We start from the raw sequence: 72,089 nt of genomic DNA on the forward strand, positions 1-72,089 counted from the left end.
TTTTACATCACAATGGCTTATTACAACAAAATACGCTGAACGGAATGGAATGTTTTGTTTAATTTAATCATTACTATAAGGATAGTCTTCGAATTATTATTTATACATGTTGACGTATATAATTAGGTCAAGGGTCACGAAATGTGATTAATTTAACTGACACTCGACGGTCTTAATACAAAAACGACAAATTTATTAATCCTAAAGTCACGGTGTCTAGTCTACAATGAAAACCTCTCACTCACCAACTTGAATCACCCCCCCCCCCCACACGAATTGTTGGTCAATACAGCAAGAGTTGGGGCCATGTGTATTTTATTACATTATTAAGTTGTGAAATAAATGACTCATACCCCACAGAATAAATATGAAAACTCGTACGTGACAGACAAATACCTATTTGCATGCTTAGTGTTTTTAGTGGTTATGGTTACTGGTTAAAAGGTGGCGTGAGTTGCGCCCTCCACGGTGCTCCAAACCCAATACTAGTGGGGTCGATGCTGTTCAGGAACAATGTAACACTTGTAAAAAGCCAATCAACTTTATGTTTTGCGTAGGATATCTATCTATATATACGTGCCATATTTAAATAAATCGGTCAAACAAGGTGTTAATTTAGGTATAAATAGTGGCGAGCCACGTGACTTTGTATTTGTCGACTTTAATATTTACGGTATTGTTTTTGTTTAGTCGTTCAAACTATATATTAGAACCCTTCTTAAACTACGTTACAATTGTTTATGTACTTCATATACTTATGTTCATACTGTTGTCATACACCGTTGTCCACCATTGCCTCTTCCAAGCAAAGCAACGGGATTCAGGTCTGTAAACTCATGGATGTACTAAGAAAGGATGAACCATGGAGCTAAAAAAAGAAGGAGATCGAACTGCCTTTGAAGCTATTGTTTAAATGACCGTTGCCGCTGTTTACTCAGCAAACACGGCGTTCCGATAATTTTAAGCCAATAAACAACCATGAATATTTAATGAGGGGCGTTCGGGTTCCATTCGGACAGTTTCGGCAATTTCCGAGCATGCAACAAATAAACACAATTTCAAAATGGCGGCGATGTCAACACGTTATACCGAGTGCGGCGAAACTTTTCTTTCGCATACAGTTAGTAATAATTTTAAAAGTGTTGAGGATGAAATTTTAGAAGACGACGAATACTGTTATTGCTGTGGTACTGAAACTATGGAGATGATCGCGTGCGATGGGAAGGATTGTCCAGTTGTTTGGTTTCATTATACTTGCGTTGGGTTGTCTGCCGACACTGTACCTGAAGGGGACTGGACGTGCAGAATTTGTTCAGGTAAATGGGAAACCGATCCCCAATCTTCAACACTTTAATCGATCCTGTTATTGTGGGTAGTGTTGTTTTAGCATTTACTGTGATTCTGATTTAAAACTGTTTCACTCGTTTGTTTTCGTTTGTGAACAGGAAATGGAAGTTATGGTGTTAACCACGGAGACAAACGGCAGGTTGTTGTTGCTGAGATGGATGGATGAACCACTTAGTTAAGAGGATTAAAAAGGCACTCGAGAAAGTTTACTTTTGGTGTTATAATGCGTTAAAATCCTCTTCAAACCTTTGTCTTACCAATAAGCATTCAGATAAAACATGATAAAACCAGATCAAAGTAATTAGATGAGTCTTGCCGTCATTAAAAGGGGTGTGTACATCGCGTGAAAAATGTAATATTTCATACCGTTTACAATTTAGTACATCCATGGTAAACTCAACATGTTTCTGGTCAACATACAGCGCCCTCTGTTGATTTATTGATTAAATCTGCAAAATGTGTGCTCAGTCATATCATGAGTATTGTAGGGAAAGGTAGGGAAGGGAGAGGACGAGTTTTAATCCAGATTCATTTATTTTGTTTCTTTTGTTTAAAGTGTTATCGTCGTTGTCTATTTTTCCTTTCAATCCGTCTTCGCTTACGCTTATTTACTCGAAAAAAACAAGTTTGATTCCTGTTTTTAGAGCTACAAAAACCGCGACTGCAACTTACTATGTGCGCGAGAAAAGAGGCAGCAGCATACATGTGCAGCAAGGTTCACATGACGTCATGCGTCATTAGCAAATCCTGGCAATGGAAACAAAGTACTTTTTTAATTGTTTTCCTGTGCCAGTAGACTGCTCCGTCCCTGTAGTAAAATTGTTTCAGCTTGAAAACGAAAAAAAACACGGCCTGTTGACCCCTGAAATATTTGAAGGGTCTAATTGGGGCTTTGTTCCATACACTTTCATATGATAAGCTCCGTCGATACATGTGCACTGATGTGCGAAAAAACGTGATTTTTACGCAAAAGTTTAGCCATTTGTTTCCAGTCTATTCGTGACAAACTGACTTTTAAATACGTAGTGTTTTTGAAATATGGTGCTAGGACCCAGATCTTGGAAACTTGTTATTGGAAGAGAAAATCTTTATTTTACAGGGTTCTGTGATTTGGTCATAATAATAAAAATAATAATAATTCGCATTTGAAACGGAAAATGCTTACAAGTCATTTACAAGAAAAATCACAGCACCAACATAACAATAACAAACAGAAAAAAATATTTATACTTTAACCAAACTATTAGACTATGCTCTCCTTGAGTCCCCTTCTAGAGGCCCAAATTGTTTTGATGAATTTTCCGATTAACATGGTTATTTCTCTCCGAAGAATATTGCCTAATGACCATGACGTAACACTAAAAGAAAGGAGACTAAAGCTTAGACTGCTTGAGAGAAATGCGCTCATCCATCAGTCATCTTAAATTTAGTGAAACTTTTTTGTAAATCTTCTGATTCTAGAAACTTCACAATTGCAAACAAAAAAATAATAAATCTTTAGTTGCTTCTAACAACTGATACACTCATTCCCAGTGTTAACCCATTTTAATTTCCTAGCTAAATCCAAAGAATTTGACTTTACCTTAAAAAGGAGAGAGGTGCCAGAATGATGGGGGTCATTAACATCAATTTATCTCCGTAAAACTGCTTCCGAGCTGGCCTGAATGCTAATTATTCACGTACTCGCGTTATGGGAATGTTTACCAAGTAAATAAATAAAGCGATCATGTAACAGTGGAAAACAATAACGTTGTTTCTCCACCCCACCCCCTACTACCTTTCATGGTAATGCCGCCTTCCAGATTTAAAAACAAAAACAATGTTTTTTTTTTGTTTTTTTTGCGAGGCCTAATGTGCACCTGCCATGGTCTGCGACTGCATCACACGTGGATATACCGCGTGCTACGAAGGAGTGCTACACACGAGGGCAACACGTGATGGCACATTACCTGGTGTGACTGAGTTGGTAAATTTTGTTATCTTCTATCATAAAATATACATGGTATTAAAAAAATTAATAAGTAAGTTTTGCTTGTCATTTCAATGGCGATAGGCAAGTGTTACAGTGGGAATTTTATTGAATATAATAACTATATATGAAAAATGTGCCTTTTATTCAGTCCATAGTTAAAACACGCCAGGCTCTACTTGTGACAAGATATTAGAAGACGTCATAAGGTTGGAATCAGTAGTGCCCACAGCGCGCCCTGCGCTGGCGTTCTTGTAAGCGCGCAAAGGCCTATGGAAAATAGCTGTTTCTTTTCAATATACTAGTATTATAGTTTCGCCAAGGGCGGTAGGCAATACAATACTAGGGTTAATACAATACTAGTACATGAATATTTTCATTCTTGGACAAAATAAGTTATTAGTAACATTCTACAAATGGAAAAAAAAACAGTACTACGAGCTTTTCCGTGGTGACATCGAACTCGTACATGTAGTGGTTTTGCGTCTTGCTCAGAGTTTTAGAAAATGTACGTATCCTCGGGGGCGGACATCCGGGCATTTTCACCGCTTGGCAACGGTGAAAACAAAGGCCAAAAACTCGCAGAAAACGGTACTTTGCGATGGTGGTTGAGACTCCCCTGAACAGTGTAACAAGATTAGCCCTACGTGTGTAACATATATAAATTTGATTGTTCAGGATTACTTCAAAGTTGAGTTTGTGTTGTTTTCTCGAATTTTCACCGGCTCGACCGGCGTTCCACAGCAGCGCGAAAAGAGCCCATAGAAATGCATGTACAGTGGTGCGCGTCATAGCAACGTGGAACGTCTTGTGACGTAGCTCTGCCTCCGAGGATAGCACGTACAAGACCACAGGGAGTTGGACAAACTTATGTATTTTAATAAATTATTAAATAATAAATTGTTATATAACTTTTCTTTTACCCTCCCCCCTTCCTGGTATCGATTTCAAGTAATCACTGATCCGTATTTATACCACTCTTTCCTTTATTACAACTTTGTTACGCGCTAATGTTATATGCAAATTTTAACGCGCGGTGTAGACACACCCTATTATAGTAAAATTTGCATTAAATCAAACCATCATAAATTGTGTATATCACATTATATCACACTTTTGTAACATATGTGTTGATAAACATTAGTTTTCCCACAGTTATTACCTGGGCGCGACGTGCACTAATTTCCGCCGGTGACACCTTCGATACCTTCCAATCACCCAAAAAAAATACCTAGTTAAAGCTTGGTAACGCCTTAGTTTGTTCTCGTTAGTCCGCGCAACAGGCAAAGCTGCCATATTGGTTCATATGAGTCCCATATCTCGCGATTGACGACAATGTAGTCAGGGCGACGTGGATAGAATTTGTGAATATAAGTCATTTAGTAATGATTATAGTGCCGCTATATCACAATGTCCCTTCAATTTAGTTTGGCATGTTGCAGTCCAATGCATGACCTGACGTGATTACAAACGTTACTTATGCCAGGCTCTATATACTCACGTGACCCTTGACCCTGGTTTAATGCAGGGTCCGTTGGATACCTAACATAATCACGTGACAATTGGTTTTGTTTTCTGCCGCTATATCACAATGTCCCTTCAATTTATTTTGGCATGTTGCAGTCCATTGCATGACCTGACGTGATTACAAACGTAACTTATGCCAGGTTATATACACTCCGTTGGATACCTAACATAATCACGTGACAATTGGTTTTGTTTTCTTGTCATCAGCTGGTTTTAATACACATACTAGTACACATTAAATTAAATTTACACAAGTAGAAACAATTATCAAACTAAAAAGATTTCATGATTTGGTAATTCGGTCACTTTAAAAGAATAATTTTCTGGTTAGAAGTATACAATGAAAACCCTCCTCTGAGACGTTGATGTCACTAGTTGTCAACTCTCTAATGAATCTACAGGGAAAGATGCACTATCACGACAAGTAGTGCACATTTATCTCGTGATTCAAAAGTTGTGAAACATTTCTGACCGTTGGAGAATTTCTTCGAGTTGACAGTTAAACGACAAGGAAATTCTGCTAGTTGACCAAGATTGCGCATGCAAAGACTGTTTTTACTTTTATCCCAAATAGCTATATATGGTAACAATGCAAAAAAAAACTAATTAATAATTTTTGTGAACCCTGAAATAATTTTTAAAAATTATATCATTTAATTACACACAGAAAACACGTCTACCGAATTGCATTAACTGCAATGAAGGGTCGTCACCTGCGCACGATAACAACACACGCTAAAAACGCAAACGATGATGGGTGGACGCTTGTTTATGGGCTCATACCACTAATTGAATTTCCATAGACGACAATGTTAACATATGACGAGATTGCTATATGAAAATGACGAAGAAAGTTGAAAATATGGCTCAAAAATGGGAAATCAACATGCCAGTAATCAACCATATGAAAAACACTAACATGTTGGCCAGCTCAAACTCTTGCAAATCTCAGGTAAACAAGACACACCTACTGTATTTGGATTGCACCAAGAGAAATCACTGGAAAAACACCAAGATTAGAACATCCATTAACACACAGAATAAACCCACAGGTACACAGCCGCTAAGTAGTAAACAAAAGACCACATGTTGGTCTCACCTCTGACCCAGGTGATTACGCCCTCAAACAGGGAGCACCTGAGAAAAATAATATTTAAAAAATGTCATTGGTTCTTGCTGGGCATTTAAATTTAAATTGGCTACGAGCAGCCATTGGTTAATTAGTGGCATGAGACCTTAAGAGAAATAAGAAGGTTTAATAAAGTTCTTGTTGATCTTATATATGATGGAATATCATTAGACGAGTAATTTCCCGTGCAAAAAAAATCCCCAAAATTTAAACCCTGGGAGTTATTTATCAAAATCTACCACTTGGTGGCGCCCTATACCCAGACAATTAGTTGTAGAAAGTGGCAACATACACACTCAGCATAACACCAAAATAGATGGTAGGCAATGAATATAAGCCTGATTATTAGATGCAGTACTGTAAAATATAATGTTCTCATTCACCACAAACAAATACAGACCAACGTTTGGCATGATTAGTAATTTTAATTAATTTCTAGAAATAATACATAGAATAATGACAATTAAAAGTAGTTTATTACTATAATTTAAAAAAAAAAAAATTCTACTGAATCAAAAGTCTCAATTCATCAGCTCATTATTTCTCCAATTAATTAAAAACAAAAAAACAATTCCACGGTATCTGCATTTAGGCCGGAGACCTGTGACGGGCAACCTTGGATATACCAAAACACAACAGTGGTTTGATTTACCATGGCCACACATAGAATTTGCTCAACATAAAAAGCTTAATCAAATCTTATGAGAAAAAAAGTAGTTCAAAAAAACAATTTTATGATTTAAAAAGAAATAAAAATAAAAATATACAAACAAGAAAAGGATCTAAATATAAAATAGTCGTATTACACATCCCTGATCAAATTACATTCAAATCAACAGGATTTCTGATTAATTGGGGGGGGGGGTTACATGCACTGTTTAATAATAAACTCAAGATGGGATTAATTAGCTAACTATTCACAAAAATTCTGAGAAAAGAGCAATAATTGTGAAATTGAAAGAGTTGTAATACTTGGCTAATATACTGACAGTATGCAAATCTCTTGTCAGTGACAAGATACACAACACAATTTTGAGAATTTATTTAAATATTTGGGATTTTGACCTCATTAAACTTTGAATAGGGTACATTAGAAATGACCGCACTACAAATTGTTAAGTTTGTCTGCCATAATGTGAAAATAAGACAAAAAACCACATCAGCACATCTGTTGATCACACTGAATTGATCACACTGAATTGGAAATGACATTTTCTAACAAAATGGCTACGAGCAGCCATTGGTTAATTAGTGGCATGAGACCTTATAAACAATGACACGCTATGCCATCTGTCGCATGCGCAGGTGATGACCCCTATCTATAAATCATGTAACAAAAGTAATCACTGAAGCATTGATGGGAACGTGAGACTTTACATACAAGACGGACTTATGACTGAGAGTCAAAAGGTGAATTCAGACAACAAAAGATCGACGTCTCATTGCGGTTCGTCTATTCAAAATAAGGTTTTAGTGGAATCGGACCATTTGAGAAATTTATCCGCAAATCGGGGTAGCGATAACAGTTGCAGCAGACCAACAGAATCTCCTTCGGCATCATGTGACGTCTCTTGTCCGAGAAATTGAGAGCAGAGCAGCGCGAAGGCGTGCTTCCTTTGAGTGAGATGAGTCTGGAAAAACATCAGACTGTCCACTTTGTAGACATTTGTCAGCAGTCGCTTTTTTTCCACCTTAGTCAGCTCCGATTTCAGAACGGGAAAGTCAAGCCTGTTACCGTTATGTGAAACGAGGCAAACTGGCTGGGCTTGTCTGGCTAGGAAACAGCGCACTGTCATTTCTACAGTCTGGTCCATCTGTTTTCTGCCGTGCTTCTCTAAAAACGACTTGCTTAGCCCTGTCATCTTCTGAGCTCCTGGATTAACCTCTCTGCTCGGCTGCACACACATCACCAGTTTGTCGAGAGCTCGTGGTGGGGCACGCGAAGTAGAGCCTTCTTCAAAGACTTTCCTTGAAACGGCGACCATCGCGATTTCGGTAATGTCGGGGAGAATATCTAAGACAGGTAACCCAGTAGCTTCGAGATCGATAAAAACGTACGTCTCAGTCGGGGTGAAGCGAGAACCCGTGGGTTTGATATCCGATGTCTCCGCTGCCAGAACGTCGTGGTCAAGATCGTTTTTCGTGGATGCTCCGTCTTCTTCACTGCCACTATCAGTGTCAAGCACCTTCGCTTTCTTATACCACGAATTTTCTGCTACATTCGTCGTCATGTTTCACCACCGAAATAACAAACGTTAACACTGCCTTAGTGCGCTCTGGAATGATACATCTGAACACTTTAAATAGGTATTTAAACTGAATGATGTGTTACGCACAAATACCTGTACACGTGAGACGTATGAAATAACCATGACACGTGTACATTTACGCACTGCGTCAGTATTCTCATCAAACACGAATCGTGGTAATATGAAAACCGATGATTATCGAAATGTAAACATACAGCCTCAATGATCATACACACCCCGGCCCTTCCTAAAATTCTAAAAACATACTTAAATTAAATCTTCACCCCCTTCCTCGAGGCAATAGAATCTACCAGGTCAATATTACACTGACGCTAGATTTCCAAGAAAACGTAATAAACAAATCTACACATGCGCAAATGCATGTAGCTTTACCGTACACGCGGAGTGTTTTCGAAAAACAATACGTCAATATTTCACAGTAAAATATGCGTTACCCTAAGAACTAACGTATTGTTTATAACACACCGTGACAGTAATTGGGTCAACATCGCGACAGTGACTCAGTACAATTCACGGGTCAGTCAATTTAAACATGACTAGACTGCGTTACCTGCAGTGTATAGAAACACTGAGATAAAATACGTCACGGCTTTACGAGGTAACATTGGAAACTATGGCGATACTCGTCAATTCGTAGAATTAAATTAATAAAACTGAGTACATTTTCACGGAAAATTATACAAATAAACTGCCTGATGGCCGGTTACTTTGTTGCTTATGTTTATAGTAACCATAGTAACCGATACATTGTTGGATGTTTTGTTTGATGCGTTCCATTGAGTAAAAACAATGTTCAGTGTTCAGATAGCACACGAGTCACGTGATAGGGATCAATATCAACTTGTCACGACTTGCTGACAGTCACTTGAAGGGTTGAAAATCATATCAAATCGTTATTTTATTTTTTCGATTTATCATTGCTGCTCGGCTCAATAAAACGGGTTTTGAAAAACAGCTGCCGTAAAACATATGCATCCACCATTTCAACGACCAGTTCTTAAGGATGTATGCTACAAAATAAAAAACCCATGGAAAATCGTTTAAAATACTACAGGTGTACAGGACATGTTACTCTAAACTCATAGAAAAGAAAAAAACATGGGGTTAATGTACTAATTTTTAAGATACACAATTCACAATTATGCTGAGTCAGCATTTTTAAGTAGCTTTAATAAATAACTTAAGTTGTCATTTATACTCAGTCTTAATCCACATTTTTACTGGAATTGGTTTTATCCTATCAGCACATAATATGAGTTCATATTTAAATTCAATTCTAATGAATTTAAGAAATTACCTATTTAAAGAAAACAATAGTTTCCTTCATTTGGTTTTGTATTTTAGATAAAAAAATTCATAGAAACTGTCCTACAAAAAATTTCATCCATGGAAATCTCTTGAAATTGTGTATATGTCGAGTGCTTATTATTCCATATTATACATTGAAAATGGTATGCTAATGCACTACTTTTTGAGAAAAAATTAGTTTAATTGTCAGTTTCAATAATCTTGGTGGCCATGTTGGATCATGTGCGTGACCTTTGACCTTTGCCAGTGCCCTTGTCAATATACATACCGGGGTACATCAAATATGGTCATGTACATCCAACATCAGTAGATTATATTGTTTTATATATGAAGTACAGTTTATATATATTGGCTGGGTGCTTGGGAGAATATTCTTACCTTTCATTGGAAATATAGAAATTCAAAGTCAAGCCACTATTTAATGCACTGAAGTATTATTTTCTTCTGAGGGATACTGATGAAAGCATTGTATTCTCAGTTAGGGCACAGGTGTGTATGGTGGTGGGGAGGGGTGTGGTGTGCTGTAACATACATACAAACCAGAGTATGACTAGTGTTACCATACATGAAGTGACAAAAAGATCAGTATTGTTTAGTTGTAAGTAATATTTATTTTGTGTTCTGTTTTTTTAACTATTCATATATCGATAAATAAATAAAAGTGGTCCATAAATACTAATATAATTAAATATTTCACATATTTTAAAATCATATAACACTTGCTTTATCATTTTATTAATATACAATTGTATGTATTTAATTTTTTTTAAATCTGGATATAAATACATATATTTAGATACAATAACCTTCAATGGACAAAAAAAGTGTTTTCTTTTCTGAAAATATGCCAACATTGCATGAATAATCCCATTTTCACCCTATGAGACATTTACATACAAAATATCAGTCTAGTGTTCTCAAAGAAGTCATGTAATGAATGGATGGATTAGTGAACTAAAAAAATATCACAAGAGTCATTAATCATTGTTTTAAATATAGTTACTTCTTTTCAAAAAACTGCGATAGTGACAAGAATGTTTTTTTATGTTTGGTTAATCTTCACTAAGCAACTTCACCAATCCATCTATCCCTCCTCTGCTATAAGCCAAGTTCAAGTGACAAAAAGCCAGACCAGAAGCAGCTATTTTCTCAGCCATACACGTTGTAATTACCTTCTTACTTATTAGTTGACTAAGAGAAGACAGATTTTTCTTTTTACACAATAGAAATTCAAGAGCTTCTATAATAAAATCAACAGAGAAGCTATGTTTACTAATATGGCTGATGTCAACATTACATTTACCAATCAATTGTTGAAGCATATGTACATCATGTTTTGCATTGTGAGCACTGTATTCAGTGTGTAAATAATCATTAACCAGGTTTTCTTCAGAGTAAGATGATCGAGGTGGTAAAATTTCACGAAATACAGAGAGCGTATCAGAAAAGCAGCAATGTTTATGCTTCAGTTTGTCTAAAAGACCATATCTTTGCACAGAACTAACCAGAATCCTAGCATCAAAATTCTTACAGTTATGTGCAACTAACACAGAATTTAATGGAATCCATTCTATAAAACTCTCAAGAGCATCTTTCTGTGATAATGTTGGTACTAAATTAAAGTTATGAAACAGTTTACCACATGTATATGTCAACCCAGTTACATTGGATGCTGCTGGATGTATTGGCTGACAGGGGTCAACATACTCATCAAATATTTTACCATCATAAGATGCAGCAATCTGACAAATTGAGGAATCAATACCAAATGATGCTGTTTCAAGATCAAATACAACAACAGGAGAATCTTGAAGTATTTTTACTGGAAAACTTACAGGAGCATTAACTGGTTCAGGAATACATGTAATATCAATGTCATTTCTAATTGCAATGTTTGTGTTGTATGTGTCACCTTCTCTTAACTCAGTAGCATTTTGTTTCGCTCCTCTTTTAATTGTATACGTCTAAGTTTGTATTTTTTGTTTTCTCTCTGCATCTTTCTTTTTCTTGCTTTATTGTCTAGTTTTATTCCCCTCACCTGTGAAACAATTCCAGGAGATAGTCCATTTTCTTTGTTAACACTACAAACATATGTGTATCCACTATTTTTCTGTGAAACTGCTGCTGCAATGCGGATATTTAAACTTTCTGATTTACTGTAATGTCTGTTTTTTGGTGCTTTAGAAGCAACAGTGTTATGAAAGCTTTCATTGGCTTGTGTTGAACTCATAAGAGAAAGTTTATTTGCACATGCAGCATAAATTTCAAAAATAGATTTTAAATCTTTACGCAATTCTACCCCAGAAAGATCTTTACCATATGGAAGACGTTTGTGGCAGTAAGTATCTGGCTGACGTTGGTAACCACACCATTTACGATCACATGATTCATGAGATCCAAAATGCATGGGGAACAATGGCAAGCAAGTTTTTATTGATTAAAGCTGGCCTACCTTTGTTCTGAGTAACAGCATAGGAAAAACATGTTTGAAAATACTTGATAACACGAGGTGTTAATATTTTGTGAGTTTTTGAAAGTTCGTATAGTTTATTTCCTAGACCTTTTTTAGTGTGGTTCATATCTGGTCTCTTTTCAATATCTTGGTTAATTTCTGTTCTTAGTTTATGAATGGTTGTTGTATCATCATCCATAGTTAAAGATACTGTTTTAGCACTAGTTTTGTTAATAGTTTTTACCACTTCAACAGCAATATCTCCTTCCATAGCTTTGGAACTCCCTGTCCAGTTTTTACGACAGTCATGTTTTCTTGTGTTCATATCCCCATTTTCACAAATTTTGCATCCCTTTGAACGCACAGCATATCCCATAATTTTACCAGTTGCTTCCCCTATAGCAGCACCATGACCTGACAGACTGTTATATTCTTTGCCAGAGCCACGGCGCTGCCATGCACCATCAAAGAAAAGTTTTTGTTCTTCAGTAAGAGCTTTAACACACAGTCGTTTTGCAACATTCTCAATACCAACACCTGCTTCTCTTTCTCTTTTCTTTAATGTCTTGTGGTGTATACCCGGTATATTCAGTGAGGCAAGGAAGTTATTCACATGAGTCTCTCCCATTCCACTGTGTACCATTCCTATGTTATGAAATAAGAAACAACTTAGATTAACATTTTATAAGATTAGTTTTTGCTGCCCTACATTACTAAAAGTATGATCACCAATATATGACCATAAGAGGTTAATAATTGAGATGAATCCTTAGTTTGCCTGTAAATCTTACCGGTGGCTAATTTGGTATTTACATCAAATATAGGTAATCCTTGGTTTGATTTGGCATTCCTATGTGTCGAACCTGTATACACATGGTTTACAGCACCACATCTCTGGCAAGGTATATACAGTACACTACCAAGACCATATCGTCTCTCCTGGCAATCCACCAGAACAAGGTGTTCACAACACACAGCACAGGCTTTTAATCCCTCAGCTAGAACAGACAGCTGTACTGTTCTGCGTCCAACATTCCAATTTATAGCACTTTCTGAAGTAACTTCTGTAAAGATAAATCAGATTATCATTACAGTCATCATGTAAATAAATTTCATGCAATTTGCACTACTATACTGGCTAACAGATATTGACAACAGTAAGATGTTAACATACTATCTGTGCTATTCGTAAGAAATGTATGAATATTTACAGAAATAAAAAGAAACCATTATTCCAAAATCATCATTTCCAAAGGAGCCATAGGCAAAACAGAAACTCTCTCACATTCAGATAATGTGAAAAATAACAATAATTTTTAGGTCATGGCTTATTTTCAGAAAAAAACATTTATTGGGAGAAAATGTCCAAAAATATATATTACAATGTATTTAGAACAAAAATATTTGACACAATAACAAATAGAAAAAATAAAATTCAAGTATCTACTATAATATGCAAGTATTTTAATTTTAATTTCCTTAACACAGCCGCAAGTTCATCATGTTACATGTTAATGTTTTTTCTGAAGAGTAAACAGATGAAATTTCAATGCTCTAAATTTATAACACTAGGAAAATAAATGGATTTCAAAACAGCAAAATATAGAAAATATTTGAACATGCTGTTTATTCATAGTTAAAATTGTATCCCCTTGGTTATATGGAAGTGTGAGGACAATCATGCCTTCAAATTGGGGGTTTTGTGCGTATAGTTAAAATTACCAGTTCGCGTTGAAGGCACCTCGTCATAATTAATGAAAGCTGCAGACGACGCGACAGACAAACTTCGTTGTCAAATATTTTTTTTTATCACAATTTCTGTATTTAGTGAAACAGGAATTAGGAAAAAATAAACACTGTTTCCCCCAAAATAAGCATAATCCGATGTTCATAAAAACAAATAAAATGTGAAAATATATTGATTCGAGTTGTGGATAACAGTTGCAGACGACTCAACCAAAGTTTACGTAGTATACTGACACCGTACGTACGTACCTGAATTTGATTCTAAAACTACTTCAGCAACTTTCTTATGTTGCCGGTTCGCCTGGATAACTGCCAATCTTCTTCTCTTCTCTTTCTCGGTCAAAAATCCTTTAAATTTGCGTGCATTCGGCGATCGCGAAGCGTACTTGTTTGTTGTGGCAGCCATCTTGAAAGTCTGCTTCAAATGCGCAGAACGTATGCGCAGTGCATTTCCGCGCATACAACCTTCACAACTGTAGTAATACAGATTCCTATGGCGCTTGGTGTTACATTAATAAGGACTTTTACCAGTTTCTCACTTCATTTCATTCAAAACCCGAATGTTTTCGGCGGCTTCACAACAACAATGGCTTAAAACTTACAAAATAAGGGGGTCCTTGTACGAGTATCTACATGGGGTAATACGGAAAATACGATCTCGCATTTTCTACACATTTATTTGATTTATAACAAAATAATTACCCCCAAATCAAGCTGAAACCCTTTGTGTGAATCTGGTATCTCTACAGTTTAAGCGTCATCGGTATTGTGATTATAGCAAATTCTTTATATAAAACATACATATATGTTTCTTTTTATTTGACAATACTTAAATCACTTTGAAGGTGGGGCGCTACCCAATATCAAAATAATGTCATTTCACATATTTGTGCATATATGAATTTTTGTGAACAAAAACAAATAAACATATAGAGTCACCCTACTCAGTAATTTTGTGTATATTATTGGAAAGTTTTTCCGTCTCAAAAATAGACTGACAGTAAACAAAAGCAATCCATACACTGTTGATTAATACCGTTTTTTATTTACAGATTTTGATACAACTTGTCTCTGCTACATGTTTATTAAAAAAAATGGAGAATTGTGGAAAGCATATTCAATGCATTCTCAATTTTATTTACATGAAATGTTTATCTACACACGATGGCATTATTACAAACACAGTGCCACACTGCAGTGTGATCTGTACACTCGCACTGACCTTTGTGCCATAGTCTCGGTATTCATGGATACATAACATTCGTTGCAATACGTCAATTGTTTTGTTTTTGTCAACTTGATAACGGCTTAAATCAAATATCATTTATACTACTGGATGAATATCCATCAAATTAAAATGACGTTCTCTTATGTCAAGTTAAAGTGGGGGAGTCGTCACCTGCGCATGCGTCAGTTGGCCATAGCGTGTCATTGTTTACAAACAAGCGTCTACCCATAAGCCTTTGCGTTTTAGCGTGTGTTGTTATCGTCGCTTGGGACTCAAATCCTGCGCATGCGCAGGTGACGACCTTCCCGATTTAAAGCACTAATTAGGCCGGGCGGGTAGCTGATGTTATTGTCTGACACATCGATGTCACCCTATCGTCTACTCTATATTATGACTGCGTGTTACGGGATAACACATTGTTACAACAGTATTTTGTTTTGAAAGAACGAACATTATTTTGAGTAGTGAAAACATTTTTTTTGGAAGATAGTTCACAGGAAATTCTAGATGAAGCTTGGTATTATTACGTTGACGCCAATTATGGATATATCTATATCCATATGAAAAAATATGAAATATTTAGAAATTAAAATACTTTGTATATAGTATGCAAACAGAAATAAACAAAACACACGTCGCATTGAAGTATGCTTACTCAAAATAAGGTTTTGGAAGGATCGGACCATTTGAGAAATTTATCAGCAAACCGGGGTAGTGATAACAGTTGCAGCAGACCAACACAATCTCCTTCGGCGTTATTGGAGGTTTCTTGTCCGAGAAATTGAGAGCAGAGTAGCCGGAACGCGAGCTTCCTTTGAGTGAGATGACGCTGGAAAAACATCAGACTGTCTACCTTGTAGACATTTGTCAGTAATCCTTTAGTCTCCACCTTAGTCAGTTCCGATTTCAGAACGGGAAAGTCAAGTCTGTTACCGTTATGTGAAACGAGGCAAACTGGCTGGGCTTGTCTGGCTAGGAAGCAGCGCACTGTCATTTCTACAGTCTGGTCCATCTGTTTTCTGCCGTGATTCTCTAAAATCATCTTGCTTAGTCCTGTCATCTTCTGGGCTTCCTGGTTAACTTCTCTCCTTGGCTGCACACACATCACCAGTTTGTCGAGAACTCGTGGTGGACCACGCGAAGTAGAGCCTTCTTCAAAAACTCTCCTTGAAACGGCAACCATCGCGATTTCGGTAATGTCGGGTAGAATATCTAAGACAGGTAACCCAGTAGCTTCGAGATCGATAAACACGTACGTCTTAGTCGGGGTGAAGCGAGAACCCGTGAGTTGGATATTCGAGGTCTCCGCTGCCAGAACGTCGAGGTCAAGATCATTCGTCGTCGATACGCCGCCCTCTTTCTCATTGCCAGTGTCAAGTATTTTCTCTTTCTCGGCTATATTCTCCGCCATGCTTCACCTCCCCAATAACAAGTGTTTCCCGTGGTAATAAGATGGCGCAAAACAGCAAACGATTTTCGACTGCAGACTGTGCTGAGAAGACTTTAAACTCGGTATTTATATAAAAACTAAACAAGTCTACACATGCGCAAACGCATGTAGCTTTACCGTGCACGCGGAGTGTTTTCGAAAAACAATACGTCAATATTTCACAGTAAAGTATGCGTCACCCTAAGAGCTAACGTACTGTTTATAACACACCATTATAACTTAGTATTCCATCGCGACAGTGACTCAGTACAATTTACGGGTCAGTCAGTTTAAACATGACTAGGCTGTGTTTCCTGTAGTATATAGAAACACTGACTTTACGAGGTAACATTGGAAACTATGACGATACGCGTTAATTCGTAGAATTAAATGAATAAAACTGAGTACATTTTCACGGAAAATTATACAAATAAACTGCATGATGGTCGGTTATTTTGTTGCTTATGTTTATAGTAACCATAGTAACCGATACATTGTTAGATGTTTTGTTTGATGCGTTCCATTGAGTAAAGACAATGTTCAGTGTTCAGATAGCACACGAGTCACGTGATCCCTATCACAAACAAATACTACATGTAAACAAGTAACCTGTAGAATACTGTGTGGGTAATATTTTTTATATTGATTTTTGTTGCATTTGCAGCAAATAGTTACCAAACAATGAGAAATCTATAGGATTGAATATACCCCACAGCTGGCTTCACATGCATTGTTCATAGTTCATATGGTGCTTACACCAGGATTTAATTACAGCACCTAGGCGGTATGTGGTTACAGCTTAATGTTCGAGTAATCGCAAGAAATTGACATGACAATAGAAATTCATTAAAGACTGCCACTCCCATGCAATTAACAGCGAGTGAAATTCCTGGGATTGAAACATATATTTTGAAGTCACTGATGTAGGCAACGAATAACTGCAAGTTGACATAAAGACGAGGTGGTTTATTTAATCAGTGGTCAACTCGAGGCTGAAATTATAATTAATTTGTTTATTTCAATTTCTCCTGACGTCAAATAGAATACACTGGTGAAACACGGTAGTAACTGTGAGTGAAAGGGTGTTTTGGGGTGTAGTTTACATTGTATATGGAGTGGTAGGGTCGGGTGTAATGTGTTCATTTCCAACTATTATGAAGTCACGTAGAATTTCACTTAATTTATTTTTTCTGACATGTTTTCAAGCATTACATGTGAATCCAATTTTCACTGCGCTGTGTCTCAATAGAGTATGAGGGAAATGGCATATTCACTGGAATTTATTTCAGGGGAAAAATGTTTTCAGTGATAATGAAGTATTATGTAGTATGGAAGTTATTTTCACGAGTGATGCGGTGTATCCTGCTGCCGTACTTTTACGAGCGAAGCCACGGGGAGGGTGTGGGGTTCTGTTATTATACACATGTCCCATATTTGATTATTTCATATTAAAAAAAGAACGTGCAACAAACCGGGATAGAAATTTAGATCGGGGAACCCAATTGCCCATTAATATGCTGTCGCCCTTTAGTTGGGACCACGACAGAACCAGAACTTAAACTGGGCGACTACGATACACGGTTGATGTTGAAGTTAAAAGTTCCTCCACAGATCTGTGCATTGGCAAACATGCCGTGCAACTGCGGTACTCCACTGACGGAATGACTTTCGTTGAAATCGGTCGTCGCTGACTCGTGAGCTGCACACTACAACCTCATTTGTGATGTTGCTTGCTTGTCGTGGATAGACTGAGTCTTGGTTACCGGTTAAATTTTGCTAATTTGGCGTTGGTAATCTTTATTTGGAACTGAGTAACGCCGCAACGTCGCCAGCAGAAACCTCATGGTATATCGATGTTGATGGTTGCGGCTCCATATTAATCGGAGATTTTACTGCGGGTCCAGGCAGCGGGTGGATCTTCCTAGAGCCCTTCAATATTTATAAAACTCAGATTCCAGGTGGTCAACAAACATTAAGTTCTCCCAATCCTAGTATTCTATGTGATGTACATCTAACATGCCAAAAATGCTGGTGAACGATTTGAACCTGACAAAAATACTTGAAATAGATACCAGGAAGGGGAGGGGGGGTAAAAGAAAAGTTATATAACATTTTATTATTCAATAATTTATTAAAATACACAAGTTTGTCCAACTCCCTGTGATACAACACCTCAGACATAGCTCATTGTACTCGGCTTGAGTGTGGGCAAAAAGTTACTATTTGAATTTTTGATATCTTTTTGCATTAATGAGAAAGTTGACCCCGAAGTTAGAGTAACTGTTCAGCAGGAATGGCTTTTTAACTCTTCTGTGATTTTTTTTGGCTTGGCTGATTTTGTCTCGGTTCATACTTGACAGGCAGGTCGTACCATTACTAATTGGAAAAACAATCCTGACCCACCGCTACCATGGCAACAGCCAAAGTCTTGTAATAGCAGTGCCCAAATGATCATGCCTTTTATTTTGGCTACGTTGCGCACTGGTAAGAGATCACCGGCGCCGACATTGTTACCACTGTCAACGGAATCCCAACGCAGCTTTGAACTTTGAATAAAATGTAAATGCTGCCTCCAATCTAGAAAATACTATCGCAAAACGGTTGGAAATAATACATTTAACGGCTGAATACGTCCTAACAATAAAATAAAGTGACTTCTAATGACTGCCATGTTATTTTGCGAACCTCGTATAAGGTGCCCGGTTTTAGTTATAAACAGACGTTACCTTCACGTTCATGTCCCTTCCATGATAACAGCCGAAAACATATTGCTTGTTTTTTACCGGTTTTCATTGGCAACCGAAGTATTTTTATTTTGTAAACAAATTTTCGTCTGCTATTTTTATTCAGTTCAAATCGTTCAGCAAAATTTTTGGCATATTAGGTGTACATCACATGGAATACTACGATTGAGAGAACTTGATGTATGTTGACTGATTTTTATCATAGTACTAAGCACAAGGAAGTTACTCAGTTCCAAATAAAGATTACAAACGTCAAATGAGCAACATTTGACTGGTAATCAAGATTCATGTAATCCATGGCTAACAAGCAACATCACAAGCGAAGTTGTAGCATGCAGTACTAGTAAGTCATCCCGTCAGTGGAGTACCGCAGTAACACGGCATGTTTGCCATCAGCATTGTATTCAAACGAATCACGTGGTGTGCCGTTCTCGTTCAAACCCGGGATTCGATCAATAGGGGAGTCCCATTAAAAAAACACATTGCAAATCATGCAAGTTCAACATTTTCAAACCAATATACTAAACAAGTAACCTGTAGAATGCTGTGTGGGTCATATTTTTATATTGATTTTTGTTGCATTTGCAGCAAATAGTTACCAAACAATGAGAAATCTATAGGATTGGATATACCTCTCGGCTGGCGTCACATGCATAGTTCAAGACTGCAAAACCGGTGCTAATACAAGGATTTAATTACAGCACCTAGACGGTTTGTGGTTACAGCTTCATGTTCAGAGTAGTCGCAAAACAGATATTACAATAGAAAATCATGAAAGACTGGCAGTCCCATGCAATTAATAGCAAGTGAAATTCCTGGGATTGAAACATGTATTTTGAAGACACTGATGTAGGCAATGAATGATAACTTCCAGTTGGCATGAAGACGAGGTAGTTAGACGAGGTAGTGCTGAAATAGAGGCTGAAATTATAATTGAGTGCGTTGTCATATAATTTGTTCATTTCAATTCCTTCTGAAGTCAAATAGAATGCACTGGTGAAACCGTGAGTGAAAGGATGTTTTGGGGCTATAGTTTACATTGTATATGGAGTAGTAGGGTCGGGTGTCACATAATTTGTTCATTTTCAACTCTTATGAAGTTTATTTTCGCTGAAACGTTTTCAAGCATTACATGTGAATCCGATTTTCCCTGTGCTGTGTCTCAATGGAGTATGAGGTAAATGGCATTTTCACTGGAATTTATTTCAGGGGAAAACGTTTTCAGTAAAAATGAAGTATACCACATTATTACATATGTACTGCAGCTTATTTTGATTCGTCTATGAAATCGGTATTTCCACACCCCATATGCAAACAAAGTAGTTCTTTCTAGAGCAGCGTTTTCGAAACATAGCAGAAATAAACAATATTTAGAAGTGCGATATTTTACCCTTGGGGTACATGAATATAACAACAGTAATGGTACTTCTAGGCAGTCACTTATTTTGACTAAAACTAATTTGCATGATATCACCCATCATGATGCAACAATGTTTTCGGTATTTTCACGGTCAATCTGCTAATGAACATGGCATTGGCGATCCGCTCCACTAGGATTGCCCCTCAAATCATTTGTGTGTGTGATTTCCAGTGTTTTCACGCATTAGCTCTGTGTTTTTTTTGGCTTGGCCGATTTCGCTCAAACATGGCAGGTAGGTCACACCTTCACCCTAGTTATTAGGAAAAATCTGCAAAAAAATGTTGGTCCATCGTTGCCATCGCAACAGTAAAAAAAATGATTTTTGGATAGCTTCAAGCTAAATGTATCTTCTACAAATTTAGGATAAAACACCTCAGACATAGCTCATTGTACTCGGCGTGAGTGTGGGTACAATGATACTATTTGAATTTTTGATATCTTTTTTCATCATTGAGAAAGTTGACCCCAAATTTAGAGTAACTGTTCACGAGGTATGGCTTTTTAACTCTTCTGTGATTTTTTTTTGGCTTGGCTGATTTTGTTCGTACTTGACAGGTAGGTCGTACCATCACTAATTGGAAAAACAATCCTGACCCACCACTACCATGGCAACAGCCAAAATCTGTTTTTTGAATACTTTCGTCCCAAATTTATTACCTTCTACCAGTCTAAATAGCAGTGTTCAAATGATCATGCTTTTTATTTTGGCTACGTTGCACACTGGTAAGATATCACCGGCGCCGACATTGTTACACTGTATCAATAGGGATTTCAAGGGGAAATTATACATATATCATAGGGTAGTTTCGTGGTGGCATTGGACAGATCTGTACTAGAGCAATACAATGACTTTATTTGATGAAAATCAGGGTAACCATTCTCGAGATAAGGTACTTTGTAGCTTCAATTAGCATCTCTTAATATTGGACAAAGGATGACACAACAAAGCACTACTGAATATTAAAGACAACGGCACCATTTTGGATGAATAAGCACTATTTATTTAATAGGAGCCGAACTTAAACTGCCATATCTTTCCCCTTTTTTATTGAATTTTCACCAAATTTTCACCAAATTTAACTTTATATCAATAGTTATCTAATGTCATTAGAGGGCAACATAGAGACCATCTGTTACCATGGAAACAGGCCATATTCAAATTTCATTTTAAATCATCTGTCAGTGTCAATACAAATAAACAAGTTTTACTTTCGTTTGTGTTGCTTTCGTTTTTATTCCTATACAAATGCATTGAAAACGACCGGCTATGCGTTCTACCAAGCTTTGCTTTTTTTACGCTATAATAATACTTATGAAACAAAAAGCATTGACACGAATAAACAAATCTAAGATATAACATTATAGCATAATATACAGCTTATTTTTTGACAACTTAGAAAAGAAGTATGCATGGAAAACATAACTGGGAGCTGCCCGGAAAATTTGACATCTCTGTGCCTGATCGATCCATTTTTATGCCAAAATAACCAATGAATCATCTCAATTCTACAGCTGTGAATGCTCTAACATGTACAATTCATTTTACTTTGCATTTACGCTGCATTTTCGACATGTTAAAAACAAAATAAACGTATTTTGCCGTATACAAAAGTGAAGGAGTGAAACATTCTCTTCGTACATGAAAATGGAGTCCATGTAAACAAAGTACCGGGTTGGAGGTACCACTTTTAAAATGGGCTTGTCGCACTCTTTAAATTGATGTCACACTCACAAAACCTAGATTTTTGTCTATTAAAATATATATTTTTTCATATTATGAGCAATAGATATGCCAGAAAGTTGTAAGTCGATACGAAAATTGCCGTTAAACTTCTGTTTTTATTGCCGTTTCGCCAATTTTTGGCCGATTCTCACCTATCACCTCCGTACGGTCCATTTCAACGCGAGGAAAACGCAGCAAACTTCTCTGGATTTAGAGCACGGGTTAAATTTGGAGCTCACGCTCGCGTTCACGGCGCTTGCCAGGATTTTCAAATGTTTCAATTTTTATTCTCCCGTGTTGTCAAAACGGCTACTCGCAATGGTTTGCATTTTTCAGAAAATGACCATAAGGCCACACCGACTTAATTTTATGGATGACATCCGCGCGCGCATTAGTTTTCGCCTGTTCTCAAAAAAAAAAAAAAAAAAATCTCCGACGACGAGTCTCCACAGATCGGTTTTCTGTCCGGAACTTGCCGACTCATATTGTCGCAAAACGCCGACTTGTCGTAAAACTCGTTTTGAACTACCTCAAAACCAAACTCTGCACAGTTAGATGCGCATTACGTAAAGCGCAAAGACCCGTGGAAAGCAGCTTGCCTCAAAACATGCAAATTTTGTCATAAATTATCCAACATGACGACCACACCACCAAAATACGTGAGCATAAAAGTTCAGAGGTAAAACGGAGGGATTGTTGTAGACTGGTACGCAATTGACGTTGGCCAGGGAGACGTTTACACAGCTATACGAGAGGTCGGTAGCGGCAAGCGAGTTTCGCCCAGACAACTTTAAGAACACATTGTCCAGAGTGGCTGTCCCGCGTTTCTTCTGCAACGATGAGAGAAATGGGAGATGAGTGGAGGTGTATGGTGGCCTAAAAGTCGGTCAGGTGACAAATCAGTTATTATTATTTATCATTTTGATCAAGATATATGTACATAATTTTCTGCATCCAAATTTTTGTTGACTCTGTTGGTGTGTTTTTTTCAATATCGAGCCTCTTATAATTTGTTACAGAGTTGAAGTAGTTCTGGAGCATTTGTGTCTACACTTAGTCTATCTGAAGTGTCACTTTAAAAGCTGTAGTTTGAATGTCAAAGAAGTTAATTTCCAGGTTGCTGTTGACAAACGTATTGTTCATTTTTTTTAATTATTTGTTTTTCAATAAAACACAGTAAGTTTTTCTTTATTATTGAGTTGAAAGATGTGTATGCCTTTGGCAAAGCTAACATCTGCCTTATCCTCTTGCCTTTTCAAAATCAAAGGTGATGATACCTGTGACAGTAATACAGTACAAAATGTCTACTTCAACATGTGCCTCCCACCAATAAAGACTTGTTGTTTTTTTGATACACTGTGGTTAAATTCGTAATAACAGCTCCGTAGTCCTGTGGTTTTAGCAGCATTTTTTTTTGGCAGGATTTTTTTTTCGCCCTCTCGCATTAGTTTTGGGGTCTTCAGAGGATGTCATCCATAAAATTAAATCAGTGTGGCCTAAGATATAGAGCTAGAATTCATGGTATTTTTAATTTTTTTTTGCTTTTAGTTTTGCTCACGTATTTTGTAGTTTTTGAAAGGGTAGCTGCCCACACCCACTTCTTCCGATGTCATTAACCAAGTGACTGAAATCCCTAATATTAGCTGTACACCACGTGGAATAACGTAGTACGATTGGGAGAACTTGATGTATGTTGAATGAACTTTATCATAGACCATCAACATCAACGTACCAGGAGGTTTTTGCTGACGACGTTGCGGCGTTACCCAGTTCCAAATAAAGATTACCAACGCCAAATGAGTGACATTTTTACCAGAAATCAAGATTCATTCAATCCACGGCTAACAAGCAACATCACAAGTGAAGTTGTAGCGTGCAGCTCATCAACGACCGCTGTCGACGAAAGTTATTCCGTCAGTGGAGTACCGCAGTTGTGACGGCATGTTTGCCAATGCACAATTCTGTGGAGGAACTTTTAACTTAATTTAAACTACGTATGACTGATTCGAAACATTCCATCGAGATAGGACGGTGCCCTATCGTGCCAATCCTTCACCATTGTATTCAAACGATCCACGTAGTGTGCTGTTACATTCTCCTTCAAACCCGGGATTCAACCATTAGGGGCGTTTTAATAAAAAAAAACATCGCAAATCAAGCAAATTTAGCATTTTTAAACAAGTATACTAAAAAAGAAATACTCAGCGATGCAAAAGAAGGATAGATATTACTTTTCAGTATACACATCTCTGTTTATACAATCCTTCACATACTCTACTCCCAATTATTCCTGCGTAAAATGGAACAGCCTCTTTCCATGTTGACATTCAGAGTAAAATCACGTGATAGGCTGTTACAACTGGCTGTTACATACTCTTTCGCCGGTCTGGAAAATGTGTTTAATTAGCTCTTATTTAAGCGACAATGCATATTTCCCAGTGGGAGTGAACCTAGTTCGAATCTGCCATTAAAAAATAGGGGTCTTTTCAGCAAAAAACGAATAACCCTTGAGTGCACACAATACACTGAATTTTAGAACAAATCTTGCATTAGTTACAACAGCAGAATACCACAGAAATATCAGACGAAACATGAAAACACTATATATTGTATTTTGGCCTGAACCCTCTCTATTGCAACTCAGGAATTACCCCCATATGTGCAACCATTTTCCACCTTGGTATCACCCAACCCTGAAAACAAATTCTTAATACCACGCTGAAGCGTTTGGTAAACAGAAATGCTCAGAGATGCAAATGAAGGATAGATATTACTTTTCACTATACACATCTCTGTTGATACTATCCCTCACATATTCTACTCCCAATTACTCCTGTTTAAAATGGACTAGCCTCTTTTCATGTTGACATTCAGACTAAAATCACGTGACAGGCTGTTAAAATTGGCTGTTGCATACTCTTTCGCCGGTCTGGAAAATGTGTTTAATTAACTCACATTCAAGCAACAATGCAGATTTCCCAGTGGGAGTGAGACTATTCGACTCTGCCACTAAAAAATAGGGGTGTTTTCAGCAAAAAACGAATAACCCTGGAATACACACAATATACTGAATTTCGGAACAAATCGTGCATTACTTACAGCAGCAGAATACCACAGAAATATCAGACGAAACATGAAAACGCTATATATTGTATTTCAGCCTGAACCCTCTATATTGCAATTCAAGGAATTAACCCCATATGTGCATCCATTTCCCACCTTGGTATCACCCACCCCTGAAAACAAACTGAAGCGTTTGGTAAAAATATAAGTACACATGACGAAACCGACATTACATCTATGATACATGACATAAAAATCCTTGACGATGGCATCACAGATCAACACAGACAAAGACGGGTAACCCCAACCTTTGACCCTATGACTCAGTCTGTTGGCATTGAGCGTGTGATTGACCTACATAAGTACAGTGATATCAACAAACTTCTGAGAGTGACATCATATGTGATACGGTTTGGTACTAAAGTGAAAAACAGAACAATGAAACTTTCTGATCCAATTTCAGCCAATGAAATGGACAACGCGGAACTGATGTGAATAAAATTGGTTCAACATAAAGCTTACCCTGAACTATATACGTCTCTTGTAAACAACAACAAATGTTATCAGCCACTGGTACGTCAACTTGATTTGTTTATTGACAAACAAGGTCTGATACGTTGTGGTGGCAGAATACATAATGCGGACATTTATTATACTACTAAATTCCCGATATTGCTACCAACTTAACATTACTACACTGCCATGGTAATACGGAATGAACATTCGCGCACTTTACTTGGCGGCACTCAAGCGACTGTAACATCCTTGCGACAGCGATACTGGATTCCACATATTCGTCGTGCAGTCAACCAGATTGTAAATAAATGTGTCATTTGCCGGCGAGTTGTTGGGAAATCCTACGCCAGACCAATTTCTGCAACAATACAAGAAATTTGTGTGAAAATGAATCCTCCCTTCAGTGTGACAGAAGTACAATGAATATTTTATCTTGTGTCTGAGAATTACAACTCTTGACCTAAACTATAGCTTGTATATATGTTTGAGAACATTGGATTGATGAGAACTATTTGTCATTTGTTGGATACTATTTTTATGGTTCAATTTATTCGATATGTTGCATTTGGGCGGCGGAGAATGTCGTGTTAAGCATTTATTGAAAACACTGATTATTGTATTATCGAAGTTTCTTAAATACTGTACTTTATAAATTTGATTACATGTACCATTTTTGCTTTAAACCACGTCTATAAATAGACATGTTGGTGACACGAGTGCGAACGTTATAGAAAACACCACTTTATTACGCATTTCTATAATGTTAACTTTCGACCAATGAGGGACATTCCCGCCTAGTGTTCAGAATCCCACCGAGCCTATAAATAGGACGCGCAAGTGTTTTAGCGCCAGTCTTTACCGCGTTGTTGTGTTCAACATTTGTTTACATATTTCTTTATGGTAAATTCTCCGGTATATCAGTGGATATACTGTATTGACGTAATAAACTACTTTTACGCGTTTATTACTTACGTATTCGTTTCCTGTGATTGATTTGTTTGCATAGCCTGGCATTCCTTACTTATTTTGGATATAACCCAGTCACGAATCATAACCCCACAAAAATAGTAGCCATAGCTGGAATGAGTTTACACTTTGTGATATCTACGTGTGGTATTATGTGGAAATCAACATTTCAATAGACTTTAGTGCATATAATTTTCTATCCACTGCGAGATCTCGCGTAATGTGTAAAGTAAAAGACGTGGATCGAACGTCTACCGCAAAAGTCGAATGATTTAATTTGAAATACTCTTTACAGTTCAATATCAAAATGCCAACCATCAGAAAAGAAGGTGGTATTGAGATAATCCTACTTCATCAAAATCAAACCATCATAAATTGTGTATATCACATTATATCACACTTTTGTAACATATGTGTTGATAAACATTAGTTTTCCCACAGTTATGACCTGGGCGCGACGTGCACTAATTTCCGCCGGTAACACCTTCGATACCTTCCAATCACCAAAAAAATTACCTAGTTAAAGCTTGGTAACGCCTTAGTTTGTTCTCGTTAGTCCGCGCAACAGGCAAAGCTGCCATATTGATTCATATGAGTCCCATATCTCGCGATTGACGACAATGTAGTCAGGGCGACGTGGATAGAATTTGTGAATATAAGTCATTTAGTAATGATTATAGTGCCGCTATATCACAATGTCCCTTCAATTTAGTTTGGCATGTTGCAGTCCAATGCATGACCTGACGTGATTACAAACGTTACTTATGCCAGGCTATATATACTCACGTGACCCTTGACCCTGGTTTAATGCAGGGTCCGTTGGATACCTAACATAATCACGTGACAATTGGTTTTGTTTTCTGCCGCTATATCACAATGTCCCTTCAATTTATTTTGGCATGTTGCAGTCCATTGCATGACCTGACGTAATTACAAACGTAACTTATGCCAGGTTATATACACTCCGTTGGATACCTAACATAATCACGTGACAATTGGTTTTGTTTTCTTGTCATCAGCTGGTTTTAATACACATACTAGTACACATTAAATTAAATTTACACAAGTAGAAACAATTATCAAACTAAAAAGATTTCATGATTTGGTAATTCGGTCACTTTAAAAGAATCATTTTCTGGTTAGAAGTATACAATGAAAACCCTCCTCTGAGACGCTGATGTCACTAGTTGTCAACTCTCTAATGAATCTACAGGGAAAGATGCACTATCACGACAAGTAGTGCACATTTATCTCGTGATTCAAAAGTTGTGAAACATTTCTGACCGTTGGAGAATTTCTTCGAGTTGACAGTTAAACGACAAGGAAATTCTGCTAGTTGACCAAGATCGCGCATGCGTAGACTGTTTTTACTTTTATCCCAAATAGCTATATATGGTAACCAATGCAAAAAAAACTAATTAATAATTTGTGTGAACCCTGAAATAATTTTTATAAATTATATCATTCAATTACACACAGAAAACACGTCTACCAAATTACATTAACTGCAATGAAGGGTCGTCACCTGCGCACGATAACAACACACGCTAAAAACGCAAGCGATGATGGGTGGACGCTTGTTTATAAACAATGACACGCTATGTCATCTGACGCATGCGCAGGTGATGACCCCTATCTATAAATCATGTAACAAAAGTAATCACTGAAGCATTGATGGGAACGTGAGACTTTACATACAAGACGGACTTATGACTGAGAGTCAAAAGGTGAATTCAGACAACAAAACATCGTCGTCTCATTGCGGTTCGTCTATTCAAAATAAGGTTTTAGTGGAATCGGACCATTTGAGAAATTTATCAGCAAACCGGGGTAGTGATAACAGTTGCAGTAGACCAACACAATCTCCTTCGGCGTTATTGGAGGTTTCTTGTCCGAGAAATTGAGAGCAGAGTAGCCGGAACGCGAGCTTCCTTTGGGTGAGATGACGCTGGAAAAACATCAGACTGTCTACCTTGTAGACATTTGTCAGTAATCCTTTAGTCTCCACCTTAGTCAGTTCCGATTTCAGAACGGGAAAGTCAAGTCTGTTACCGTTATGTGAAACGAGGCAAACTGGCTGGGCTTGTCTGGCTAGGAAACAGCGCACTGTCATTTCTACAGTCTGGTTCATCTGTTTTCTGCCGTGATTCTCTAAAATCATCTTGCTTAGTCCTGTCATCTTCTGGGCTTCCTGGTTAACTTCTCTCCTTGGCTGCACACACATCACAAGTTTGTCGAGAACTCGTGGTGGGGCACGCGAAGTAGAGCCTTCTTCAAAAACTCTCCTTGAAACGGCAACCATCGCGATTTCGGTAATGTCGGGTAGAATATCTAAGACAGGTAACCCAGTAGCTTCGAGATCGATAAACACGTACGTCTCAGTCGGGGTGAAGCGAGAACCCGTGAGTTGGATATTCGAGGTCTCCGCTGCCAGAACGTCGAGGTCAAGATCGTTCTTCGTGGATGCTCCGTCGTCTTCTTCACTGCCACTATCAGTGTCAAGCACCTTCGCTTCCTTATACCACGAATTTTTTGCTACATTCGCCGTCATGTTTCACCACCGAAATAACAAACGTTAACACTGCCTTAGTGCGCTCTGGAATGATACATCTGAACACTTTAAATACTAGTAGGTATTTAAACTGAATGATGTGTTACGCACAAATTCCTGTCAACGTGAGACGTATGAAATAACATGGTTAAAACCATGACACGTGTACATTTACGCACTGCGTCAGTATTCTCGCCAAACACGAATCGTGGTAATATGAAAACCGATGAATATCGAAATGTAAACATACAGCCTCAATGATCATACACACCCCGGCCCTTCCTAAAATTCTAAAAACATACTTAAATTAAATCTTCACCCCCTTCCTCGAGGCAATAGAATCTACCAGGTCAATATTACACTGACGCTAGATTTCCAAGAAAACGTAATAAACAAATCTACACATGCGCAAATGCATGTAGCTTTACCGTACACGCGGAGTGTTTTCGAAAAACACGACAATATTTCACAGTAAAATATGCGTCACCCTAAGAACTAACGTATTGTTTATAACACACCGTGACAGTAATTGGGTCAACTTAGTATTCCATCGCGACAGTGACTCAGTACAATTCACGGGTCAGTCAATTTAAACATGACTAGACTGTGTTACCTGCAGTGTATAGAAACACTGAGATAAAATACGTCACGGCTTTACGAGGTAACATTGGAAACTATGGCGATACTCGTCAATTCGTAGAATTAAATTAATAAAACTGAGTACATTTTCACGGAAAATTATACAAATAAACTGCATGATGGCCGGTTACTTTGTTGCTCATGTTTATAGTAACCATAGTAACCGATACATTGTTGGATGTTTTGTTTGATGCGTTCCATTGAGTAAAGACAATGTTCAGTGTTCAGATAGCACACGAGTCACGTGATAGGGATCAATATCAACTTGTCACGACTTCAAAGTTGCCTACAGTCACTTGAAGGGTTGAAAATCATATCAAATCGTTATTTTATTTTTTCGATTTATCATTGCTGCTCGGCTCAATAAAACGGGTTATGAAAAACAGTTGCCGTAAAACATATGCATCCACCATTTCAACGACCAGTTCTTAACAACTGTAGTAATACAGATTCCTATGGCGCTTGGTGTTACATTAATAAGGACTTTTACCAGTTTCTCACTTCATTTCATTCAAAACCCGAATGTTTTCGGCGGCTTCACAACAACAATGGCTTAAAACTTACAAAATAAGGGGGTCCTTGTACGAGTATCTACATACGATCTCGCATTTTCTACACATTTATATATTTGATTTATAACAAAATAATTACCTCCAAATCATGCTGAAACCCTTTGTGTGAGCAAAATTTGCACCTCAAAATGCAGGAAATAGCGTTACAAAGGGTCTAGATTTCATAATTGTTAGGGGGAGCATGCCCCTGGAACCTGGTAATGTCGCGACTTTGGCGCGTGGGACGGTGAGTAGATTTCGACCCCCTCCTAATGCAAAATATTTTACCATAAATTAAAATTTGCATATAACATTAGCGGGTAACAAATATTGTGATAAAGGAAAGAGTGATATAAACAAAGACCAGTGATTACTTGAATTCGATACCAGGAAGAGGGGGGGGGGGGTAAAAGAAAAGTTATATAACATTTTATTATTTAATAATTTATTAAAATACATAAGTTTGTCCAACTCCCTCTATGGAAGGTTTCAGACTTGTTTTTCATTGAACAATTTGAAACGTAATATGTGTGTTGCTAGCAGATTAAAAGCAATTTGATTTTGAATTACGAAATGTACTGTTATCATGAATAAATAAGATTCGTATGCATATATCTATTCACAATAATCGTAGCTCTGCGTAACGTGCGCCTGTTCAGTAGTGGTATTGTAATTCCGCTGATTTGTTTATCGCACAATGAACACACGTAGCCTAAATAACCCCTTAGTAACTATTGAATACTGGTCATTGACCGCCAATAGAATGACTCTGAAATGTCATCACGAAGCAAATACCGTATGTAACACATCTCCCATAATATGGGTGTATTTGAAAGCTTGCATTCTTTGCAACATCAAAAAATATGTAGTGCTCGTATTCACGGGGAAACTGAGGCAATCTCCCTAAAATAGAGCCTGGGGTTGGCGGGGTGTTTATGCATACATGTCCCATCAGTAAAAATGATGCTTCAAATCGAATGGAACTTGATCATACATATTTCGCCCACCACGCAGGCTTTTCTAGTACATCACATAAGAATTCTTATTCTGTTCAAAAAAAATTAACGTCCGAAAGCTCGCATAATCCGCAAAAAAAAAAACAGACTTTGAACAACTTTTTTAGAGAAAAGGTGTCCTGTTGCTGTCCAAATTCGGATTACATAATAATAGATATATGCCGCATTTTCACCCATAATACAGTGCAGTGGCACTAGTAGGAATCCCACTCACATCGTTAAAATACAATTCGCATCTTTGGAAAATGTGGGTCGATAAGAGATGGCACAGCACCTAAACATGTGACTTCGATAAAGTGTAGATACTTGTCTGGTTTGTAAGATTACAGGTCGTTTGGACCCCTCGACGATAAGACGTTTAGACCTCTCGTCTATAGAACCCCTTGAAGCCACAGCTCCCGACGTTTGAACCAACTATTATTACTAATGTGAAGACAGATAGATGACTTCTACATTGCAAACGCGGCGTATTTATTTATATTTTTATTTACTGAGCCGTGCGGTGCCGTGAAGGGAACACTTGCGACCGTGGTTAGTACGTCAATACGTACGTGTTTGTGGCTAGTACGTCAATAACCGTTTTATATTCCGTCGTTAAAGGGTGGTAGTCGTCGCGCCACGCATGCGCACTTTGACTCTTGCGCAGATCAACAGTACAAACTGAGATGTCACTAAGCTTTAACTATGAAATGTCTTTATTGATTGGAAGGTGTCGAAGGGGTCACCGTCAGTAATCGCGTCTTGGTCAAACTCGTACTAGTGATTTCCATTAGAAGAGCGCATTGGATTGTGGGAAAATCTATGTTTATCAACACAAATGTCGCACATACGCGGCGCGACGTCCACCACCCTTTAACAGAATTACTAATGCGTTACATCCAAGGCACATTTATATCTTGCCCTCATACTTTAGGGATTAACATTTCAGTTTGTATATTATAATCATGTTACCAACGATTCGTGTAACGTCGCATGAAAACCCACCATGTCGGGTTCCAGGAAATTGGTCGCCATGCTTTTGCCTAAACGTTTATGCGTTGTGTTCATAACAGTGTAAATCACTGTACTACCGTTGTATGAAGAAGTCCAAGATTGACTACCTCGTCGTGGAACGTAAAGATGGACCAGGTTCTTTTTACCGTAAATATCCATATCACCATAATAGTCAAGTAAGTATAACTATAATAATGATAATAAGTACATTAACAACTCAACATAAATCCAATATACAATATAATTTTTTGTCACGTTAGTGTGGTGTCGCCCTCTACCAGATGGAAAAGGTTTATTTTGTGACGTCATGCTGATCAATTTAAAAATTAAAGGCAAGTCGACCTCTGGAAACGTCCAATACATGAGAGAGCTAACACAAGACTGAGTCAAGAAACTCGATCATACTAGACTACACATCACGAAAATGTTCAACAACAACAACAACAACAACCGTCCGTGATCAGATCCCGGTGACAGGTATTGTACAATTAACGTGGGTATTTACATCAAATGTGGACGCGCCGTGCTGCCACGTACGACGACTATGGCACTTCGATGTTCCAATCTTTAGCATTCCTGCCGCTGGTGGCGCAATCGTCTCACCCTAGATCGGCTATTTACATGTATTAGTAAAACATTGGCAGTGGGTCATGTTAGAGAGTCCTATTACGTTGCACTCATTATTGTTGTTATGAGTAATAACACACATAATATCAGATTATATATTATAGAATTACTCTCATCAAAACTATATTTAGAATATTCATCTGTCGAACTATTTTCGGGGGCTACGTCACAGAACGCCCAGTCAAGAAAACAGCACAAATTCAACTATGAGACAATCCCGTCTCATTTATATATGTTGCAGCTGTAGGAGTAATCTTGCTACACTTTTTTGACCGTTTTTTTTCACCGGTTGTAGTTGCCGAGTGGGGAAATGCCCGGATGTTCGCTCCGGAGAATAGACAAAATTTACAAGAACTTGAACATTTGGCATCAGATGCCCCGATGCCTCGATGTATGGTTTTATTTAAGAGTGGTGGTCGTCGCCGCCACTTTGATTGTTGCGAGTACAAGCTGAGACGCTACTAAGCTTTAAGTAGGTAATTTGTTTGGTGATTGGAACATATCTAAGGAATCAGCCGGGGCGGCGGTAATTAGTGTACGTCGCGCCCAGGTCAAACCTCGTGATTTCAATCAGAAGAAGGCATTTGATTGTGGAAAAATCATTGATTACCAACACAAATACATGTATTGTACACTGGCATGACGATGCGCGGGGCGAGGACCACCGCCCTTTAAAGTTACATTATTGTAAATACGTCTGTTTCGCATCATAAAGTAACACTTCCGTAGGTGTGTATAACTGTTACTTCTAACATGGCTATGCACCCTTCACCAATCAGATCGCCGGATTCACGATTTACATTTTCTGTATAAATTTAGAGAAGTTAGTTAGAACATGGCTTTGTCAGCTGATCTTGATTGACAGGAGATCGTCAAAAGAACACACATGATCTAATGCAACATTTTATTATTGGAGGGCACATATCCATGTTAGAAGCTCGTGACTTCAAAACCATGTATAAAGGGCGTGTCATTTTATAACCTATACATAAAATACGTTGGTTACCACAATGGTATCACGTACATTTGGTTCATACGACGTTGCAGTAATATATAGAATCAACAACCTGCATGCTTAAAGTAGGCATTATAAATACAGGAATTTTATAAATACATTGTTTATTGTTTACTTTACTTGTTTGTGCCCAATAGTGGAAATTTCCCAATGCTTTAACTTTTGAGACACATCCGCGGTAATCACGTGAAAATCATGCCACGCAGGCATTGAATGTTTACTCTGCCACGCCTTAGAGTTCTATTGAAAATGTTGTAAGAGAAGGGGACATCGAGGGTTACCGTGACCTCAGCTGACCTTTTGGATGAACAAAGCAGAACTAGCTGTAATGTGTATTTTTGGGGGGTCGAATCTGGTATCTCTACAGTTTAAGCGTCATCGGTATAGTGATTATAGCAAATTCTTTATATAAAACATACATATATGTTTCTTTTTATTTGACCAATACTTAAATCACTTTGAAGGTGGGGCGCTACCCAATATCAAAATAATGTCATTTCACATATTTGTGCATATATGATTTTTTTTGAACAAAAACAAATAAACATATAGAGTCACCCTACTCAGTAATTTTGTGTATATTATTGGAAAGTTTTTCCGTCTCAAAAATAGACTGACAGTAAACAAAAGCAATCCATACACTGTTGATTAATACCGTTTTCAGTTTTATTTACAGATTTTGATACAAATTGTCTCTGCTACATGTTTATTAAAAAAATGGAGAATTGTGGAAAGCATATTCAATGCATTCTCAATTTTATTTACATGATATGTTTATCTACACACGATGGCATTATTACAAACACAGTGCCACAGTGTGATCCGTACACTCGCACTGACCTTTGTGCCATAGTCTCGGTATTCATGGATACATAACATTCGTTGCAATACGTCAATTGTTTTGTTTTTGTCAACTTGATAACGGCTTAAATCGAATATCATTTATACTACTGGATGAATATCCACCAAATAAAAATGACGTTCTCTTATGTCAAGTTAAAGTGGGGGAGTCGTCACCTGCGCATGCGTCAGTTGGCCATAGCGTGTCATTGTTTACAAACAAGCGTCTACCCATAAGCCTTTGCGTTTTTAGCGTGCGTTGTTATCGTCGCTTGGGACTCAAATCCTGCGAATGCACAGGTGACGACCTTCCCGATTTAAAGCACTAATTAGGTAGCTGATGTTATTGTCTGACACATCGATGTCACCCTATCGTCTACTCTATATTATGACTGCGTGTTACGGGATAACACATTGTTACAACAGTATTTTGTTTTGAAAGAACGAACACTATTTTGAGTAGTGAAAACATTTTTTTTGAAAGATAGTTCACGGGAAATTCTAGATGAAGCTTGGTATTATTACGTTGACGCCAATTATGGATATATCTATATCCATATGAAAAAAATATGAAATATTTAGAAATTAAAATACTTTGTATATAGTATGCAAACAGAAATAAACAAAACACACGTCGCATTGAAGTATGCTTACTCAAAATAAGGTTTTGGAAGGATCGGACCATTTGAGAAATTTATCAGCAAACCGGGGTAGTGATAACAGTTGCAGCAGACCAACACAATCTCCTTCGGCGTTATTGGAGGTTTCTTGTCCGAGAAATTGAGAGCAGAGTAGCCGGAACGCGAGCTTCCTTTGGGTGAGATGACGCTGGAAAAACATCAGACTGTCTACCTTGTAGACATTTGTCAGTAATCCTTTAGTCTCCACCTTAGTCAGTTCCGATTTCAGAACGGGAAAGTCAAGTCTGTTACCGTTATGTGAAACGAGGCAAACTGGCTGGGCTTGTCTGGCTAGGAAGCAGCGCACTGTCATTTCTACAGTCTGGTTCATCTGTTTTCTGTCGTGATTCTCTAAAATCATCTTGCTTAGTCCTGTCATCTTCTGGGCTTCCTGGTTAACTTCTCTCCTTGGCTGCACACACATCACCAGTTTGTCGAGAACTCGTGGTGGACCACGCGAAGTAGAGCCTTCTTCAAAGACTTTCCTTGAAACGGCAACCATCGCGATTTCGGTAATGTCGGGTAGAATATCTAAGACAGGTAACCCAGTAGCTTCGAGATCGATAAACACGTACGTCTTAGTCGGGGTGAAGCGAGAACCCGTGAGTTGGATATTCGAGGTCTCCGCTGCCAGAACGTCGAGGTCAAGATCATTCGTCGTCGATACGCCGCCCTCTTTCTCATTGCCAGTGTCAAGTATTTTCTTGTAAACTGGATCAAACCACGACAAAGCGCACGTGATAATAATCGTAAAAAGTTGAGGCAGTCAGTTTGCGAACGGTTCTAATTAAGCCGTGGTATTTGTAACGATGTTCTAAGGATTATTAACACCTCACACCGTCCAAACTAACAAAGAGATTAGCAACATTGTTATTTTCATTACTCACCCCCCAGGGTGGAATAGACTCTGCCAGATTAAAGAACTGACGCTCGATTTCGAAGAAAATGAAAACCCCGTAAACATGCATAGTAGATAAGTGTATTGTAACTGGAAACAAGCCTGTGTCAACGTGGATCCTATTATTTGTGACACACATTCGATCTACTTACTATTTAACTAGCCTAACAGTTTAAACTGGGTATCAAAAGCTTTTTAAAAGAATATTTACGCGATGCGATTTATGAAGCAACACAATGCTTCACGAACCCGGTCTTAGGAGACGCCCGTCTAATCGCGTATACTATTATCGTAATTATATATTTTTGTTCTCCAAGTTGCATATTGGCTAATAGGTTTTTTTCACAAGTTTTCAGTAATATTTGGTTTTTAATTCCAGAGCCGGTCTTAATGTCATCTGAAAACATCGCTGGTATTAGTAATTTCAGGCCACAGGGGCTTGTCAAGTGACGGCGAGTTCCCTTCGTGCTCGTAGTAGAAAATTCGCTGTCAGTTGACTAGTCTCTGTGTTTACGGCGACGATTCGCCTGTTGCCAAGGCCTTTGGTCTCGTGTAGCCATACTTTTTCAATTGCGTTGATACGAATTGTGTAAATCGGCCTTAGGGTTGACCATTTGCAACTCTGGGGTGGGTGGGTGGGTGGTTGGGATTTCTTTCACTTATTCTGTAGTTAGAAATTGTTTCACGATGATGGTGTTGTAATTTTATTCCATTATGAAAACCAGTGGATTTTTATAAAAAAAAAATTGCAGTAAGTTTCCCTGATTTTTTCTGAATCCACTATTCCCCGTGCCAATTTTGTTTAATGTTCAATCCCTCAAATTATCCGAGGTCATGCTCTAAGTATATGGTAGGGAACTTTGATGTACAACGCGTGCCAATGTATGAACTGTAAAAATCAGTATAGTACACAGGTAGGTGTTGCTACCGTTCAAAGAGAAACTATTTCGCGGTAACAACGAGGTCACATTGTCATCAATTCGCAGAAATAATTAAAATTAGCATATTTCATTAAAAAGTATGCCAATGAACTGCACGCTGTCTAATTTCTTTGTTATTTATGATACCACGGGTTAAAAATACTTGTACCATACGACATGCTTATACATGGTAATTGTTGTAATGTATGGAATTACACCATTATTGTACTGATATACATTCATAGTCACCCCATGAACGGTTTCTTGTGCTCTTTTGTCAAATACTATAACAAATACTTGGTTCAAACTTGATTAATTTATTCACGAAATTTAAAGCAACTATTACTATTTAGTGTAAGAAGGAAGCCTTGAATACTACTTATTCTGCGATCCCCGTGTATTGTTATATTATTATAGTATTATAAGTCCACTGACTCGCTATTTCATGGAATGAACGTACAGTGTTCACTATAATAGCACGTGTATATAGCGTAGAATTTCGTATCAATGAATGCAGTACAAAGTACCTTTGTCCTGATTACAATCAACTGTGACTGGGGTCTGTCATTGCTTAAAAAAAACTAGCCCTTTGTATGTTTAAATTCCTGTGTACACCGAATTCCCAAACAATTCTCTAATAAATGCACAAAGGGCCCGGGTAGAAACAATAGGCAAAATTTCCTACACTTAGTTTTGTGCTATTTTTTTGTCCATGATGAATTGGCTGATTTTTTTTTTATTTCCCATAAGAAATATGCTTGCAGAATTCATATTTCTGTTATTGATTCCATCAGGATGTTACCAATTATGCATAGTCCTCTCCCCCAGAGTTTGCAATGGTCCACCCTTATATATATTTACAATTTGATGTACAAAATAAGTGGCAATGCTTTTGCATAATTTTGTTACAATGTGACAAATTGCGGCCAGGTAAACGCATGTAGTACTTTACAATGAGTACTAGTAATTCTGTAGTCATTTACACGTAGTATTCATTACATTAAAATTCCCGTGAATGCCAGGGAAGACCAGCCAAGGATATACATAATACAAAACTGTGCAAGGCTGCATTCGTCTACCAGGCTACTATTAAAGTAGATTGAACAAATTATGACAACAAAGTTCAAATGATACTCGTATGTACTAGTTACACCCCACAGAAGAAGAATTAATTCGTCAAACTTCAAACGAGAAGGGCGCATAAAGGTACATTTCCTTCCTTTCTGTCTGTCAGTTCGTTCGTTCGTTGAATAAATGCGGCATTTTATTCGAGATCGTCCAGCGATAATGTCAAAACACGAAATTTCAACTTTTGAGGCCACAATACAACAACAATATCGATGTGTTGAATAATTTCTGGAGTGATTGCGACCAGTGGTCATTGCGCAGCGTCTTGTCCGTACATAACGAATGTAAAATACATTGTTTGTTTACATAAATTTCTAAAATGCGCTACGCGACGACCACTGACCTTTAAGTTTTTCGCATTTATAAGTGTAATCTCATTGTCAATGAAAATTGAATTAAAAAATATAAACATCCTAAATCAACGCCACAATTACAAATTATCACGTAGTTAATCATTCATCTCAATCTAAAATTTAATAGCATTTTCTTGAGCCCAATCCAAAAAAGTATCGGCGAACGTGCAAGACGATAACAGCAAGACAAGGCCGGTTACGTCACCTTCTGCATTGTGGTCGGTCTCAAAACCAAGAAATCTCTTACAAAGGTTTGGCAACGATCGGTTTTGTTTTGGCATGTAATACTGAAAAAACTTTAAGCTATCAATAGTGTAGATGCAGTCCCACACACTGTCGACTTTATCCAACTCTGCTCGCAATACGGGAAAGTCGAAACGGTCCCCAGCATGTGAAACAAGGCATACTGGGGGTGTCTGTCTTCGCAGAAAATACCTCAATGCGCCATCTACGTTCAAGTCCATTTTTCTTTTGCAGTGTTTCTCCAGCAGTTGTTTGCTCAGCCCCGTCATCTTTTCCGCTGTCGGGGTGACGTCTTTTTGTGGGGTCAGACAAAGAAGTAGTTTATCTTGGATTCTGGGAATTGCACCTTTCACGGAATTGCCAGTCATGCCTTGTCTCGCGATGGCTGTCATGGCGAGTTCTGTGATGTCAGGAAGCGTACCATCAGACTCGGGCAGACCAGTGGCTTCGAGGTCGAGAAATACAAACGTCTGGATTGGCTTGTTTGGTCCACATGCAGCTGTGCTGTCATCGGATATTTCCTCACTGTCACATTTTTGTTTCTTATTTCGAATAACCTAGAAAGAAATTTAACGTATAATGTATCATGTTATTTGAACATGCTACACCCAGGCTTGAATCAAGGATTGTTTAATTATCTTGTTGAAAACCTCAGTTTCGATAGTGTTCAGTTCCCACAGTCTCAAAAAAACATTGGCCGACTTCATTTCAGTTGAAGAAAACTTGAAATGTTGTGCCCACATCAATACGCATGCGCTGGTTTGAACACAATGCAGTGTTCCAAAAACGAAGCCACGTAACCATAACATGAATGATTTTTCCCGCCCAAAAATTTCCAAAATGACATCATCCGCTATAATATTAACTTTTCACTGTTCAATGTTGACTGTTCAATGTACCTTTTGTAGAAAGCACGGTGAAGCACTACAACTATAATTTCACTTTTAAACGGGAACATATATTTAAATCTCAACTTAGCTAATCATAATGATCGACGTTCATGGATGTTACCAGTGACAGTTTCATATTATGCAGGTGGGACTTACCTCGAGCATAAAGCGTTGGGCACGTTTAAGTGACATGTTACAGATCCTAACGAGGCACGGGATGCGGCGATGTTTGTCGTTTGCAAATTCCTGCGAGAGACCTGCAATGGCAAAAACACAACCAGATTACGAGCTACTGGCGTTTTTAGTAAAACTGTAGAAGAATTGTGATATTTTCGTCTTGAATATCAATTCATTTGAGGCATTCTGAACATAGAAAACTAAACACGGACAGCAATATATATTAACACATCGCAGTGCATAGCTGTTAACCCATTGGAATATATTACCTCATTAATATTACAATTATTACAAAACGAGATGCAATAAAAATGAAACCTTGTAGTTTATTATATATTTATACGTGTAGCAGTTGCATCCACGACTGTTAGTGCCCAGTGTAGACAGACGCGTAATGATTTTCCAAAAAGCAATTCGGGAGAAATAAACGAATGACCTCACCTCAAACAGCGCTGCTATTGGAGTGGACTAGGCGCCGGTATGTTCCATCAGCTAGGAGCCACGTGACTGTAGACAGTGCATCGTTAATGGCGATCTGTGTCCGGGGAAGTCATAAAGTATGGTAATAATATAAGTAGTCACTATTTCAAGATAACAACAATGCAATGCTCCATTTATTCGCAGGGGTTGTCACAACTTCTCAGAAATGCTTTAAGATTATTTATTACAATTGCAAGCATAATGACGTCATTGCGGTTTTCATTACGATCTGGGTGCTATGAACTATCAATCATAGGTTGTGCAATAATAATATAGACTCGCGTATACTATCATTCGCAACTACGTTACAATACGGATGGGGTACAACCCTGGCAACATGTTAAGGTGTGTACCACCAGTACCTCCAGGATTTCTACTCCTACCGAGAAAGCCAGCTTTCGAAAAATATATATTAGTACCCCGTTATAGATTAGAGTTCATTTTGTACATGTATTTTTTTATGGTACGAGCCGTTTGTCCATTTTTATTCGATTGAGCTTAATAATTTGATGTGCACGACGAACGTTATTTCCAACGATAATTCTCAGCTAAAACTGCTGAATGTACTTTTCATGACTGAATGTACTTTTCATGACTGAAAACTAAAAAAAGGAGATTCCGTGGCACAAAAACAAACTGTAAATATAGCTGCGTTGCAGCAATGTCGGGTTTCGAGCCCACTGACTTATTAGCAGCGTTCCAAAATCAGCATCACTGACAATAATATATTAAAGGAATTGCATGGCCTTCATACTAAACATGTTACATGTTCCTGTCTGTAACAGTGCTTAAGGTATTACAGTCTTGCATATTTAATGATGTCCCATGACCATATATGGTCATCGGATGTTTTTGTCAGCTCTGTTGTGCAATAATTTCAATATTGCATTGGTTGCATGTTCCTCTCTGTAACAGTGCTTGAGATATAACATTTATGCATATTTGATGAGGTCACATGATCATATATAGTCATCACATTAGTTAGTCACATCTCTTGTTCCATAGATTCGATATTGCACAGGTTGCATTTTTCTATCTGTAACAGTGCTTGAGTTATTACATTTTTGCATATTTGATGAGGTCACATGATCATATATAGTCATCGGATATGTCAGTCACCTCTGTTGTGCAATAACTTCAATATTGCACTGGTTGCGTGTTTCTATCTGTTACTGTGTTTCAAATATAACATTTATGCATATTTGATGAGGTCACATGACCATATATGGTCATCACATTAGTTAGTCACATCTCTTGACCCATACCTTCGATATTGCACAGGTTGCATGTCCCTAACTCTTACAGTGCTTGATATATTACATTTATGCATATTCAATGAGTTCACGTGACAATATATGGTCATCTTGATTGTTAGTAAAATTTCATGTACCATCACTTCAATATTGCACTGATTGCATGTTCCCGTCTGTAACTGCGCTTGAGTTATTACATTTATGCATATTTGATGAAGTCACATGACCATATATGGTCATCACATTAGTTAGTCACATCTCTTGTCTCATTGCTTCGATATTGCACAGGTTGCATTTTTCTATCTGTAACAGTGTTTGAGTTATTACACTTATGAATATTTAATGATATCACATGACCGTGTATGGTCATCAGATGTGTTAGTCATCTCTCTTGTGCAAGACCTTCAATATTGCACTAGTTGCATGTTCCTGTCTGTAACAGTGCTTGAGTTATTACATTTATGCATATTTGATGAGGTCACATGACCATATATGGTCATCACATTAGTTAATCACATCTCTTGTTCCATAGCTTCGATATTGCACAGGTTGCATGTTACCATCTGTAACAGTGCTTGAGTTATTACATTTATGCATATTTGATGAAGTCACATGACCATATATGGTCATCTTGTTTGTTAGTAAAATGTCATGTACCATCACTTCAATATTGCACTGGTTGCATGTTCCCGTCTGTAACTGCGCTTGAGTTATTACATTTATGCATATTTGATGAAGTCACATGACTATAATATGGTCATCACATTAGTTAGTCACATCTCGTGTCTTATAGCTTTGATATTGCACAGGTTGCATGTTCCTATCTGTAACAGTGCTTGATATATTACATGTATGCATATTTAATGAGATCACATGACCATATATGGTCATCTTGTTTGTTAGTAGAATTTCATGTACCATCACTTCAATATTGCACTGGTTGCATGTTCCTATCTGTAACAGTGCTTGAGATATTGCAATTATGTCTATAAAATGAGGTCACGTGACCATGTAAAAGAACAAAAAAATATGAAAAAACATTCTAAAATCTTCTTCTAAAATACGGCTTGTCGCCTGTACTTCATATTTTGGAATTAAATACTATGTCATATGATCTTTCAAAGTTATTCAGGGTTAGTTGATTCCTTGAAAATTATGCAAATGAGATGCAAAACAAAATTTAAAAAAATTCTTAAAAAAAAAGTCACGTGACCGCTAAAGTTTTTTTGATGAAATTTGTAGCCCTTGTCGCACTGCTACTATCATAAAAAAATTGGAGCACTCAGACCCTCAGAAAGGTGCGCAATTCGGCATCGAAAATTTCGCTTTTAATCCAAGATGGCGGCCTGGTCATGTGACCTATGTGTCTGAACTTAGGATATGCACCAGATCTCATATAGCTTTACCATTGTGGCAAGTATTGAATTGATTGGTCCAACGGCGTTGATATAAAGCGTGACCAAAAATTTAGGCGGAAGAATAATAATAATAAATATAGCTGCGTTGCAGCAATGTCGGGTTTCGAGCCCACTGACTTATTAGCAGCGTTCCAAAATCAGCATCATTGACAATAATATATTATAGGAAATTGCATGGCCTTCATACTAAACATGTTGCATGTTCCTGTCTGTAACAGTGCTTAAGGTATTACAATCTTGCATATTTAATGATGTCCCATGACCATATATGGTCATCGGATGTTTTTGTCAGCTCTGTTGTGCAATAACTTCAATGTTGCATTGGTTGCATTTTCCTATCTGTAACAGTGCTTGAGATATAACATTTATGCATATTTGATGAGGTCACATGACCATATGTGGTCATCACATTAGTTAGTCACATCTCTTGTTCCGTAGATTAGATATTGCACAGGTTGCATGTTCCCGTCTGTAACTGTGCTTGAGTTATTACATTTATGCATATTTAATGATGTCACATGACCGTGTATGGGCATCAGATGTGTTAGTCACATATCTTGTCTCATAGCTTCGATATTGCACAGGTTGTGTGTTTCTATCTGTTACTGTGTTTCAAATATAACATTTATGCATATTTGATGAGGTCACATGACCATATATGGTCATCACATTAGTTAGTCACATCTCTTGTCCCATAGCTTCGATATTGGATAGGTTGCATGTTCCCGTCTGTAACAGTGCTTGAGTTATTACACTTATGCATATTTGATGAAGTCACATGACCATATATGGTCATGACATTAGTTAGTCACATCTCGTGTCTTATAGCTTCGATATTGCACAGGTTGTATGTCCCTATCTGTAACAGTGCTTGATATATTACATTCATGCATATTTAATGAGATCACATGACCATATATGGTCATCTTGTTTGTTAGTAGAATTTCATGTACCATCACTTCAAAATTGCACTGGTTGCATGTTCCTATCTGTAACAGTGCTTGAGATATTGCAATTATGTCTATAAAATGAGGTCACGTGACCATATAAAAGAACAAAAAAATATGAAAAAAACATTCTAAAATCTTCTTATAAAAAACGGCTTATCGCCTGGACTCGATATTTTGGAATTAAATACTATGTCATATGATCTTTCAAAGTTATTCAGGGTTAGTTGATTTGTCGAAAATTATGCAAATGAGATGCAAAACAAAATTTAAAAAAATTCTAAAAAAAAAAGTCACGTGACCGCTAAATTTTTTTTTGATGAAATTTGTAGCCCTTGTCGCACTGCTACTATCATAAAAAAAATTGGAGCACTCAGACCCTCAGAAAGGTGCGCAATTCGGCATTGAAAATTTCGCCTTTAATCCAAGATGGCGGCCTGGTCATGTGACCTATGTGTCTGAACTTAGGATATGCACCAGATCTCATACAGATTTACCATTGTGGCAAGTATGAAACTGATCGGTCCAACGGTGTTGACATAAAGCGTGACCAAAAATTTAGGCGGAAGAATAATAATAATAAATATAGCTGCGTTGCAGCAATGTCGGGTTTCGAGCCCACTGACATATTAGCAGCATTCCAAAATCAGCATCATTGACAATAATATATTAAAGGAAATTGCATGGCCTTCATACTAAACATGTTACATGTTCCTGTCTGTAACAGTGCTTAAGGTATTACAATCTTGCATATTTAATAATGTCCCATGACCATATACGGTCATCGGATGTTTTTTTCAGCTCTGTTGTGCAATAACTTCAATATTGCATTGGTTGCATGTTCCTATTTGTAACGGTGCTTGAGATATAACATTTGTGCATATTTGATGAGGTCACCTGACCATATATGGTCATCACATTAGTTAGTCACATCTCTTGTTCCATAGATTCGATATTGCACAGGTTGCATATTCCCGTCTGTAATAGTGCTTGAGTTATTACATTTATGCTTATTTGATGAGGTCACATGACCATATATGGTCAACGGATATGTTAGTCACTTCTGTTGTGCAATAGCTTCAATATTGCACTGGTTGCATTATCCTATCTGTAACAGTGCTTGAGATATAACATTTATGCATATTTGATGAGGTCACATGACCATATATGGTCATCGGATGTGTTAGTCACTTCTGTTGTGCAATAGCTTCAATATTGCACTGGTTGCATGTTCCTATCTGTAACAGTGCTTGAGTTATTACATTTATGCATATTTGATGAAGTTACATGACCATATATGGTCATCACATTAGTTAGTCATATCTCTTGTCACATAGCTTCGATATTGCATAGGTTGCATGTCTCTATCTTTGATTCTGCTTGAGATATTACTATTATGCATATTTAATGACGGCACATGACCATATACGGTCATCACATTAGTTACTCACATCTCATGTCCCATAGCTTCGATTTTGCACAGGTTGCATGTTTCTATCTGTAACAGTGCTTGAGATAATTCAATTATGCATATTTAATGAAGTCACATGACCATATATGGTCATCACATTTGTTAGTCACATCTCTTGACCCATACCTCCGATATTGCACAGGTTGCATGTAACTAACTCTTGCAGTGCTTGATATATTACATTTATGCATATTCAATGAGGTCACATGACCATATATAGTCATCTTGTTTGTTAGTAAAATTTCATGTACCATCACTTCAATATTGCACTGGTTGCATGTTCCCGTCTGTAACTGTGCTTGAGTTATTACATTTATGCATATTTGATGAAGTTACATGACCATATATGGTCATCACATTAGTTAGTCACATCTCGTGTCTTATAGCTTCGATATTGCACAGGTTACATGTCCCTATCTGTAACAGTGCTTGATATATTACATTTATGCATATTTAATGAGATCACATGACCATACATGGTCATCTTGTTTGTTAGTAGAATTTCATGTACCATCACTTCAATATTGCACTGGTTGCATGTTCCTATCTGTAACAGTGCTTGAGATATTGCAATTATGTCTAAAAAATGAGGTCACGTGACCATGTAAAAGAACAAAAAAAATATGGAAAAACATTCTAAAATCTTCTTATAAAAAACGGCTTATCGCCTGGACTCAATATTTTGGAATTAAATACTATGTCATATGATCTTTCAAAGTTATTCAGGGTTAGTTGATTTGTCGAAAATTATGCAAATGAGATGCAAAACAAAATTTAAAAAAATTCTAAAAAAAAAAGTCACGTGACCGCTAAAGTTTTTTTTGATGAAATTTGTAGCCCTTGTCGCACTGCTACTATCATAAAAAAATTGGAGCACTCAGACCCTCAGAAAGGTGCGCAATTCGGCATTGAAAATTTCGCCTTTAATCTAAGATGGCGGCCTGGTCATGTGACCTATGTGTCTGAACTTAGGATATGCACCAGATCTCATATAGCTTTACCACTGTGGCAAGTATTGAATTGATCGGTCCAACGGCGTTGACATAAAGCGTGACCAAAAATTTAGGCGGAAGAATAATAATAATAATAATAATAATAATAATAATAAACGGAACAATTACAAAAGGGTTTCGACCAAATGGGCTCGAAACCCTAATAATAATAATAAATATAGCTGCGTTGCAGCAATGTCGGGTTTCGAGCCCACTGACTTATTAACAGCGTTCCAAAATCAGCATCATTGACAATAATATATTATAGGGAATTGCATGGCCTTCATACTAAACATGTTGCATGTTCCTGTCTAGTAACAGTGCTTAAGGTATTACAATCTTGCATATTTAATGATGTCCCATGACCATATATGGTCATCGGATGTTTTTGTCAGCTCTGTTGTGCAATAACTTCAATATTGCATTGGTTGCATTTTCCTATCTGTAACAGTGCTTGAGATATAACATTTATGCATATTTGATGAGGTCACATGACCATATGTGGTCATCACATTAGTTAGTCACATCTCTTGTTCCATAGATTCGATATTGCACAGGTTGCATGTTCCCGTCTGTAACAGTGCTTGAGTTATTACATTTATGCATATTTAATGATGTCACATGACCGTGTATGGGCATCAGATGTGTTAGTCACATATCTTGTCTCATAGCTTCGATATTGCACAGGTTGTGTGTTTCTATCTGTTACTGTGTTTCAAATATAACATTTATGCATATTTGATGAGGTCACATGACCATATATGGTCATCACATTAGTTAGTCACATCTCTTGTCCCATAGCTTCGATATTGCACAGGTTGCATGTTCCCGTCTGTAACATTGCTTGAGTTATTACATTTATGCATATTTGATGAGGTCACATGATCATATATAGTCCTCACATTAGTTAATCACATCTCTTGACCCATAGCTTCGATATTGCACAGGTTGCATGTCCCTAACTCTTACAGTGCTTGATATATTACATTCATGCATATTTAATGAGATCACATGACCATATATGGTCATCTTGTTTGTTAGTAGAATTTCATGTACCATCACTTCAAAATTGCACTGGTTGCATGTTCCTATCTGTAACAGTGCTTGAGATATTGCAATTATGTCTATAAAATGAGGTCACGTGACCATATAAAAGAACAAAAAAATATGAAAAAACATTCTAAAATCTTCTTATAAAAAACGGCTTATCGCCTGGACTCGATATTTTGGAATTAAATACTATGTCATACGATCTTTCAAAGTTATTCAGGGTTAGTTGATTTGTCGAAAATTATGCAAATGAGATGCAAAACAAAATTTAAAAAAATTCTAAAAAAAAAAGTCACGTGACCGCTAAAGTTTTTTTTGATGATATTTGTAGCCCTTGTCGCACTGCTACTATCATAAAAAAATTGGAGCACTCAGACCCTCAGAAAGGTGCGCAATTCGGCATTGAAAATTTCGCCTTTAATCCAAGATGGCGGCCTGGTCATGTGACCTACGTGTCTGAACTTAGGATATGCACCAGATCTCATATAGCTTTACCATTGTGGCAAGTATTGAATTGATCGGTCCAACGGCGTTGACATAAAGTGTGACCAAAAATTTAGGCGGAAGAATAATAATAATAATAATAATAATAAATATAGCTGCGTTGCAGCAATGTCGGGTTTCGAGCCCACTGCCTTATTAGCAGCGATCCAAAATCAGCATCATTGACAATAATATATTAAAGGAAATTGCATGGCCTTCATACTAAACATGTTACATGTTCCTGTCTGTAACAGTGCTTAAGGTATTACAATCTTGCATATTTAATGTCACATGACCATATATGGTCATTACATTAGTTAGTCACATTTCTTGTTCCATAGATTCGATATTGCACAGGTTGCATGTTCCCGTCTGTAACAGAGCTTGAGTTATTACATTTATGAATATTTAATGATGTCACATGACCGTGTATGGTCATCAGATGTGTTAGTCATCTCTCTTGTGCAACACCTTCAATATTGCACTAGTTGCATGTTCCTGTCTATAACAGTGCTTGAGTTATTACATTTATGCATATTTGATGAGGTCACATGACCATATACGGTCATCGGATATGTTAGTTACCTCTGTTGTGCAATAACTTCAATATTGCACTGGTTGCATGTTCCTATCTGTAACAGTGCTTGAGTAATTACATTTATGCATATTTGATGAAGTTACATGACCATATATGGTCATCACATTAGTTAGTCACATCTCTTGTCTCATAGCTTCGATATTACATAGGTTGCATGTCTGTATCTGTGATTCTGCTTGAGATATTACAATTATGCATATGTAATGACGTCACATGACCATATACGGTCATCACATTAGTTACTCACATCTCATGTCACATAGCTTCGATTTTGCACAGGTTGCATGTTCATGTCTGTAACAGTGCTTGAGTTATTACATGTATGCATATTTGATTAAGTTACATGACCATATATGGTCATCACATTAGTTACTCACATCTCATGTCCCACAGCTTCGATTTTCCACAGGTTGCATGTTCATGTCTGTAACAGTGCTTGAGATAATTCAATTATGCATATTTAATGAAGTCACATGACCATATATGGTCATCACATTAGTTAGTCACATCTCTTGACCCATACCTTCGATATTGCACAGGTTGCATGTCCCTAACTCTTGCAGTGCTTGATATATTACATTTATGCATATTTAATGAGGTCACATGACCATATATGGTCATCTTGTTTGTTAGTCAAATTTTATGTACCATCACTTCAATAATGCACTGGTTGCATGTTCCCGTCTGTAACTGTGCTTGAGTTATTACATTTATGCATATTTGATGAAGTCACATGACCATATATGGTCATCACATTAGTTAGTCACATCTCGTGTCTTATAGCTTCGATATTGCACAGGTTGCATGTCCCTATCTGTAACAGTGCTTGATATATTACATTTATGCATATTTAATGAGATCACATGACCATATATGGTCATCTTGTTTGTTAGTAGAATGTCATGTACCATCACTTCAATATTGCACTGGTTGCATGTTCCTATCTGTAACAGTGCTTGAGATATTGCAATTATGTCTATAAAATGTGGTCACGTGACCATATAAAAGAACAAAAAAATATGAAAAAACATTCTAAAATCTTCTTATAAAAAACGGCTTTTCGCCTGGACTTCCTTATTTTGGAATTAAATACTATGTCATATGATCTTTCAAAGTTATTCAGGGTTAGTTGATTTGTCGAAAATTATGCAAATGAGATGCAAAACAAAATTTCAAAAAATTCTAAAAAAAAAAGTCACGTGACCGCTAAAGTTTTTTTTGATGAAATTTGTAGCCCTTGTCGCACTGCTACTATCATAAAAAAATTGGAGCACTCAGACCCTCAGAAAGGTGCGCAATTCGGCATTGAAAATTTCGCCTTTAATCCAAGATGGCGGCCTGGTCATGTGACCTATGTGTCTGAACTTAGGATATGCACCAGATCTCATACAGCTTTACCATTGTGGCAAGTATGAAACTGATCGGTCCAACGGTGTTGACATAAAGCGTGACCAAAAATTTAGGCGGAAGAATAATAATAATAATAATAATAATAATAATAATAAACGGAACAATTACAATAGGGTTTCGACCAAATGGGCTCGAAACCCTAAATATAGCTGCGTTGCAGCAATGTCGGGTTTCGAGCCCACTGACTTATTAGCAGCGTTGCAAAATCAGCATCATTGACAATAATATATTAAAGGAAATTGCATGGCCTTCATACTAAACATGTTGCATGTTCCTGTCTGTAACAGTGCTTAATGTATTACAATCTTGCATATTTAATGATGTCCCATGACCATATATGGTCATCGGATGTTTTTGTCCGCTCTGTTGTGCAATAACTTCAATATTGCATTGGTTGCATTTTCCTATCTGTAACAGTGCTTGAGATATAACATTTATGCATATTTGATGAGGTCACATGACCATGTGTGGTCATCACATTAGTTAGTCACATCTCTTGTTCCATAGATTCGATATTGCACAGGTTGCATGTTCCCGTCTGTAACAGTGCTTGAGTTATTACATTTATGCATATTTAATGATGTCACATGACCGTGTATGGGCATCAGATGTGTTAGTCACATATCTTGTCTCATAGCTTCGATATTGCACAGGTTGTGTGTTTCTATCTGTTACTGTGTTTCAAATATAACATTTATGCATATTTGATGAGGTCACATGACCATATATGGTCATCACATTAGTTAGTCACATCTCTTGTTCCATAGATTCGATATTGCACAGGTTGCATGTTCCCGTCTGTAATAGTGCTTGAGTTATTACATTTATGCTTATTTGATGAGGTCACATGACCCTATATGGTCATCGGATATGTTAGTGACTTCTGTTGTGCAATAGCTTCAATATTGCACTGGTTGCATGTTCCTATCTGTAACAGTGCTTGAGATATAACATTTATGCATATTTGATGAGGTCACATGACCATATATGGTCATCGGATGTGTGAGTCACTTCTGTTGTGCAATAGCTTCAATATTGCACTGGTTGCATGTTCCTATCTGTAACAGTGCTTGAGTTATTACATTTATGCATATTTGATGAAATTACATGACCATATATGGTCACCACATTAGTTAGCCACATCTCTTGTCTCATAGCTTCGATATTGCATAGGTTGCATGTCTCTATCTGTGATTCTGCTTGAGATATTACAATTATGCATATTTAATGACGTCACATGACCATATACGGTCATCACATTAGTTACTCACATCTCATGTCCCACAGCTTCGATTTTGCACAGGTTGCATGTTCATGTCTGTAACAGTGCTTGAGATAATTCAATTATGCATATTTAATGAAGTCACATGACCATATATGGTCATCACATTAGTTAGTCACATCTCTTGTCTCACAGCTTCGATATTGCACAGGTTGCATGTTTCTAACTGTAACAGTGCTTGAGATAATTCAATTATGCATATTTAATGAAGTCACATGACCATATATGGTCATCACATTAGTTAGTCACATCTCTTGACCCATACCTTCGATATTGCACAGGATGCATGTCCCTAACTCTTACAGTGCTTGATATATTACATTTAATCATATTCAATGAGGTCACATGACCATATATGGTCATCTTGTTTGTTAGTAAAATTTCATGTACCATCACTTCACTATTGCACTGGTTGCATGTTCCCGTCTGTAACTGTGCTTGAGTTATTACATTTATGCATATTTGATGAAGTCACATGACCATATATGGTCATCACATTAGTTAGTCACATCTCGTGTCTTATAGCTTCGATATTGCACAGGTTGCATGTCGCTATCTGTAACAGTGCTTGATATATTACATTTATGCATATTTAATGAGATCACATGACCATATATGGTCATCTTGTTTGTTAGTAGAATTTCATGTACCATCACTTCAATATTGCACTGGTTGCATGTTCCTATCTGTAACAGTGCTTGAGATATTGCAATTATGTCTATAAAATGAGGTCACGTGACCATATAAAAGAACAAAAAAAAATATGAAAAAACATTCTAAAATCTTCTTCTAAAAAACGGCTTATCGCCTGGACTTCATATTTTGGAATTAAATACTATGTCATATGATCTTTCAAAGTTATTCAGGGATAGTTGATTAGTCGAAAATTATGCAAATGAGATGCAAAAGAAAATTAAAAAAATTCTAGAAAAAAATTAGTCACGTGACCGCTAAAGTTTTTTTTGATGAAATTTGTAGCCCTTGTCGCACTGCTACTATCATAAAAAAATTGGAGCACTCAGACCCTCAGAAAGGTGCGCAATTCGGCATTGAAAATTTCGCCTTTAATCCAAGATGGCGGCTTGGTCATGTGACCTATGTGTCTGAACTTAGGATATGCACCAGATCTCATACATCTTTACCATTGTGGCAAGTATGGAACTGATCGGTCCAACGGTGTTGACATAAAGCGTGACCAAAAATTTAGGCGGAAGAATAATAATAATAATAATAATAATAAACGGAACAATTACAATAGGGTTTCGACCAAATGGGCTCGAAACCCTAAATATAGCTGCGTTGCAGCAATGTCGGGTTTCGAGCCCACTGACTTATTAGCAGCGTTCCAAAACCAGCATCATCGACAAGAATATATTAATGGATTTGCATGGCCTTCATACTAAACATGTTACATGTTCCTGTCTGTAACAGTGCTTAATGTTTTACAATCATACATATTTAATGATGTCACATGACCATATATGGACATCGGATGTGTCGGTCACTTCTGTTGTGCAATAACTTCAATATTGCACTGGTTGCATGTTCCTATCTGTATCAGTGCTTGACATATAACATTTATGCATATTTGATGAGGTCACATGACCATATATGGTCATCACATTAGTTAGTCACATCTATTGTTCCATAGATTCGATATTGCACAGGTTGCATGTTCCCGTCTGTAATAGTGCTTGAGTTATTACATTTATGCTTATTTGATGAGGTCACATGACCATATATGGTCATCGGATATGTTAGTCACTTCTGTTGTGCAATAGCTTCAATATTGCACTGGTTGCATGTTCCTATCTGTAACAGTGATTGAGATATAACATTTATGCATATTTGATGAGGTCACATGACCATATATGGTCATCAGATGTGTTAGTCACTTCTGTTGTGCAATAGCTTCAATATTGCACTGGTTGCATGTTCCTATCTGTAACAGTGCTTGAGTTACTACATTTATGCATATTTGATGAAGTTACATGACCATATATGGTCATCACATTAGTTAGTCACATCTCTTGTCTCATAGCTTCGATATTGCATATGTTGCATGTCTCTATTTGTGATTCTGCTTGAGATATTACAATTATGCATATTTAATGACGTCACATGACCATATACGGTCATCTCATTAGTTACTCACATCTCATGTCCCATAGCTTCGATTTTGCACAGGTTGCATGTTCATGTCTGTAACAGTGCTTGAGTTATTTCATGTATGCATATTTGATGAAGTTACATGACCATATATGGTCATCACATTAGTTAGTCACATCTCTTGTCTCACAGCTTCGATATTGCACAGGTTGCATGTTTCTAACTGTAACAGTGCTTGAGATAATTCAATTATGCATATTTAATGAAGTCACATGACCATATATGGTCATCACATTAGTTAGTCACATCTCTTGACCCATACCTTCGATATTGCACAGGATGCATGTCCCTAACTCTTACAGTGCTTGATATATTACATTTAATCATATTCAATGAGATCACATGACCATATATGGTCATCTTGTTTGTTAGTAGAATTTCATGTACCATCACTTCAATATTGCACTGGTTGCATGTTCCTATCTGTAACAGTGCTTGAGATATTGCAATTATGTCTATAAAATGAGGTCACGTGACCATATAAAAGAACAAAAAAAATATGAAAAAACATTCTAAAATCTTCTTCTAAAAAACGGCTTATCGCCTGGACTTCATATTTTGGAATTAAATACTATGTCATATGATCTTTCAAAGTTATTCAGGGATAGTTGATTAGTCGAAAATTATGCAAATGAGATGCAAAAGAAAATTAAAAAAATTCTAGAAAAAAATTAGTCACGTGACCGCTAAAGTTTTTTTTGATGAAATTTGTAGCCCTTGTCGCACTGCTACTATCATAAAAAAATTGGAGCACTCAGACCCTCAGAAAGGTGCGCAATTCGGCATTGAAAATTTCGCCTTTAATCCAAGATGGCGGCCTGGTCATGTGACCTATGTGTCTGAACTTAGGATATGCACCAGATCTCATACAGCTTTACCATTGTGGCAAGTATGGAACTGATCGGTCCAACGGTGTTGACATAAAGCGTGACCAAAAATTTAGGCGGAAGAATAATAATAATAATAATAATAATAAACGGAACAATTACAATAGGGTTTCGACCAAATGGGCTCGAAACCCTAAATATAGCTGCGTTGCAGCAATGACGGGTTTCGAGCCCACTGACTTATTAGCAGCGTTCCAAAATCAGCATCATTGACAATAATGTATTAAAGGAAATTGCATGGCCTTCATACTAAACATGTTGCATGTTCCTGTCTGTAACAGTGCTTAAGGTATTACAATCTTGCATATTTAATGATGTCCCATGACCATATATGGTCATCGGATGTTTTTGTCAGCTCTGTTGTGCAATAACTTCAATATTGCATTGGTTGCATTTTCCTATCTGTAACAGTGCTTGAGATGTAACATTTATGCATATTTGATGAGGTCACATGACCATATGTGGTCATCACATTAGTTAGTCACATCTCTTGTTCCATAGATTCGATATTGCACAGGTTGCATGTTCCCGTCTGTAACAGTGCTTGAGTTATTACATTTATGCATATTTAATGATGTCACATGACCGTGTATGGGCATCAGATGTGTTAGTCACATATCTTGTCTCATAGCTTCGATATTGCACAGGTTGTGTGTTTCTATCTGTTACTGTGTTTCAAATATAACATTTATGCATATTTGATGAGGCCACATGACCATATATGGTCATCGGATGTGTTAGTCACTTCTGTTGTGCAATAGCTTCAATATTGCACTGGTTGCATGTTCCTATCTGTAACAGTGCTTGAGTTATTACATTTATGCATATTTAATGACGTCACATGACCATATACGGTCATCACATTAGTTACTCACATCTCATGTCCCACAGCTTCGATTTTGCACAGGTTGCATGTTCATGTCTGTAACAGTGCTTGAGATAATTCAATTATGCATATTTAATGAAGTCACATGACCATATATGGTCATCACATTAGTTAGTCACATCTCTTGACCCATACCTTCGATATTGCACAGGTTGCATGTCCCTAACTCTTGCAGTGCTTGATATATTACATTTATGCATATTCAATGAGGTCACATGACCATATATGGTCATCTTGTTTGTTAGTAGAATTTCATGTACCATCACTTCAATATTGCACTGGTTGCATGTTCCTATCTGTAACAGTGCTTGAGATATTGCAATTATGTCTATAAAATGAGGTCACGTGACAATATAAAAGAACAAAAAAATATGAAAAAAACATTCTAAAATCTTCTTATAAAAAACGGCTTTTCGCCTGGACTTCCATATTTTGGAATTAAATACTATGTCATATGATCTTTCAAAGTTATTCAGGGTTAGTTGATTTGTCGAAAATTATGCAAATGAGATGCAAAACAAAATTTAAAAAAATTCTAAAAAAAAAAGTCACGTGACCGCTAAAGTTTTTTTTGATGAAATTTGTAGCCCTTGTCGCACTGCTACTATCATAAAAAAATTGGAGCACTCAGACCCTCAGAAAGGTGCGCAATTCGGCATTGAAAATTTCGCCTTTAATCCAAGATGGCGGCCTGGTCATGTGACCTATGTGTCTGAACTTAGGATATGCACCAGATCTCATACAGCTTTACCATTGTGGCAAGTATGGAACTGATCGGTCCAACGGTGTTGACATAAAGCGTGACCAAAAATTTAGGCGGAAGAATAATAATAATAAATATAGCTGCGTTGCAGCAATGTCGGGTTTCGAGCCCACTGACTTATTAGCAGCGTTCCAAAATCAGCATCATTGACAATAATATATTAAAGGAAATTGCATGGCCTTCATACTAAACATGTTGCATGTTCCTGTCTGTAACAGTGCTTAATGTATTACAATCTTGCATATTTAATGATGTCCCATGACCATATATGGTCATCGGATGTTTTTGTCAGCTCTGTTGTGCAATAACTTCAATATTGCATTGGTTGCATTTTCCTATCTGTAACAGTGCTTGAGATATAACATTTATGCATATTTGATGAGGTCACATGACCATATGTGGTCATCACATTAGTTAGTCACATCTCTTGTTCCATAGATTCGATATTGCACAGGTTGCATGTTCTTATCTGTAACAGTGCTTGAGTTATTACATTTATGCATATTTAACAATGTCACATGACCGTGTATGGGCATCAGGTGTGTTAGTCACATATCTTGTCTCATAGCTTCGATATTGCACAGGTTGTGTGTTTCTATCTGTTATTGTGTTTCAAATATAACATTTATGCATATTTGATGAGGTCACATGACCATATATGGTCATCACATTAGTTAGTCACATCTCTTGTTCCATAGATTCGATATTGCACAGGTTGCATGTTCCCGTCTTTAATAGTGCTTGAGTTATTACATTTATGCTTATTTGATGAGGTCACATGACCATATATGGTCATCGAATATGTTAGTCACTTCTGTTGTGCAATAGCTTCAATATTGCACTGGTTGCATGTTCCTATCTGTAACAGTGCTTGAGTTATTACAATTATGCATATTTAATGACGTCACATGACCATATACGGTCATCACATTAGTTACTCACATCTCATGTCCCACAGCTTCGATTTTGCACAGGTTGCATGTTCATGTCTGTAACAGTGCTTGAGATAATTCAATTATGCATATTTAATGAAGTCACATGACCATATATGGTCATCACATTAGTTAGTCACATCTCTTGACCCATACCTTCGATATTGCGCAGGTTGCATGTCCCTAACTCTTGCAGTGCTTGATATATTACATTTATGCATATTCAATGAGGTCACATGACCATATATGGTCATCATGTTTGTTAGTAAAATTTCATGTACCATCACTTCAATATTGCACTGGTTGCATGTTCCCGTCTGTAACTGTGCTTGAGTTATTACATTTATGCATATTTGATGAAGTCACATGACCATATATGGTCATCACATTAGTTAGTAACATCTCGTGTCTTATAGCTTCGATATTGCACAGGTTGCATGTCCCTATCTGTAACAGTGCTTGATATATTACATTTATGCATATTTAATGAGATCACATGACCATATATGGTCATCTTGTTTGTTAGTAGAATTTCATGTACCATCACTTCAATATTGCACTAGTTGCATGTTCCTAACTGTAACAGTGCTTAAGATATTGCAATTATGTCTATAAAATGAGGTCACGTGACCATATAAAAGAACAAAAAAATATGAAAAAACATTCTAAAATCTTCTTATAAAAAACGGCTTTTCGCCTGGACTTCCATATTTTGGAATTAAATACTATGTCATATGATCTTTCAAAGTTATTCAGGGTTAGTTGATTTGTCGAAAATTATGCAAATGAGATGCAAAACAAAATTTAAAAAAATTCTAAAAAAAAAAGTCACGTGACCGCTAAAGTTTTTTTTGATGAAATTTGTAGCCCTTGTCGCACTGCTACTATCATAAAAAAATTGGAGCACTCAGACCCTCAGAAAGGTGCGCAGTTGGGCATTGAAAATTTCGCCTTTAATCCAAGATGGCGGCCTGGTCATGTGACCTATGTGTCTGAACATAGGATATGCACCAGATCTCATACAGCTTTACCTTTGTGGCAAGTATGGAACTGATCGGTCCAACGGCGTTGACATAAAGTGTGACCGAAAAACGGCGGAAGAATAATAATAATAAATATAGCTGCGTTGCAGCAATGTCGGGTTTCGAGCCCACTGACTTATTAGCAGCGTTCCAAAATCAGCATCATTGACAATAATATATTATAGGAAATTGCATGGCCTTCATACTAAACATGTTGCATGTTCCTGTCTGTAACAGTGCTTAAGGTATTACAGTCTTGCATATTTAATGATGTCCCATGACCATATATGATCATCGGATGTTTTTGTCAGCTGTTGTGCAATAACTTCAATATTGCATTGGTTGCATTTTCCTATCTGTAACAGTGCTTGAGATATAACATTTATGCATATTTGATGAGGTCACATGACCATATGTGGTCATCACATTAGTTAGTCACATCTCTTGTTCCATAGATTCGATATTGCACAGGTTGCATGTTCCCGTCTGTAACAGTGCTTGAGTTATTACATTTATGCATATTTAATGATGTCACATGACCGTGTATGGGCATTAGATGTGTTAGTCACATATCTTGTCTCATAGCTTCGATATTGCACAGGTTGTGTGTTTCTATCTGTTACTGTGTTTCAAATATAACATTTATGCATATTTGATGAGGTCACATGACCATATATGGTCATCACATTAGTTAGTCACATCTCTTGTCCCATAGCTTCGATATTGCACAGGTTGCATGTTCCCGTCTGTAACAGTGCTTGAGTTATTACATTTATGTATATTTGATGAAGTCACATGACCATATATGGTCATGACATTAGTTAGTCACATCTCGTGTCTTATAGCTTCGATATTGCACAGGTTGCATGTCCCTATCTGTAACAGTGCTTGATATATTACATTCATGCATATTTAATGAGATCACATGACCATATATGGTCATCTTGTTTGTTAGTAGAATTTCATGTACCATCACTTCAAAATTGCACTGGTTGCATGTTCCTATCTGTAACAGTGCTTGAGATATTGCAATTATGTCTATAAAATGAGGTCACGTGACCATATAAAAGAACAAAAAAATATGAAAAAACATTCTAAAATCTTCTTATAAAAAACGGCTTATCGCCTGGACTCGATATTTTGGAATTAAATACTATGTCATATGATCTTTCAAAGTTATTCAGGGTTAGTTGATTTGTCGAAAATTATGCAAATGAGATGCAAAACAAAATTTAAAAAAATTCTAAAAAAAAAAGTCACGTGATCGCTAAAGTTTTTTTTGATGAGCTTTGTAGCCCTTGTTGCACTGCTACTATCATAAAAAAATTGGAGCACTCAGACCCTCAGAAAGGTGCGCAATTCGGCATTGAAAATTTCGCCTTTAATCCAAGATGGCGGCCTGGTCATGTGACCTACGTGTCTGAACTTAGGATATGCACCAGATCTCATATAGCTTTACCATTGTGGCAAGTATTGAATTGATCGGTCCAACGGCGTTGACATAAAGCGTGACCAAAAATTTAGGCGGAAGAATAATAATAATAATAATAATAATAATAATAATAAACGGAACAATTACAATAGGGTTTCGACCAAATGGGCTCGAAACCCTAATAATAAACGGAACAATTTCAATAGGGTTTCGACCAAATGGGCTCGAAACCCTAAATATAGCTGCATAGCAGCAATGACCGGTTTTCAAGACCATGGCACATGGCCAAGTCACATGCAATGCATGGCCATGAATGACTGTTTGCAATAGCCCTGAAAATTAACGTTGGTTTCATGTTTGTATATGTGATAGTGTCCGAGATATTATAGCCATGCATATTTAATGAGTTCCATGACCATATATAGTCATCGGGTATGTTTGTCAATTCTCTTGTCCAATGTCTACAATATAGCATTGGTTCAATGTTCCTACTTGCAATAGTGCCTAAGATATTAGAGATTTGCATATTTAATGAGTTCTATGACCATATATGGTCATTTAAAATGTTGGTCAATTCTTTTGTCAAATGCCTTCAGTATAGGTTTCGGTACATGTCTCTATCTTTAAAAGTGCTCGAGATATTATGGATATGCATATTTAATGAGTTCTATGACCATATATGGTCATCGAATGTATTGGTCAATCTTTTTGTGCAATGTCTTCAATATAGCATTGGTTCCATGTTTGTACTTGCAATAGTGCCTGAGATATGAAAGACATGTATATTTAATGAGTTATATGACCATATATGGTCATCCAATGTTTTGGTACATTTTCTTGTCCAATGTCTTCAATACAACGTTAGTTCCATGTTTGTACTTGCAATAGTGCCTGAGATATTAGAGACATGCATATTTAATGAGTTGCATGACCATATATGGTCATGCAATATTTTGGTAAATTCTCTTGTCCAATGTCTTCAATATATCGTTAGTTCCATTCTTGTATGTGCAATAGTTCTCAATATATGTCAATTCAATGTGTATCGTATATGGGCCCTCCCCCCTTTCCCATAATGCAACATTGCTGACTATTTTATATAAAATGTGAAAAATATTCATAAATCAACTGCTCCAAAACTACTGGTCGCACTTTCATGATTCTTTGATTTATCTGTAGTATGTATGATGTTCTTCAAAATGATGGCGTGGAATTTTGATACGATCAAAATTATGCAAATGAGATGCAAAACAATATTTTAGAAAATTCTAGAAAAAAAAGTCACATGACCGTTCAACTTTTTTTTCATGAAATACGTAGCTCTAGGGACAATGCTTCTTTTAAGCGAAAGTTTGAGACTCCTAGACCCTCAGAAAGGTGTTTAAATGAGCATGCCATTTTTCGCCTTAAATTCAAAATGGCCGCCGTACCACGTGACCAATATGCATCATCTTAGGATATGCACTAGATCTCATCATACTTAACAAACATGTGAAACAATTTTCCAGATATGTGCAACGGTGTTCGAATGGCGCTTAGCGAAAAAATCTGGCGGAATAATAATAAAAAACATAACGATTACAATAGGTTTCCAAGACATGTGTCTTGAAAACCTAATAATAATAATAATAATAATAATAAACGGAACAATTACAAAAGGGTTTCGACCAAATGGGCTCGAAACCCTAAATATAGCTGCATAGCAGCAATCACCGGTTTTCAAGACCATGGCACATGGCCAAGTCACATGCAATGCATGGCCATGTATGACTGTTTGCAATAGCCCTCAAAATTAACGTTGGTCCCATGTTTGTAAATGTGATAGTGTCCGAGATATTATAGCCATGCAATTTTAATGAGTTCTATGACCATATATAGTCATCGGGTATGTTTGTCAATTCTCTTGTCCAATGTCTTCAATGTACCATTGGTTCAATGTTCCTACTTGCAACAGTGCCTAAGATATTAGAGACTTGCATATTTAATGAGTTCTATGACCATATAAGGCCATTTAAAATGTTGGTCAATTCTTTTGTCCAATGCCTTCAGTATAGGTTTGGGTGCATGTCTATCTTTAAAAGTGCTCGAGATATTATGGATATGCATATTTAATGAGTTCTATGACCATATATGGTCATCGAATATGTTAGTCAATTCTCTCGGCCAATGTCTTCAATATAGCGTTGGTTCCATGTTTGTACTTGCAATAGTGCCTGAGATATTAGAGACATGCATATTTAATGAGTTCTCTGACCATATATGGTCATCGAACGTGTTGGTCAATTCTCTTGTCCAATGTCTTCAATATAACATTGGTTCCATGTTTGTACTTGCAATAGTCCCTGAGATATTAGAGACATGCATATTTAATGAGTTCTATGACCATATATAGTCATCAAATGTGTTGGTCAATTCTCTTCTCCAATGCCTTCAATATAGGTTTGGGTACATGTCTCTATCTTTAAAAGTGCTCGAGATATTATGGATATACATATTTAATGAGTTCTATGACCATATATGGTCATCGAATGTGTTGGTCAATTCTTTTGTCCAATGTCTTCAATATAACATAGGTTCCATGTTTTTGTTTGCAATAGTGCCTGAGATATAGAGACATGCATATTTAATGAGTTCTATGACCATATATGGTCATCGAATATGTTGTTCAATTTTTGTGTCCAATGTCTTCAATATAGCATTGGTTCCATGTTTGTACTTGCAATAGTGCCTGAGATATTAGAGACATCATATTTAATGAGTTCTATGACCATATATGGCCATCGAATGTGTTGGTCAATTCTCTTGTCCAATATCTTAAATATAGGTTTGGGTACATGTCTCTATCTTTAAAAGTGCTCGAGATATATGTATATGCATATTTAATCAGTTCTATGACCATATATGGTCATCGAATATGTTGGTCAATTCTCTCGTCCTATGTCTTCAATATAGCGTTGGTACCATGTTTGTACTTGCAATAATGCCTGAGATATTAGAGACAGGCATATTTAATGAGTTCTATTACCATATATGGTCATCAACTATGTTGATCAATTCTTTTGTTCAATGTCTTCAATATAGCATTGGTTCCATGTTTGTACTTGCAATAGTGCCTGAGATATTAAAGACATGCATATTTAATGAGTTCTATGACCATATATGGTCATCCAATGTTTTGGTCAATTCTCTCGTCCTATGTCTTCAATATAGCGTTGGTTCCATGTTTGTACTTGCAATAATGCCTGAGATATTAGAGACATGCATATTTAATGAGTTCTATGACCATATATAGTCATCAAATGTGTTGGTCAATTCTCTTGTCCAATGCCTTCAATATAGGTTTGGGTACATGTCTCTATCTTTAAAAGTGCTCGAGATATATGTATATGCATATTTAATCAGTTCTATGACCATATATGGTCATCGAATATGTTGGTCAATTCTCTCGTCCTATGTCTTCAATATAGCGTTGGTTCCATGTTTGTACTTGCAATAATGCCTGAGATATTAGAGACACGCATATTTAATGAGTTCTATTACCATATATGGTCATCAACTATGTTGATCAATTCTTTTGTTCAATGTCTTCAATATAGCATTGGTTCCATGTTTGTACTTGCAATAGTGCCTGAGATATTAAAGACATGCATATTTAATGAGTTCTATGACCATATATGGTCATCCAATGTTTTGGTCAATTCTCTCGTCCAATGTCTTCAATACAGCGTTAGTTCCATGTTTGTACTTGCAATAGTGCCTGAGATATTAGAGACATGCATATTTAATGAGTTGCATGACCATATATGGTCATCCAATATTTTGGTCAAATCTCTTGTCCAATGTCTTCAATATAGCGTTAGTTCCATGTTTGTATATGCAATAGTTCTCAATATATGTCAATTCAATATGTATCGTATATAGGCCCTCCCCCCTTTCCCATAATGCAACATTGCTGACTATTTTATATAAAATGTGAAAAATATTCATAAATCAACTGCTCCAAATCTACTGGTCGCACTTTCATGATTCTTTGATTAATCTGTAGTATGTATGATGTTCTTCAAAATTATGGCGTGGAATTTTGATACGATCAAAATTATGCAAATGAGATGCAAAACAATATTTTAGAAAATTCTAGAAAAAAAAGTCACATGACCGTTCAACTTTTTTTTCATGAAATACGTAGCTCTAGGGCCAATGCTTCTTTTAAGTGAAAGTTTGAGACTCCTAGACCCTCAGAAAGGTGTTTAAATGAGCATGCCATTTTTCGCCTTAAATTCAAAATGGCCGCCGTACCACGTGACCAATATGCGTCATCTTAGGATATGCACTAGATCTCATCAGACATTACAAACATGCGCAAACATTTTCAAGATATGTGCAACGGTGTTCGAATGGCGCTTAGCGAAAAATCTGGCGGAATAATAATAATAATAATAAAAAACATAACAATTACAAAAGGTTTCCAAGACATGTGTCTTGAAAACCTAAATATAGCTGCGTTGCAGCAATGTCGGGTTTCGAGCCCACTGACTTATTAGCAACGTTCCAAAATCAGCATCATTGACAATAATATATTAAAGGAAATTGCATGGCCTTCATACTAAACATGTTGCATGTTCCTGTCTGTAACAGTGCTTAAGGTATTACAATCTTGCATATTTAATGATGTCCCATGACCATATATGGTCATCGGATGTTTTTGTCAGCTCTGTTGTGCAATAACTTCAATATTGCATTGGTTGCATTTTCCTATCTGTAACAGTGCTTGAGATGTAACATTTATGCATATTTGATGAGGTCACATGACCATATGTGGTCATCACATTAGTTAGTCACATCTCTTGTTCCATAGATTCGATATTGCACAGGTTGCATGTTCCCGTCTGTAACAGTGCTTGAGTTATTACATTTATGCATATTTAATGATGTCACATGACCGTGTATGGGCATCAGATGTGTTAGTCACATATCTGGTCTCATAGCTTCGATATTGCACAGGTTGTGTGTTTCTTTCTGTTACTGTATTCAAATATAACATTTATGCATATTTGATGAGGTCACATGACCATATATGGTCATCACATTAGTTAGTCACATCTCTTGTTCCATAGATTCGATATTGCACAGGTTGCATGTTCCCGTCTGTAATAGTGCTTGAGTTATTACATTTATGCTTATTTGATGAGGTTACATGACCATATATGGTCATCGGATATGTTAGTGACTTCTGTTGTGCAATAGCTTCAATATTGCACTGGTTGCATGTTCCTATCTGTAACAGTGCTTGAGATATAACATTTATGCATATTTGATGAGGTCACATGACCATATATGGTCGTCGGATGTGTTAGTCACTTCTGTTGTGCAATAGCTTCAATATTGCACTGGTTGCATGTTCCTATCTGTAACAGTGCTTGAGATATAACATTTATGCATATTTGATGAGGTCACATGACCATATATGGTCGTCGGATGTGTTAGTCACTTCTGTTGTGCAATAGCTTCAATATTGCACTGGTTGCATGTTCCTATCTGTAACAGTGCTTGAGTTATTACATTTATGCATATTTGATGAAATTACATGACCATATATGGTCATCACATTAGTTAGCCACATCTCTTGTCTCATAGCTTCGATATTGCATAGGTTGCATGTCTCTATCTGTGATTCTGCTTGAGATATTACAATTATGCATATTTAATGACGTCACATGGCCATATACGGTCATCACATTAGTTACTCACATCTCATGTCCCACAGCTTCGATATTGCACAGGTTGCATGTCCCTAACTCTTGCAGTGCTTGATATATTACATTTATGCATATTCAATGAGGTCACATGACCATATATGGTCATCTTGTTTGTTAGTAAAATTTCATGTACCATCACTTCAATATTGCACTGGTTGCATGTTCCCGTCTGTAACTGTGCTTGAGTTATTACATTTATGCATATTTGATGAAGTCACATGACCATATATGGTCATCACATTAGTTAGTCACATCTCGTGTCTTATAGCTTCGATATTGCACAGGTTGCATGTCCCTATCTGTAACAGTGCTTGATATATTACATTTATGCATATTTAATGAGATCACATGACCATATATGGTCATCTTGTTTGTTAGTAGAATTTCATGTACCATCACTTCAATATTGCACTGGTTGCATGTTCCTATCTGTAACAGTGCTTGAGATATTGCAATTATGTCTATAAAATGAGGTCACGTGACCATATAAAAGAACAAAAAAATATGAAAAAACATTCTAAAATCTTCTTATAAAAAACGGCTTTTCGCCTGGACTTCCATATTTTGGAATTAAATACTATGTCATTTGATCTTTCAAAGTTATTCAGGGTTAGTTGATTTGTCGAAAATTATGCAAATGAGATGCAAAACAAAATTTAAAAAAATTCTAAAAAAAAAGTCACGTGACCGCTAAAGATTTTTTTGATGAAATTTGTAGCACTTGACCCACTGCTGCTATCATAAAAAAATTGGAGCACTCAGACCCTCAGAAAGCTGCGCAATTTGGCATTGAAAATTTCGCCTTTATTTCAAGATGGCGGCCTGGCCATGTGACCTATGTGTCTGAACTTAGGCTATGCACTAGATCTCATCCAGCTTTACCATTGTGGCAAGTACTGAGCTGATCGGTCCAACGGCGTTGACATAAAGTGTGACCGAAAAACGGCGGAAGAATAATAATAATAATAATAATAAACGGAACAATTTCAATAGGGTTTCGACCAAATGGGCTCGAAACCCTAATAATAATAAATATAGCTGCATTGCAGCAATGTCGGGTTTCGAGCCCACTGACTTATTAGCAGCGTTCCAAAATCAGCATCATTGACAATAATATATTAAAGGAAATTGCATGGCCTTCATACTAAACATGTTGCATGTTCCTGTCTGTAACAGTGCTTAAGGTATTACAATCATGCATATTTAATGATGTCCCATGACCATATATGGTCATCAGATGTTTTTGTCAGCTCTGTTGTGCAATAACTTCAATATTGCATTGGTTGCATTTTCCTATCTGTAACAGTGCTTGAGATGTAACATTTATGTATATTTGATGAGGGCACATGACCATATGTGGTCATCACATTAGTTAGTCACATCTCTGGTTCCATAGATTCGATATTGCACAGGTTGCATGTTCCCGTCTGTAACAGTGCTTGAGTTATTACATTTATGCATATTTAATGATGTCACATGACCGTGTATGGGCATCAGATGTGTTAGTCACATATCTTGTCTCAAAGCTTCGATATTGCACAGGTTGTGTGTTTCTTTCTGTTACTGTGTTTCAAATATAACATTTATGCATATTTGATGAGGTCACATGACCATATATGGTCATCACATTAGTTAGTCACATCTCTTGTTCCATAGATTCGATATTGCACAGGTTGCATGTTCCCGTCTGTAATAGTGCTTGAGTTATTACATTTATGCTTATTTGATGAGGTCACATGACCATATATGGTCATCGGATATGTTAGTGACTTCTGTTGTGCAATAGCTTCAATATTGCACTGGTTGCATGTTCCTATCTGTAACAGTGCTTGAGATATAACATTTATGCATATTTGATGAGGTCACATGACCATATATGGTCATCGGATGTGTTAGTCACTTCTGTTGTGCAATAGCTTCAATATTGCACTGGTTGCATGTTCCTATCTGTAACAGTGCTTGAGTTATTACATTTATGCATATTTGATGAAGTTACATGACCATATATGGTCATCACATTAGTTAGTCATATCTCTTGTCACATGGCTCCGATATTGCATAGGTTGCATGTCTCTATCTGTGATTCTGCTTGAGATATTACAATTATGCATATTTGATGAAGTCACATGACCATATATGGTCATCACATTAGTTAGTCACATCTCGTGTCTTATAGCTTCGATATTGCACAGGTTGCATGTCCCTATCTGTAACAGTGCTTGATATATTACATTTATGCATATTTAATGAGATCACATGACCATATATGGTCATCTTGTTTGTTAGTAGAATTTCATGTATCATCACTTCAATATTGCACTGGTTGCATGTTCCTATCTGTAACAGTGCTTGAGATATTGCAATTATGTCTATAAAATGAGGTCACGTGACCATATAAAAGAACAAAAAAATATGAAAAAACATTCTAAAATCTTCTTATAAAAAACGGCTTTTCGCCTGGACTTCCATATTTTGGAATTAAATACTATGTCATATGATCTTTCAAAGTTATTCAGGGTTAGTTGATTTGTCGAAAATTATGCAAATGAGATGCAAAACAAAATTTAAAAAAATTCTAAAAAAAAAAGTCACGTGACCGCTAAAGTTTTTTTTGATGAAATTTGTAGCCCTTGTCGCACTGCTACTATCATAAAAAAATTGGAGCACTCAGACCCTCAGAAAGGTGCGCAATTCGGCATTGAAAATTTCGCCTTTAATCCAAGATGGCGGCCTGGTCATGTGACCTATGTGTCTGAACTTAGGATATGCACCAGATCTCATACAGCTTTACTATTGTGGCAAGTATGGAACTGATCGGTCCAACGGTGTTGACATAAAGCGTGACCAAAAATTTAGGCGGAAGAATAATAATAATAAATATAGCTGCGTTGCAGCAATGTCGGGTTTCGAGCCCACTGACTTATTAGCAGCGTTCCAAAATCAGCATCATTGACAATAATATATTAAAGGAAATTGCATGGCCTTCATACTAAACATGTTGCATATTCCTGTCTGTAAGGTATTACAATCTTGCATATTTAATGATGTCCCATGACCATATATGGTCATTGGATGTTTTTGTCAGCTCTCTTGTGCAATAACTTCAATATTGCATTGGTTGCATTTTCCTATCTGTAACAGTGCTTGAGATATAACATTTATGCATATTTGATGAGGTCACATGACCATATGTGGTCATCACATTAGTTAGTCACATCTCTTGTTCCATAGATTCGATATTGCACAGGTTGCATGTTCCTATCTGTAACAGTGCTTGAGATATAACATTTATGCATATTTGATGAGGTCACATGACCATATATGGTCATCGGATGTGTTAGTCACTTCTGTTGTGCAATAGCTTCAATATTGCACTGGTTGCATGTTCCTATCTGTAACAGTGCTTGAGTTATTACATTTATGCATATTTGATGAAATTACGTGACCATATATGGTCATCACATTAGTTAGCCACATCTCTTGTCTCATAGCTTCGATATTGCATAGGTTGCATGTCTCTATCTGTGATTCTGCTTGAGATATTACAATTATGCATATTTAATGACGTCACATGACCATATACGGTTATCACTTTAGTTACTCACATCTCATGTCCTACAGCTTCGATTTTGCACAGGTTGCATGTTCATGTCTGTAACAGTGCTTGAGATAATTCAATTATGCATATTTAATGAAGTCACATGACCATATATGGTCATCACATTAGTTAGTCACATCTCGTGTCTTATAGCTTCGATATTGCACAGGTTGCATGTCCCTATCTGTAACAGTGCTTGATATATTACATTTATGCATATTTAATGAGATCACAAGACCATATATGGTCATCTTGTTTGTTAGTAGAATTTCATGTACCATCACTTCAATATTGCACTGGTTGCATGTTCATGTCTGTAACAGTGCTTGAGATAATTCAATTATGCATATTTAATGAAGTCACATGACCATATATGGTCATCACATTAGTTAGTCACATCTCTTGACCCATACCTTCGATATTGCACAAGTTGCATGTCCCTAACTCTTGCAGTGCTTGATATATTACATTTATGCATATTCAATGAGGTCACATGACCATATAAGGTCATCTTGTTTGTTAGTAAAATTTCATGTACCATCCCTTCAATATTGCACTGGTTGCATGTTCCCGTCTGTAACTGTGCTTGAGTTATTACATTTATGCATATTTGATGAAGTCACATGACCATATATGGTCATCACATTAGTTAGTCACATGTCGTGTCTTATAGCTTCGATATTGCACAGGTTGCATGTCCCTATCTGTAACAGTGCTTGATATATTACATTTATGCATATTTAATGAGATCACATGACCATATATGGTCATCTTGTTTGTTAGTAGAATTTCATGTACCATCACTTCAATATTGCACTGGTTGCATGTTCCTATCTGTAACAGTGCTTGAGATATTGCAATTATGTCTATAAAATGAGGTCACGTGACCATATAAAAGAACAAAAAAATATGAAAAAACATTCTAAAATCTTCTTATAAAAAACGGCTTTTCGCCTGGACTTCCATGTTTTGGAATTAAATACTATGTCATATGATCTTTCAAAGTTATTCAGGGTTAGTTGATTTGTCGCAAATTATGCAAATGAGATGCAAAACAAAATTTAAAAAAATTCTAAAAAAAAAAGTCACGTGACCGCTAAAGTTTTTTTTTATGAAATTTGTAGCCCTTTTCGCACTGCTACTATCATAAAAAAATTGGAGCACTCAGACCCTCAGAAAGGTGCGCAATTCGGCATTGAAAATTTCGCATTTAATCCAAGATGGCGGCCTGGTCATGTGACCTATGTGTCTGAACTTAGGATATGCACCAGATCTCATCCAGCTTAACCATTGTGGCAAGTATGGAACTGATTGGTCCAACGGTGTTGACATAAAGCGTGACCAAAAATTTAGGCGGAAGAATAATAATAATAATAATAATAATAATAATAATAAACGGAACAATTACAAAAGGGTTTCGACCAAATGGGCTCGAAACCCTAAATATAGCTGCGTTGCAGCAATGTCGGGTTTCGAGCCCACTGACATATTAGCAGCGTTCCAAAATCAGCATCATTGACAATAATATATTAAAGGAAATTGCATGGCCTTCATACTAAACATGTTACATGTTCCTGTCTGTAACAGTGCTTAAGGTATTACAATCTTGCATATTTAATAATGTCCCATGACCATATACGGTCATCGGATGTTTTTTTCAGCTCTGATGTGCAATAACTTCAATATTGCATTGGTTGCATGTTCCTATCTGTAACAGTGCTTGAGATATAACATTTGTGCATATTTGATGAGGTCACCTGACCATATATGGTCATCACATTAGTTAGTCACATCTCTTGTTCCATAGATTCGATATTGCACAGGTTGCATATTCCCGTCTGTAATAGTGCTTGAGTTATTACATTTATGCTTATTTGATGAGGTCACATGACCATATATGGTCATCGGATATGTTAGTCACTTCTGTTGTGCAATAGCTTCAATATTGCACTGGTTGCATGTTCCTATCTGTAACAGTGCTTGAGATATAACATTTATGCATATTTGATGAGGTCACATGACCATATATGGTCATCGGATGTGTTAGTCACTTCTGTTGTTCAATAGCTTCAATATTGCACTGGTTGCATGTTCCTATCTGTAACAGTGCTTGAGTTACTACATTTATGCATATTTGATGAAGTTACATGACCATATATGGTCATCACATTAGTTAGTCACATCTCTTGTCTCATAGCTTCGATTTTGCATAGGTTGCATGTTCATGTCTGTAACAGTGCTTGAGATATTACAATTATGCATATTTAATGACGTCACATGACCATATACGGTCATCACATTAGTTACTCACATCTCATGTCCATAGCTTCGATTTTGCACAGGTTGCATGTTCATGTCTGTAACAGTGCTTGAGTTATTACATGTATGCATATTTGATGAAGTAACATGACCATATTTGGTCATCACATTAGTTAGTCACATCTCTTGTCTCACTGCTTCGATATTGCACAGGTTGCATGTTTCTAACTGTAACAGTGCTTGAGATAATTCAATTATGCATATTTAATGAAGTCACATGACCATATATGGTCATCACATTAGTTAGTCACATCTCTTGACCCATACCTTCGATATTGCACAGGATGCATGTCCCTAACTCTTACAGTGCTTGATATATTACATTTAATCATATTCAATGAGGTCACATGACCATATATGGTCATCTTGTTTGTTAGTAAAATTTCATGTACCATCACTTCAATATTGCACTGGTTGCATGTTCCCGTCTGTAACTGTGCTTGAGTTATTACATTTATGCATATTTGATGAAGTCACATGACCATATATGGTCATCACATTAGTTAGTCACATCTCGTGTCTTATAGCTTCGATATTGCACAGGTTGCATGTCGCTATCTGTAACAGTGCTTGATATATTACA

The 72,089-nt window shown here is 36.9% G+C and overlaps 7 protein-coding genes and 1 long non-coding RNA gene across 8 annotated transcripts; 1 reads left to right on the plus strand and 7 right to left on the minus strand.

Annotated features, from left to right (window-relative positions):
• The first annotated feature begins 1,055 nt into the window (after positions 1-1,055).
• Positions 1,056-1,648, plus strand: LOC144342285 (inhibitor of growth protein 5-like). Its single transcript, XM_078005552.2, has 2 exons — positions 1,056-1,316; positions 1,446-1,648. Exons 1-2 carry the CDS (start codon positions 1,064-1,066, stop codon positions 1,511-1,513), a joined length of 321 nt encoding a protein of 106 aa, XP_077861678.2. The 5' UTR covers positions 1,056-1,063; the 3' UTR covers positions 1,514-1,648.
• A 3,382-nt stretch (positions 1,649-5,030) lies between these two features.
• Positions 5,031-8,299, minus strand: LOC102801394 (three-prime repair exonuclease 1-like). Its single transcript, XM_006824607.3, has one exon. The coding sequence runs from the start codon at positions 8,201-8,203 to the stop codon at positions 7,430-7,432; it is 774 nt and encodes a 257-aa protein (XP_006824670.2). The 5' UTR covers positions 8,204-8,299; the 3' UTR covers positions 5,031-7,429.
• A 2,303-nt stretch (positions 8,300-10,602) lies between these two features.
• LOC146734654 (uncharacterized) lies at positions 10,603-12,378 on the minus strand. Its single transcript, XM_085507583.1, has 2 exons — positions 12,003-12,378; positions 10,603-11,396 (listed from the first exon to the last, which is right to left on the minus strand). The coding sequence occupies exons 1-2, from the start codon at positions 12,376-12,378 to the stop codon at positions 10,603-10,605; spliced, it is 1,170 nt and encodes a 389-aa protein (XP_085363709.1).
• Positions 12,379-12,543: 165 nt separating this feature from the next.
• LOC146734655 (uncharacterized) lies at positions 12,544-12,950 on the minus strand. Its single transcript, XR_014931560.1, has 2 exons — positions 12,794-12,950; positions 12,544-12,647 (listed from the first exon to the last, which is right to left on the minus strand). It is a non-coding gene; the product is annotated as an uncharacterized LOC146734655 (long non-coding RNA).
• Positions 12,951-14,771: 1,821 nt separating this feature from the next.
• Positions 14,772-16,466, minus strand: LOC146734656 (three-prime repair exonuclease 1-like). The gene has a single exon (XM_085507730.1). The coding sequence runs from the start codon at positions 16,385-16,387 to the stop codon at positions 15,632-15,634; it is 756 nt and encodes a 251-aa protein (XP_085363856.1). The 5' UTR covers positions 16,388-16,466; the 3' UTR covers positions 14,772-15,631.
• A 12,145-nt stretch (positions 16,467-28,611) lies between these two features.
• On the minus strand, positions 28,612-29,388 carry LOC146734657 (three-prime repair exonuclease 1-like). The gene has a single exon (XM_085507584.1). The coding sequence runs from the start codon at positions 29,386-29,388 to the stop codon at positions 28,612-28,614; it is 777 nt and encodes a 258-aa protein (XP_085363710.1).
• Positions 29,389-35,723: 6,335 nt separating this feature from the next.
• Positions 35,724-36,251, minus strand: LOC146734658 (three-prime repair exonuclease 1-like). The gene has a single exon (XM_085507585.1). The coding sequence runs from the start codon at positions 36,249-36,251 to the stop codon at positions 35,724-35,726; it is 528 nt and encodes a 175-aa protein (XP_085363711.1).
• Positions 36,252-39,150: 2,899 nt separating this feature from the next.
• Positions 39,151-40,928, minus strand: LOC100374425 (three-prime repair exonuclease 1-like). Its single transcript, XM_002736331.3, has 3 exons — positions 40,800-40,928; positions 40,338-40,438; positions 39,151-39,848 (listed from the first exon to the last, which is right to left on the minus strand). The coding sequence occupies exons 2-3, from the start codon at positions 40,371-40,373 to the stop codon at positions 39,162-39,164; spliced, it is 723 nt and encodes a 240-aa protein (XP_002736377.2). The 5' UTR covers positions 40,374-40,438; positions 40,800-40,928; the 3' UTR covers positions 39,151-39,161.
• Positions 40,929-72,089: the final 31,161 nt, after the last annotated feature.

The sequence above is a fragment of the Saccoglossus kowalevskii genome, chromosome 14, assembly GCF_978046115.1.
Source record: "Saccoglossus kowalevskii chromosome 14, keSacKowa6.1, whole genome shotgun sequence".
Taxonomy (NCBI): Eukaryota; Metazoa; Hemichordata; class Enteropneusta; family Harrimaniidae; genus Saccoglossus; species Saccoglossus kowalevskii.

What these genes read in the sequence shown, in the direction of transcription:
- LOC100374425 (XM_002736331.3), bottom strand. Translation starts at nt 40,373, where the DNA reads ATGTCACTTAAACGTGCCCAACGCTTTATGCTCGAG. An exon ending in CCCAACGCTTTATGCTCGAG is followed by an intron (nt 39,849 to 40,337) that starts GTAAGTCCCACC and finishes ATTTCTTTCTAG; the next exon opens with GTTATTCGAAATAAGAAACA.
- LOC146734657 (XM_085507584.1), bottom strand. Translation starts at nt 29,388, where the DNA reads ATGACGGCGAATGTAGCAAAAAATTCGTGGTATAAGGAAGCGAAGGTG.
- LOC144342285 (XM_078005552.2), top strand. Translation starts at nt 1,064, where the DNA reads ATGGCGGCGATGTCAACACGTTATACCGAGTGCGGCGAAACTTTTCTT. An exon ending in GACGTGCAGAATTTGTTCAG is followed by an intron (nt 1,317 to 1,445) that starts GTAAATGGGAAA and finishes GTTTGTGAACAG; the next exon opens with GAAATGGAAGTTATGGTGTT.
- LOC146734656 (XM_085507730.1), bottom strand. Translation starts at nt 16,387, where the DNA reads ATGGCGGAGAATATAGCCGAGAAAGAGAAAATACTTGACACTGGCAAT.
- LOC146734654 (XM_085507583.1), bottom strand. Translation starts at nt 12,378, where the DNA reads ATGGGATATGCTGTGCGTTCAAAGGGATGCAAAATTTGTGAAAATGGG. An exon ending in TGCTGTTACTCAGAACAAAG is followed by an intron (nt 11,397 to 12,002) that starts GTAGGCCAGCTT and finishes TTCCTGAACCAG; the next exon opens with TTAATGCTCCTGTAAGTTTT.
- LOC146734658 (XM_085507585.1), bottom strand. Translation starts at nt 36,251, where the DNA reads ATGGTTGCCGTTTCAAGGAAAGTCTTTGAAGAAGGCTCTACTTCGCGT.
- LOC102801394 (XM_006824607.3), bottom strand. Translation starts at nt 8,203, where the DNA reads ATGACGACGAATGTAGCAGAAAATTCGTGGTATAAGAAAGCGAAGGTG.